Raw genomic sequence first — 72,089 nt, forward strand, 5'->3', positions numbered from 1 at the left:
AGGAAAACGCGTTTGAAGAGCTAAAATCAAAACTTACATCGGCCCCAGTATTAGCATGCCCCGATTTTTCGAAAACATTTTACCTGCAAACAGATGCGTCGAACTGTGGACTTGGAGTTGCACTAACACAGAAATACGACGGCCAGGATAAAGTAATTGCATATGCTAGTCGAACCCTCACACCAGCCGAGACAAAATATTCCACAACGGAAAAAGAATGTCTATCCATCGTGTACGGGATAAAGCAAATGAGGCCGTATATAGAAGGATACAATTTTAAGGTCATATCAGACCATCAGTCCCTCAAATGGCTGAAGAACCTTAAAAACCCGTCAGGTCGGTTAGCCAGGTGGAGTTTAGAACTGCAACAGTACGATTTCGAGGTAATATATAGAAAGGGAGTCCTCAACAAGGTAGCAGATGCTTTGTCACGACAACCACAAGAAAACCAGAGCGAAGAACCAGAGTCGGAATTATTAGCATCAGAACTGGAATCATGCAGTTGGTACGATAATTTATATAGGAATGTACTCCAGAACCCAGACGATTTCCCGGATTTACAAATATCAAACGGGAAATTATATAAACACGTTTGGAGCAGCCGTAATTTAGCCGACCCAGAGTTTAATAACCCATGGAAATTATGCGTACCAAGATATAAAAGGAAAGATATTTTGGAGGAAAATCATGACTCGACCACAGCAGGCCACTTAGGAATTGCAAAAACAATTTGCCGAATAGCGCAAAAGTACTATTGGCCTAAGATGTTTAAACAAATTGCAGACTACGTTTTAATATTTTTTGGAAAAAATTAATATTTTTTGTAAACGCTTATGATAAATTAATGAATTAAAATGAAAAGTCCTTTTAAAGTGTGTAAAGCATTTAGTTCCTAGAGTGTATGAAGCCAAAGGGGCTCGGCTAGAAATTAAATGCTTTACACACTTTTAAAGTACTTTTCTTTCAATTCATTTTTTTGTAAATGTTTTTCTTAAACATAACTAATATTTAACATTTTATCTATTTTCTAAAACCTAGCGGTTTTACAGGGAAAGTAACAATGGAAAAGTGGTCCATGGACAAGGGAGAGAAATTATTTTTAACGTTTATTTATTTATGAAACGGGAAAAAGATTTGGGATATTGCACAACTCATTTACCCCTAATAGAGCGAGTGGCTCAAGCAACTCGTACCTCAGAAAGTACAGTGAAGAGGATAATTAAGGTAAAACCAAACCAGCAACTTCACAATTTGTATCACCCAGAACAAGTATTTGCCAGCCCAACCCCAAGTTATCAGTCAATCCATTTGAGGAACACGTCATAAGAAATACCATTTACACATTTGCTGCTATCCACAAAAGAAGACCTACCATGAAAGCTGTTTACGAATCTGTTAGAAACGAAGGAATTGTAACTGGTAAACTATCTTCTTTCAGAAAAATTGTGAAGAAATTAGGATTTAGGTGGAGAAAAGTGGAAGACAATAGGAAAATTGTAATTGAAAAAACTGACATAAGAGCCAAACGAACAGAAAACTCAAAAAGTATAAATCTGAAAGTAAGATATTTTTATTTATATTATTACTAATTTTAAAGTAATTCTCACTATTTTTGTAGATAGAAATATTGTATATAGTGATGAAACTTATATATGTACATAGTTCCCACACAGTTCCAAAAGGTTGAGATGATGGACGAAACAAGTGCATAAAATCTCCGGTATCTAAAGGGCAACGACTGATCATCTTACATTGTGGTGGTAAAAATGAATTTGTAGAAAATGCTGCTCTCATTTTCAAATCTGGACAAAAAACTGGTGATTATCATGATGACATGAATCACCAGAATTATATGAAGTGGTTCAAAGACAAACTTCTTCCCAATTTACCTTCCAATTCAGTTTTAGTAATAGACAACGCCTCATATCATAATGTGACTCTTGAAAAATGTCCTACATCAGCTTTGAAAAAAGACATCATGAAAAAATGGTTGACTGAAAGAAACATATTTTTCAATGAAAGCAAAACAAAACCAGAGCTCTACAGTAAGGTACTCATTGCTAAACCTAAAAATCCAGTATATGCTATAGACCAATTATTAGCACAGCACGGCCACTCGGTTTTTACGTTTACCACCATATCATCCGGAACTTAACCCAATTGAAAAGATATGGATCATTTTAAAAAATGAAGTTGCAGCAAGAAACACGACTTTTAAATTAGCAGATGTTTTAGAACTAGCAAAAATCAGGCTAAATGAAATCGCGCCAGAAATATGGGCAAATACTTGCAGGCATGTTGATAAAGTAGAAGAAGAGTCTTTCAGCCGAGAATACATCCTGGATAAAGCGCATGAAGTCATTATAAATTTAGATGACGATAGCGAATCATCTGAAACAGAATAGTGACAACGACTACTGCTACAACAACGACCTATAAATACAAACTAGTCAAGGTGACAAGCTAGGTATTTCGTCCCTCCATGTATATTTTTTAGTTCTTTTAACATTTTATTAATTATTTCATTTCTTATTTAGTTTAAATTAACGTGTATGTGTCTTATCGTGCGTAACCTAATATACTGTCGTCATGTAGATGCCGCATTAATATTCTTAAATACTTAGAGACTATTCCGGTTGCACAGTCACATTGAGTATATAATATCAGTACCATCTAGAGAGTGTCATATAACCCCATAAAAATAAATAGTTTATCACTGACCATCCAAGTGCAAGAATGAAATTCCACAGTTCAGTCCAAGGTGCTGAAGAAAGAAGAAGAAAGATAGAACATTCATTATTAAAGGTAGTGTACATTTAATTTAAATACACAAACAATTTAATTAATTGATAACTTTGTATTTAACTTATTTCGTCTTAAAACATAATACCAGCAGAAGAGGTTCTAATTTATTTAAACAATAATTGCTTGTCTGAATAAAAAAGGTTTATTGTAATTTTTCTCTAAAGTTGATCGTTTTCAACTTATACAATTTAAAACTGAAAAAAAAAGAAAGTGAAGATTTTTAAGGATCAAAACAACCAATTATTTTTGAATTCACCAAATCTTGTTCTGTCAGTTTCTTATACTTTAATTTGGCCTATTTGGTTTAAAACATTGTTTTTAGTTGTTTGAGGCCCTTATCCAAACCTAAAAATGGTTTTATACAAAACTGTTTAATAAATTAGGACCACTTTTTGTGTTTCACAACCTCCTGGACCTCGTAAATACGCATGCCCGAAAAAATAAATGGATCCTAAAAACATGCACGATTTTAATTCCATAGGAAATTGGTCGAAAGGGTAGGATTTGCATGTGCTAATGATATAATGCATCATGTTCAACATCATACTCAAAAAAATAGTAAGAGAAACAACAGTAAAAACTCAAACAATAATTAATGTGCAAATACTAGCATTTGTGCATAATCAAAGGTTATAATAAAAGAAATAATAGATGCATTCAATCAAATAGAATGAACTGCACAAAATAGTGGCATTAAAATCAATCAGGAAAAAGATATGCATGCCGATAAAAACACAACAAGGCAGCTACAGAATCTAATAGGAGAATACAACATTGATGGGGTAAAAAACTTTACATACTTGCGATCCCTAGTTACATCTTATAACAATGTTATAGGGGAAGTGAGGAGAATATCCAATTCCAATAAAAATATTACCATGGCTTAATTATGCAACTGAGATCAAATGATGTCACAAGAAAAACAAAATGCCAAATATACAAAATCTTAAGACTAGTACTTACATATGGTTTAGAAATTTATACACTCTCTAAAAGTATGGAAAGATTATTAATTACATTTGAAAGAAAAATCTTACAATACATACAAAGGCACAAAAGAAGTGGAGTTTGGTGAAGAAGATATAACTTTGAACTATAGAAAATATACCAAGATCCAGATATCATAACATTCATTAAAATGGGAAATCTGCATAGGATGTGTCACAGGATCAACTGTAACAAACTGTGAATACACTTGTGATCATATATCATCCTACAACACAGAAATTGAGATCAACTTCAATGTAGAAACTATAGAAAGAGTGAGTAACTTGCTGAATTGCCTATAAGATATTACCAAAAATTATTTGAGTGCAGAAATTACGCAGTAATTTGAAATATACGGAACAAATAGTTGAAGGATACTATAACTACTTAGTCTAGATTCTACACATCCACAATAGATCATCAGATATTCATGATCAGATGGCAGATCCTATAAAAATTCTGAATTAAAGAATTCAAAACAAAATACATCCATGTAGACAAATCCACATGGTTGAGATATCTACAGAACATAACCATAGTAGGTGCACTAGTCACCAGCCAGAATAATGTAAGAACAAATTAAAAGAAGGATGCAGATTGTATATAAAAATTATAATGGTCTAATTAACAATTTAAGATCTGATATAAACACAAAAACCAAATATAAAAAATCCTGGTACCACAGCATACTTACATGACTGAAAGAAAATTATGTATGATGCAGATGATTCATTTTGAACTATAGACAGCATACAAAGAACCTAACATCAAACATGAATAAAGATTATTGGATATTTACTTTGGATATGTTCAACAGATGCAGAAGGAAACACAAAAGAAAATAGTATGTGATGCATCAGTGGGAAACAGGTAAAATGGAAGACTCAAACTTGCATGGAGCTAACCTTAAAAATTACAACAAGAGAAAGAAAACAAAACAGATCAGAATTGAGAAAAATCCTCGAAGACAACAAGACTCATAAATGATTGTCCAGCTAATGATGATGATAATATGGATCATAATGAAACAGAATATCTAACAAATATTCTAAATGGAGATTCTATGTGACAATACCATAAAATTTAAAATATTTAAGAAACCTTATACCTATGATCGGAAAAAATTAATAAGATACATTATAAGTTTGTGCGTAAGTACTGTTATAACAAAATGATTTTAAGTTTGTTCAATATATTTTATATGGAAGAGAAATTGATTGTAAATAATGAAAATTAGGTAATTTCTACCTTATTTAAGTAACAAAAGTTACTGAAAGAATAGTTAGGAGTGTACATAAAACGAAAACTTTTGCTAGAACAATAGAAAACAATCCCAACAGAAGTATTAATCAAGAATGCAATTTAGCTATCACGATTTAACAAATAAAATAGTAAGGCCTCAAAGAGCTATACATTTTTTTCCACAAACACGTGTGGCAACCTGCAGATTGATTATGATTTGATTATCACATTCAGAAATGTACGCAATTTGGATTAATTACTAGGAGTGTCCTCTACTGCTATAACTATTGTCTAAATGTATATACTTAAAACAAAATACAAGGAAAACTAAGACTGATTAATGGTAGTTATGAACTAACTATATTACTTACATTCCTTAGTTGTGGACGCATTTACGGTATGGTCAAATTATGAATTCAAGTGTTCCATTATAGGGTGCCAGCGCATTTATGAGCCACCCTAATTTGAGACATATTTTTATAAAACAAACTTATATATTACTACTAACCTTTTAATTATATCATATTAGTGTGTAATATTTAGTAATTTTTATTAGAACATTGGATTATAATAAAATAGTTGTTGATATCAACAAAATAATAAATTTTGCTCATATAACCTGTTTGATTTATTATGGTTTTTTGCATTGAAGTTTGACAGCGACTGTGCGAGGTTGCCAATTTTTGTGATAGGTTTGTTTCAGTTTTTAAATATTTTAAATGATATTTATTTAAACAAATAATGAAATTTATAAATTGTCAAAACAAGTTTAATTTATGTTTTGGTTTTATTCCTGAAAAATGGAAGTGAATTCTATTATTGATATAAATAATATAACACAAAAAAGCGATACTGAATTAATTCAATATTTACAAAATATTGGATTACTTAAAGAAAAATTTAAATGTAAAGTTAGACAATGTCGACGTCTATGTCTAACTATATATATATATATATATATATATATATATATATATATATATATATATATATATATATATATATATATATATATATATATATATATATAATTTATATATATATATAATTTATATATATATATAATATATATATATATATATATATATATATATATATATATATATTTATCTTAAATTAGTTTTGGTTTCTATATTTTTATCTCGTATATTTTTATCTTAATAATATTTTAATAATATACACCGATTAATATATTTTACCTTAATTATTTTTATTTAGGTGAGGATAGGTTGAGTTCCCTTCCTGGGGTGTGAGATGACCTACCGACGTCCGTAGGACGTCGGTAGGTCATCTCACACCCCAGGAAGGGAACTCGTATATTTTTATCTTAATACTATACACCGATTAATATATTTTATCTTAATTATTTTTATTTAGGTGAGGATAGGTTGAGTTCCCTTCCTGGGGTGTGAGATGACCTACCGACGTCCGTAGGACGTCGGTAGGTCATCTCACACCCCAGGAAGGGAACTCGTATATTTTTATCTTAATACTATACACCGATTAATATATTTTATCTTAATTATTTTTATTTAGGTGAGGATAGGTTGAGTTCCCTTCCTGGGGTGTGAGATGACCTACCGACGTCCTACGGACGTCGGTAGGTCATCTCACACCCCAGGAAGGGAACTCGTATATTTTTATCTTAATAATATACACCGATTAATATATTTTATCTTAATTATTTTTATTTAGGTGAGGATAGGTTGAGTTCCTTTTCGGGGCTATGAGATGACCTACCGACGTTTGTAGATCACCATCTGTCTGCTAAACATAACAAGACGTTCAATATATTTTTTTTTAACATTTTCCACGATTTTCCATATCGACCTTGCACAGGTAAACTATTAGTCTATTGCATATAGTTCCAATTGTTGTATATTTACCACTGAAGCTAGTATAAAAACGTAAAGTGTTCCTCATTTAAAAATGAATCGTTAATATATTACTTAATTGTTAATTTTTTTATAATAACACCGCACATTTAAGTTCTTTAGTAATGAGAAAAATTACAGGAACTACGCTCGGAGATCAAAAGATAAGTGTTGAAATTAGAAGAAAACGTAACGTACAGTGTATAAATAAATGAACACAAAATTGAAAAAAAACATGGAATAACAACATAAGCAGAATGGAGGAGACCAGTGTCATCAAAATAGAAGAGATAAGTGGAATGACAGGCTTCCATAGAGGTATTAATCCGCCAATGAACATGCAGAATTGCTTATAAAGAGGAATAAGAAGAATTTCAGTTCTTTAAAATATAAGAAACTTATTTTTTTCTTTAAAAATTTTGTTTAATGATTTTAGTAATTTCTAAAATTTGTTAAATATAATACAGAATTTATTGATCATTTTTATTTTTCATTATTATCTAGTATTTATGTTCAATTGCTGCATTTAGATTATCATTATATTCTAAAATAGTATTTATATAAGTCGATGAGCAGAGTAATAAGTGTTTATGCACGTATATTACGTAAAAAGAAGTATTCCCTTCAAAAAATATATCATAAAATTTAAATTATAGAGAATATTTGTGATATTATACATTTTTATAGATTTGGAAACGTCGCAGTCAACTCTCAATATGGCCGCCCAAAAAGTGTGAAATTTTCAATTTTCAAAGTCATTTTTTATTTAAACAAATGGAAATTCCGCAAATTTTTTTTTTGTAAATAGCTTAAAATAATGTATATTTTCAAGATTTACAAAAATTTTTCACGGAAGCGGGTGGCTGATAAATGTGCCGGAACCCCATTATAGATTCATCTTTTATAGAGAATATGTCTGTAGATAGAACATTTCCACCAAAGAATATAGACGTATAAATACGTCTATATTCTTAGTTTCCGCTTTAAAACAGCAACAGCATCTACTAGTACAAACCAGATTACATATCTCTGGTCTCTGGTACAAACAGATAAAACTAAACGAAAAATGGACGATGGATGGACGTCGTTCTCAGTTCTCACTTCGTCACTTCTCACAGCAACAGGCCAACAAACAGCGCCAGCGCCAACCAACAGCATTGAGCATTTCGTGATAGCCAATTCCGATAGGGGGCGCTCAAGATTTCAAAGATGACGATAACTTCGGGAAAACAAATCATTTTGTCATTTGATCTCGCTCGAAGATATAAAACGTTTAATATAAATCATTTACACGTGTGTTTTGCCAAAGTAAAAGTTGGAGTACGTTCTTCAAAGTTTATTTGTTTCTGATTCGAGTTTATACATGCGGTAATTAACTCCAAAACCTGAATAAAAATAAAATTAAATGTTTGTTTTTTAGTATGTCTGAAACAAAGAAAGTAAAATTTACATTATCTCAATTATTTTTGTGGTTGCAAGCCCGGCAGAGATCTTTAGTTGAGGATGAGGCAGTTTTTGGAGCTGGCTACATTATATTTTGTAAATTACGACTTACGTTTTCTACTAATAACACAGTATAGATAACAACTGTTGTTGTCTATACTGTGCTAATAACTTCATGATACCTTTGGGGCAATTTAGCTGATAGAACAGCATTTTTTAGTATTCTCAATTTAGTTTCAGGTGTTACTATAAAGTAAATTAGATATAATTATATTAAAATATAAATAATATTTTAATCAACATTCACTTATTTGGAAAGTAATCGTTCTCAGTAAAATGTAAATTGCACAGTCACGTATATGGTTATAGGTTTGCCAATTCGCAAAATGCATAGCCAAATTTTTCTCATATTCTCCTCCAGCGGAAACTTATGTATGGAATTTTGTATTTCAATGTTTTCCCAAACTGGATGCTTTTAAAATCTACCACCAGGCGTCGCCCACTTTGCGGTTCCTCGCGAGCGAATTGACACTCGTCTCGTCATGGTACAATGAATACACACACATGGTACAATTAAAGTACAATGAATATCGTCACTCGTTCTCTGTTCTATTTCCGGCACGCCAGCGCCAAGGCCAGGGGCACGGTTCGTAGACTTGCCTCTTCCGACTGGGGTGGGGATGCTTGAGTTACGTCACCAGAGTACACAAGAATACAAAACCCATGTATTATCACAGTTTGTTCGTGCTAATTATCTTTCAGTTTATTATTTGCTTTAATATTTATCGTTTCTTAAATATCTCAGTTTACTTTATATTTTTGTATTTGAAATTTTGGTGTTGTTTTCTATAAAAACTTATTTTGAATTATCGAAGAAACGGTATTTATTGTAGTTTTACATTGTACCTATTGTCTTCGTATCTTTTTATAAGGTAGGATAAAACTTTAAAATTTCATTGTGTATTAACGTAATAATAATGTTGATGAAATTTTAGAATGCCAGGCACGGGTTGTAGTGTGTAGGAAAGATATTAAAAAAATGGAAAAAATAGTTATGTAATTCGGTAGTTCATTCAATATTTAATTCAGTATCGATGGAAATTCAGTATACGCGACAAATTTTCAGTGTAAAATGGAGATTGAAGTCCTAGATTTACGTAAATCCTGCATTAACAGTGGATAAACGTTAACAACCCCTTCTGATTAATTTTAAGTACCAAACTGCCTACATGTCAACAGTTTTCCGTAATTAGGTAATATAATCCACTAGACATCTTTATTTTATAACTATCTTTACTATTTTCCACACATCAAAGACATAAAAACGACGATTAACAATGTTAGGATTCAAATTACTGTACTCTCGTGACGTAATTCGGGCTAAATGTTCATTGGTTAGTGGGAAGAGGCAACCGTAGTAAGTCTACGAACCGTGGGCCAGGGGCACAGTATAGACAAACAGGAGTACGTAAGCTCTGACGTCACATTGGGCGGGGGTTTTAAAAACCATTCCACAAATTTCTAATTTGTGTATTTGTCCCATAAGAAGTTGAAAATAATATTTTTTTTTAATTGTTTGAAGAATAAATAGGGACATTTGGTTACGAAAATTTATTCTGTACGATCTAATTTATTTACGAAGTTGAAAAGTAGGTATTTAAATTATTGTTTTATTCTTTTTTCGTTGCCAGGGATGTTATCCTGTAAAAGAGTAAAATATTCGTTTTCTCGTAGTTTAAGTTGTATTATAACATTCTGTAGAAATTTTTGTAATAAATTGCCATAATAAGTGTTTAAAAAAATGTTTTTTGAATGTTGTTTTTTGAGTTTATTTTTTAGATTTGGGCATATAATGGCTAGTAAACATGTGTTGAAGATATCCCGTATTACTGAATTTTTCAGTAATAGCAAAAAAACTATTAACTATTTACCTATATTACCTTGTTCTTATCGATATAGTATACTAAGGACGAAGCGTATTGATATTTTTACGTAACTGATAGACGATGGTTGTGAAGTCTCGTTACTAGCTACAATGTCCGACGTGAATTTGACAGGTGAATAATTATTTCGTGATATTTTAATGTTAAGCGGGTAACATTATGTGTTTAAGTCAATAATTTAATGTATTCTTTTCAATAAAATAATAAATTCTTTAAATTTTTAATATTTTGCATTCAGTCATTTTGCATTTTATACGCATTTAATACGAAAACGAAACGAATATATATATATATATATATATATATATATATATATATATATATATATATATATATATATATATATATATATATATATATATATACACTCGCGATCATAAAATCCGGGTCATCTTGAAAATTTCAAGTTTCTTAAATATTTTTGCCTCTGGTGCAGTAATTACCTTTTTTTTTGCTAATGTATTTTTTATTTGTCATCAATGTTTGTTTTGAAGGAAAAAAAATGGTTTTTTATTGTTTTATTGAAAAAAAAAACAGAAAACAAATCAAATTGTTGATAAAACAGACATACGAAAAAAAAAAATGGAAAATACAGAACATGGTAAAAAATCAGTGAAATTTCAATGACCAATATCGTGTATTGCCTCCCCTTGCTCTAATAACCTCTTGCAGACGACGGGGCATACTCTCAATTTTTCTCCGGATTACATGTTGTGGTATGTTATTCCACTCTCTCACTAACAGATCCTTAAGCTCTTGTGCGTTGTTAGGAGGAGGCGTATGGGTTTGAATACGTTTTTTTCAAATCGTCCCAGAGATGTTCGATGGGATTCAGGTCCGGAGACCTAGCTGGCCAGGGTACCCTCGTAATTCCAACTTCGTCCAAGTATTACATACTGATCCTGGTAACGTGCGGTCGCACGTTGTCCTGCATAAAAATGGCGTTTTCTCCAAGCCCTGCCATGTTGGGCATAACATGTTCTTCCGGAATCTCCGTAATGTACCTTCGTGCAGTTAGGGACCCATTTTCGATTAAGGGTAATTCTGTGTGGAAGGAGGAAGATATACCTCCCCAAGCCATGACCGAGCCTCCACCAAATGGCATTCTTGGAGCAATGCAAGCTTGTGAAAATCGTTCACTGGTTCTCCTCCAAACTCTTACACGTCCATCGGATCCAGTTAGGCATAAACGGGATTCATCTGAGAATAACACTTTGCTACAATCGTTAATTCCCCAATGCGCATATTGTCGAGCAAAAGCTAGTCGTGCAACTCGAGGCACCCGGCGAAGTGGCGGTCCTCTAGCCATTACCCGAGAAGATAGTCAAGAAGAACGAAGTCTTCTTTTGACTGTTGCAACACTAAAATTGCGATTTCGTTCTTCCTCTAAACGATTTTGATGCATAACCGCAGTTGAGGTCCGGTTTCGTAAAGCCTAAAACACAAGGAAACGGTCATATAGTGCCTTGATCGTTCTTCTTCGTCCAAAGTCAGATCGCCTAGTTAGCAAACTTGCCTCCTGAAAGTGTTGAAGCACTCGTTGAACCGTAGAAAGACTTGCGCCAACAGTTCTTGCGACTTGCCGTTGAGTGTGACCGTCTTCCACAAGTGCAACAATTTGTGCCGTTTCAAACAGTCAAAGGCATTTTTGTCAAAAAATATACACTAATAATGGCACTAATAAACACTAATGGTGGCAATAATAAACGTTTGTCCGTTGCATTTGAACAGAAAGTCGAAGTACAAACGGGACATTTAAAACAAGCGGAGTTACAGGTAGCTTCATTTTGGGAAGTGTGCACTTTACCGTGAAATCGGCACTATTGGAATTCTTTGTTACAAAGGAAACCGCAACAAATCTCAGAAACATGCATTAGTTTGTATTTGTGTTATTATTATTTACGATAAAGCTCGTGAAAAATGAAATATCGGTGATTTTCAAGGTGACCCGGATTTTATGATCGCGAGTGTATATATATATATATATATATATATATATATATATATATATATATATTGTTATGATGTATTGTTTGTGAATGATGAGCAATGAGTGTTTTTTTAATGATATATATATATATATATATATATATATATATATATATATATATATATATAGGGTTTTTATCGCGGTTCTCAAAGAATTATTTTGTAAGCATTTTTTAAATTATCTATATTATATCTATTATGAAACATATATGTATATATATATATATATATATATATATATATATATATATATATATCTAACATAACCAATGTAAAATTTAAAATAAACTATCTTTAAATTAAAATTCTTATTAAACTAATTAAATTCTATAGACAATGTAAAATTTAAACAAACTATCTTCAAAATTGAAATTGTTATGACACTAACTAAATTATATTAACAAAATTTTGTACCTTTCTTTCACTGAATGCCTAAATAAACTGTTTTCCACTATATAGATTTTAATCACCACTCAATATCTTCGTTCTCAGCTTCGGTTATCCTTGTTTTTGTGAAATTACTTTTTCCAATTATCAGCTTCCACCAATTTAAAATATTTTTCTTCACCAACATTTATAAACCACCAAGCAAACCAGCAAACAGCATTTATATTTATTCTTCTTTTCAATATACCAATATCCAATCACCAAATATATTATATATTTATATTTATCTTCTTTTCAATATACCAATATCCAATCACCATATAATTATCATAAGTTGATTTATACTAATCTCCAATCATAATATAATTTTTAATTTCTTCCAATATCCAACCAATATTCTTCTAATATACTTTCCAATATTATCAAATTTTAATACTCAATCACCGATTATTACATACTTTATACTTTCTTCCTAATTCTGACTAAACTGTAACTGATCTGACTTCTTCTTACTAACTGAATGTCTTATTTCATACTAACTCTAACTAACTTTCATACTAAACTGGCCATCTTGAATCCAAATCACCGAGTATTTATACCTTTTCAATCTTCCAGAACCATCTAGCAAGAAATCCTGTTCGATTTGTTCTATTCCCTACCTATATGAATGTTCTGGAAAAGTATATCTTGGATCCATAGACATAATCATATTCGAGAAAGTTCTTCCGTAAACAAAGGTTAAATTCTGTATTCTGGAGAATTATTTAATTTTCTATTGAGAATTTTGTCGACATTTAGGCTTTTCAGATCAGAATATACACTTAAATCAGTAACTAACACTCTAATTTAATAAACTACACATTTTAAACAACATATTATTATAACCCCACTTTATATTCGTAATCATTACTTAAACGTCAGTTTCGGAGTATGTATATCTGGTTGCCTACGCACATGGCTCACTTAAATATATTAACAATATTATAATTATATAAAAAAAACTTCCCACACCTATTACATGCTAATTTCTTAAAAATGCCCTCACATAAATAATTTTTATTAAATTCTCTAGTATATAACTTCTTAAAAAAACCAAATACTTTTTATATCTAATATTATCTAGTATATAATTTATAAATTATTTTTTTAAACACCAATCATCTCAATACCCCAAAATTAAATTTAAAATAAATAATTTACTTATTATTTTTTTAAATATTAATTTTCTTATCCACATACCTTAGTAAATATAATAAATTAACTAATTTTAATTTCTTATTTAAAAATTGTTTTATTAAGTACGCCTATGTTTCCATGTCTACGTCAAACTGTCATGTCAAATGGAAGTTTGTATGTTTATTTATAGACAAAATCTAGGAATTATTTCCATTCAAAAGCTTTCATTCATATGAATTGTTAAGTTTTACACTCTATCATATTATTTTTAGAAAGACAATTATAGAATCCATTTTGTATCTAACCCCAAAATATGATTTTTAGGGCTCCAACAATTTCCATATGTATAAGACAATAAATATGATGTCAAATTGATTCACAACAATGAAATCTACCATATATTTAACAAATCAAGTCTATTGAATAAAATGGATATATCAGTGAACTGTTAGTGTTTTTATATATTAGTGTTAAAAGGTATAGAAAACATTATTCAATCTCTTCATAATATTTAAAAATGTCATTGATATGAAAAATGCCTCTTAGTCTATTCTCTGCATCTATCAACACATAACTATTTAGTCCATTCTGATTTTCAATTCTGTATGGACCTTCAAACATTGGTTGTAATTTCTTACAACGGTTTTCTCCAGCATTACTCTTTCTAAGTGAACGAATTAACACTTGGTCTCCTTTTTGAAATGTGATAGGTTTTTTTTATTTTTTTATTTTGTCTTCTGATATATTTTTCAGCTTTCCTCCTAATTCGGTTATTCACTTTCTGCATTACTTGTTCTAACATATCCTGATTATATTCACTAATCCACTTTCTGTTTCCTATATGGCCAAACATTAAATATTCTGGTACTTCCTCTGTATTTAAATTATGTGTATTATTTAAAAAATATTCTACTTGTGGTATATGTTGCTGCCACGTTTCATGTTGATTTTGACATATTATCCTTAAATATTTTATAACTTCTTTAATATATCTTTCTGCAGGATTTGCCTGAGGATGTCTGATACTTGTAAAATGAATGTTGATTCCCTTTTTCTCACAAAATGCCCGAAATTTTTGGTTGTTAAAATATGTAGCATTGTCTATTATGCAATTTCTAAATGGTCCTAATTCTGCGAAAAATTGATTAATATATAATTTGAATGTTTTAACATTTGTTCTGGAGCAGGGATATAGTTTAATAAATTTTGTATATAAATCCACTATCACTAGTATATGCTTTTTTCCTGTTGGACTTGGAACTAAATTTGAGATGAAATCCATGGAAACTGTATTTAGTTTTTCATATACAACATTAGATCTATATGTGTTCTGGTTTTTGAAATTCTTTTCTTTGTTTATTTGACATATTTGGCATTTTGTAGTAATTTCTTTTGCTATACTTATGTCATTTTTTGCAAAATAATTGTCCCTAAATAGCATCCATAGCTTTCTTGAACCAATATGCATGTAATTGTTATGTAAATTTTTCAATATTTTCCTTGCCAAAGTTCTACTTATTACATATACTTCTATGCCATTTATTATTTTATAATAAACCCCATCTTTCTTAAGGACTTTTTGGTTTTCACTTAAATTGATCTGATCTCTTATGATTTCTTCTTTAGAATATAATCCAGTGCTTTCTACTAACTGATTTAATCCAATTTTTATTGTTCGCTGCCCTTTTTGTGATGTATTTTCTAACCTTGATAAAGCATTTGCCACTATGTTGGATTTTCCAGAAATGTATTTGATTTCAAAGCAGTATTCACTAAGTATTAGACTCCACCGATGTATTCTACTGTTTCCATATTTGTTATTTAATATAGATGTTAAAACTTGGTGATCTGTTTCTATAGTAAATTCATTACCCAACAAATAAAATCTTAATTTTGTGACACAGTGTATGATACTTGCTAGTTCTAATTCTGAAACTGAGTAACCCTTTTCATGTGGCTTTGTAATTCTTGAAATGAATTGTATTGGGTATTCGACCCCATCATGTATTTGTAATAATACCCCTGATAATCTCTCTATGGATGCATCTGTTCTTAATATGAATGGCTGTGTGTAGTCAGGATAGTTTATTTTTAAATTTGACAGAAAAATGTTTTTAATTTCTTGGAATGCTAGTTCTCTTCTCTGATCCCATCTCCATTTTACACCTTTTCTCAGTAGTTCAAGTAATGGAATTTCTTTTCTACTTAGATCTGGTATCATCCTTTTATAATAATTAATTATTCCAATGAATCCTCTTAAAGTTCTTAAATTGTGTGGTGTTTTATATTCCTGAATGACCTGTGTCCGTTCTGGATCCATTTCGATTCCCTTAGTGTTAAGTTTATAACCAAGATATATTACTTCTTTTTGAAAAAATGTACATTTTTCTTGATTTATTTTTAGTCCAACTTTGCCTAATCTGTTGATTATAATTTTTAGGTGTTTCTCATGATCTTCAGCCGTTTTAGAAAAAATTAATATATCATCAATGTAGTGAATTACAAAATGTTCATATTGATCCAGAATATCATGAAGACATCTACATAGAGCACTTTCACTCAGAAAGATGATTGAAGTCCAAATGGTACTACTTTGAATTGATATACTACTCCATCTATCTGAAATCCTGTATACTGTCTACTTTTTCTTTCTAGAGATATTAACCAAAAGCTATGCTGTAAATCGATTTTAGTGAAAAATGACATTCCTGTAATTCTTCCTAGTATTCCATCTATACTCATTGGTGCTTCAAATTGCTTTTCAGTGATCTTGTTAATATTCCTTGCATCCAAACATAACCTGATTTCACCTGATCTTTTACGTACTACTACTATAGGGTTTATGAAACGTGTATCTGCCTTCTCAATGATTCCATCTTCTAACAGATTATTAATCGTTCTGTTTACTTCTTCTCTGTATTTATATGGTATTGGGTATGATTTTGTTTTAAAATCTTTTTCTTCTTTAACTTTTATACTATGGATATAATTTTGTGCAATTCTATTTTCTTTATTGATAAGTCCCTTGTGTTGCTGCAATATGGAAACGACTATTGATTTATATTCTTCAGGGCAATTTAAAACTTTTATCATATCTTCTTCTTTACAAATAAAATTATTCTTCATTATGTACTCATTATTCCTTGCTTCCAATTTTACGCACTCCACCTCGTAGGCATCCATCTGCTTAAAATTTCCATTCCTTAAATATTCACTACAATAATTATTCTTTACATTCTTTTGGGACATTTCCCTATCATCAAAATACATTTCTTCTTCATAAACATCATTATTTTCTTTTAATAATATCCTATCAACTCTTATTCCTTCTTCCACCTCATCTTTCTGCATAAATTTAATTATTTGCTCTTCGAAAGTTACCATTTTTTCTTCAAAATCTATCTTTACTTTCTTCTTTTCCAATTCATCATTTCCCATTAATATATCAACACATAAATCCTTGACAATAAATCCTTGCATATTAATTTCTTTATTAAGAATATTAATTTTAAAATTGGCTAGTTTATCAATTTCACCCAACTTCTTATTATTTGCACCAACAATTTTAATTTTTGGAATCTTTATTATATCTGATAGTTTTAATGTATTAAAAATAAAATTCTCCGAGACTAAAGTACTTTCTGAACCAGTATCTATCATAATTTTAATTATTTTATTTTTGGCCAAAGCAATTATATAAATTAAATTAATAGATTCAATAATTTTATCTTCATCTAAAGAAATAAATTCAGAAGGTTTTTCATAATAGCAATGGCCCAACTTGTAATTCAGAAAGTTTACTGAACAAAATTTTGATTATTAGAATTGTCAGATTGTATCTGACCACTTGGATCTGATGTCCTGTGTCTTTCCCTACTATGACTTCTACTCACATTTTCTTGCCTTGTACTATTTCGTTCCCTGTCTTCGCAGCTTCTATTCCTTCGTACACAATTTACCTGTCTGTTATAGTTAAGCCGCTCTGTATTTCTAAAATGCCCTCACATAAATAATTTTTATTAAATTCTCTAGTATATAACTTCTTAAAATAACCAAATACTTTTTATATCTAATATTATCTAGTATATAATTTATAAATTATTTTCTTTAATCACCAATCATCTCAATATATATATATATATATATATATATATATATATATATATATATATATATATATATATATATATATATATATATATATATATATATATATGTACCAAACGAGTTTCTTCGTAAACCACTGACATTCCGTAAACAAGATCGGCCATTGTTAGAACTACTTCTATCACATTCTGTGCTACTGTGGACGCAACACGCAACTATTGGTTGAGTTTACCGAAAGTACAAGCTGATTATAGCCGCAAATATCAAACATGGCACAAAAAATTTCTGTATAGTAGTGTTGGCATGTTTTTATAATATAAATGCTGTATAATTCAAAAAAAAAGATAAAGCTTTAGAAAAGTACATTTTGTTTATATTATGTTATGAATTCTGCAATTTTTGATTTATATAAAACAACAATGAGTAAATATTTGTTTCTTTGTAGATTAATTGCAGTTAATTATTAGAAATTTTTTAGCAATTACCCTTTGATAGATTAGGCAATCGTCAAATCAAAATTACAATAGATGTTTGCAATTAACATCGAAAGACATACAACATATGCATTATAAAACATGACAACACTGCCAAACCGAAATATTTTTGACATTTGCTGCTATATTTAGCTTGTACTTTCGGTAAACTCAACCCAACTATAGTATTTTTCATATAAAAATAAGATTTACGTCAGAACCCCACAGCGTTGCCAAAACATCAGAATAGTTAGTAAGTGAGGAATTTTTAAAATGTCAACTATTTGTTAAACTATTATATAACCGTAAATACACTTAGTTTTAAAACTACTGCAATACACTAAAATACATAAGAAAACATTTTAATAAAAAATTATGTATTCTAAATTTTAAACTTACCTCTATTTAGAGCATTAATAGTAAAATCGTCCCGCCATTATTTCTTGTTTAAAATAATCTTATATGAAAGCTTATCAGCTTTCTACATACTATTTAGTTGTTTTATCATAGCACAATCAGAATACGAAACAATAATTAGTTTTTAAAGCTGTTAATCTAAATTTAATATGTATTTATAACAACAATTTATTAATATATAGTATAATATTATGATCAAATTGTGTAAGAAATCAAAACATAAACAAAATTCTTACTCTAAAAAAGCGGCAACACTTTAAACAATTTTGCCACACGCTGAACTGTCAAAAAAATTTGAAGTATTTTCATATCAGTTGCGTACAATTGTCTAATATATTTAATTAAAATTATTATTTTGTGGAATATTAGACTTAAAGTGTTATTTCATAAAATTTATATTATTAATAGTAACAAATGTTTTTGGTTGTTGCATCAATATAATTCTAAAATTCCCAATATAATGATGTTTACATTTTTCTGATCATTATACCATGTTGACGCCTATGAAAGATCGAGCAGTTCCGTATGGGTTGCGTATTATTAGCTGTGTTAGGAAAATTTGAACTCCAAGTTTGACGTTCTGGAAATTTTAAATATTAGTGACGTCACATTATATAAATTGTGACGTGCACGCATTTTTATATGAAAAATACTATATTTATTCATATTCATAGGCTTCTTCCTTATCAAGGCTAGAAAATAGACAGGTAGTCTGGTAACATTACACCAATAGCGTCGAGAATCCAATGGCGGAAATGACGTTAATGAGAATGATACATTCAAATTCATTCACTTTACTACTTGAAATCAACTCGGAAAGCAGCAATGATTGAAAAAATATTAATCTATGTATATTAAAAAAATACGTTTAGTATTTTAATAACTATTTATTTCATTCAATCTTTAAAAATATGGGAGATACCTACAGAGTTACAGAAACATTCTACATCAAACTCTTAAGCTAACTTAAACTTAAAAAACAATCCAGAAACACGGAATGAATATGATTCGATATCAGATGAAGAACATGAAGACTCTCCAAATAATAAACACTCATGGCAAATAATAAGATCAAAAAGGAAACGGCTTAAACGTCAAGATTCAAGAGAAGAAGAAGCTCCAATTACACTCTTAAATAGATTTCAGCCACTTTCACGGGAAAACTCCGTAAATGATACGAATAAAAATCCACAATTCTCAAAACCCCCTCCAATTTTTATATATGGCGTGAATGACTATAATAAAATGATAGATAATTTAGCTCAAGCAGTAGAAGTAGTAACTTACTATACTAAAGTCTTAACAAACAACACAATAAAAATTTTACCAAAGACACCTTAATCCTACAGAAAACTAATACATCACATACGAGAGGAAAATATCGTCCACTATACATACAAACCTATGGAAGACAGAGCATACAGAGCAGTTATTCGAGATCTACATCACTCTTTTCCGATAGATGAAATGAAATCGGAAATCCAGAAAGGGTTATAAGATAAGGAACGGTACAAATGTCAGACACAGATTGAGCCGTGAACCATTAACATTATTTTTTGTGGATATCGTGCCTCAAACGAACAACAAAGAAATATTTGAACTACAGTATATACAATATTGTAAAATAAGAGTTGAAACACCGAGAATTAAAAGAAATATACCACAATGTACACGATGTCAAGAATATGGTCACACTAAAACTGTGCAAAACCATATAAATGCGTAAAATGAGCTGGATCACACAACACAAAGGACTCCAAGAAACCAAAAAACCCGACAGCAACTTGGACTAACGGCAACGGAGACCATCCTTCTAATTACAGAGGATGTTCTGTTTATCGTGAACTACTAAATGTCAGATACCATGACAAATCAAAACAAATCACCACTCAAAATTCTGTCAACAATCCCAATGTAAATATACCTACCTAACATCATGCTCATAATTTCAACAGAATCAGTTAGAGAGATGCTACCATTGGAAACATAAATGCAGATAACAAAAATAACAACAATGAATTGGCAGATAAACTATCAAATTTCCTAAACGAATTTAAAAATATGTTCTCTTAACTCTTAAACCAAAATACCATGATTTTAACCATGTTAACTACAGTCATTAACAAAATAAAAAATAGCTTTCAAGTCACTACGAACTGCGCCGTGGAATGCTAATGGCATTTCAAACCATATATTAAAGATATCACTATTTTTAAAAATGTATAATATAGACATTCTATTAATATCTGAAAGCCATGCCACACAAAGAACGGTTATTAAGATATCTTGTTATACTGTATATTATGCAAACCATCCAGACGGAGGAGCACATGCAAGTTCTGCCGTTATTAATAAATCAAAAATTAAACACTATGCAGTCCAACCTTATATTACGGAAAAAATTCAAGCAGCAATCATTAAAATCGAAACAAACAACTCCCTCAGTGTATCATCAGTCTACAGCCCACCTAGACATCCAATTTCAAGCGAAGAATATCATAATTTCATACAAACTCTTATATCCAAATTCATAGTAGCAGGAGACGAATGCCAAAGACACCACATGGGGTTCCAGATTAATCACGCCTAAAGGTCGAGCGTTAATGAATATCATCCAACAAAATAACTTAAGATACTTATCTACGGGAGAACCCACATACTGGCCTACGGATGCCAACACAATTCCAGATTTGGTAGATTTTGCTGTAACAAAAGAGATATCTGACATCCATAGTGCAATAGAGTCAAACTTTGATTTAACATCAGATCACAGTACAATAATAATAACTGTACGTACATATATAATATGGAGAACACCACCACCCAAACTCACAACTAAAGAAACAAACTGGGATGTTTTCCAAAATTCTGTTAATACAAAAATTAGACTAGATATTGGGATAAAATAAAACCAAGATGTAGAGAAAGCAGTAGACTGTTTAACAATAGTTTTACAAACAACAGGATGGGAAGCAACACCACAGCGCCAAAGATGTGTGCAAGAAAATCATTATATCCCCCTTCACATAAGAGAACTAGTAGCAGAAAAAAGAAGAGCTCGACGAATATGGCAATAAACGAGAAATCCGCTAAATAAAACGTACTTTAACAGGACAAGTCATAGACTAAATAGAGCATTATATGCAGAAAAAACGACTCTTTCCAGTTTTATCTTTCAAAACTCTCACATGAAGACCACTCTATATGGAAAGCTACAAAAAAGTTTAAACGACCGACAATAACAAATTTACCTTTAAGAAAAACATATATGACCTGGGCCCGCACAAACGCAGAAAAAATAGTATTCGCAGAGCATCTTGCAACTGTATTTGCAGCTCCAGATACTTATGTATGAATGAATGTTATGTATGAATGTACCTCGAAACTCCATGTCAACTATCTTTTCCTCTGACAACATTTACTCCGACAGAGGTTCGACAAAAAATAAAAATGCTAAATCCTAAGAAAGCTTCTGACTATGATTTGATAACAATTCAGGATTCACTCCCCGCCTCTCGACGCGTTAGTGTTCTGAGCTGTTGGACGTGAATCCCTGTCCTGGCATTTGGTTTTCACCTCTGGCTGCGTTAAGTAGTTGAGTTACTGTGACCAAATGCCCATCTTGGTAGTTAGTATTCGCCTCTGGTTGCGTTGAGTAACTGAGTTACCGTTGCTAACTACCCATCTTCCTGTCTTTTGTTTTCTTTTTCTTTTTTGTTCTCCTGAAGAAGCTACATACAATTGTAGTGAAACGTCGAGATGAACCCACTTTTGGGTCACTCACAAATGACACGGTCCAAACCCGGAAGACGAATAAACTATAATTCTGACTCTGGCCGTGGAAGCCTACGATTTCATTTCACATTATTTTAGTATTCATTGACACAAGGGGCATTTTAGTTCTTCTCTATTATCTTCAGTTAGACCAAGACAAGCCTCATGATAGTATTTCAAGCAAGAACCACAAAGGCACATGTCCAGCTGATCGTCGGTGTCACACAATGAACAATACCAAGATTCCTGTAAAGGTTTAGATGTTGAAGGTTCGCTAATTAAAATGCTTTTATTTTCTTGCATTTTTTGTGTAGAAAATAGATCCTTCGTGACATTCTTCAATTTAGTCTTTGTCCTGCTATTAGAAATTCTTTTATTCAAAGTTTGTGAAGGAGCATCTTTTTTTTCTTTTCGTTTTCCAATTCTTTCTTTTGGATGCGCTTTTCTTTCCGCTGCATTTTTAGCAGCTCTTGTTTTTTCTTCTCTTCTTTTTTTGTTGTAATATTGTTGCCACTGAGATGAAGTTGCTACGGCAGGTACCTTATCGATTATCACTTTACGCTTAGCAATATTTTCCTTAGGTGTAGTCCAAAATAAAAAATTTTTGAACGGAGTTGGAATAGATTTATCCATAAGATTCTCCTCTAAATTCGAACTTGTCTCAGTATAAGAATCTGAATAATTTATGGATAGCGGTGTAACTTGGGAAGTTTCCATTTGTTAAAGGTTTTGTTCCAAAGATGGAGAAAGCTGCTGTGACGAGGATTTACCGGAGGAGAATGGATTATGAAATTCCATTTGTTGAAGATTTTGTTTAAAATGTGGAGCTGCTGTGACGAGGATTGATCGGAGGAGAATGGATTATGAAATTTCATTTGTTGAAGGTTTTATTTCAAATGTGGCGAAAGCTGCTGTGACGAGGATTGACCGGAAGAGAATGGATGAGAAATTATGATAGGAATATCTTCAACGACGCCTACTGGGAGCAATAAATTTGTACAGGCAATCAATTCTGTAACATCAACCTCATCGTCATTTGCTTTCTTAGTAAATGTGTTGTTCTCATTTTCTAAGTTATCACTAAATTCGTTATTTACAGTTGTTTCTTGGTCGCCCATTTCATTATGAATTTCCACTTCTGTAAATGAGTCATTCGTAACAAAGTCGACTGGAAGTCATTGGAAGGCTTGTTCATTTGACTTTCATTTCCTTCCATAATGAAAATAAGCTGGTGTGCATTACTGGTCCTTCCCAAATTGACCCAGAAAGCTCAAACAATCGCAGCATATCAATTGAGATGCATTCTTTTACAACTCTTAGGGCGACTTAAAATTCTGTAGGTTGTCGTTGTTCTTGTATCTTTTGACAGTCTTGTGCTTCCACGTCTTCTTTAAAGTATTTCGAAAATTTAATATTTTCAACATTAAAGGGCACAAGTCAGCAACCCTTGAAACCATTCTTAACTATATCAGGAATATTTACCATTTTTTGAAAAGTGCTTTCCAAAATAGGTGCAAATGAATCTCTGGTTATATTTTTACCTTGATTTTTCATTCTCCGCCGATACACGCTCTTTTTCCATTCACGTTTTAATAGTCGAAAGACTGCAACATCTAGAGGCTGTTAAATATGTGTTGCGTTTGGACACAGAGCTATTAGAATAATATTATTATTACTACAAAATTCACTTAGGGCCATCGTTAAGTGTGATCTCTCTCCGTCCAAAAACAGTATAACCGGAAACTACACTTTTTGAGCCACTAACCAAGGGTGGAATATATTGTATGTACTAAAAAAAGTTTTCGCCAGTCATCCACCCATTTTCAGACTTTCCTATCCCCCAGTGAGCCGATATTTTCTCGATAACTGATTTGGGAATTCTTGTATGTTTAAAAACGATCATGGGTGGTAAAATTTGACCAGAGGCACTACAGGTAACCAAAGTTGTCAGACATTTCTTCTCGTCGTTGCTAACAAACGAATAAACTGTTCTATCTCCCTTTCTAACCAACACTTTGTCTCCCTTAGGAGTCAGAAAAAAAAACCGATTCATCACAATTGAATACACGACTAGGATCAAAAGTTATGTTGCGATTGTTTGTACTTTCTAAAAAGGTCCCTACTTCAATAAACCATTGACGAATTCGATTTTCTGTTAAAGGGTTTCTAGCACAAGTTAGGTTTTGGGAAATTCTTGTAGACAGTTCGGGATGCCTTTTTAAAAATAGTTTGTACCATTTACGTCCAGGCCTACCATCCACGAAATTATTAGGCCTATTAAGTTCTTTAAGCAATAGCTAAACACTATCCAACAACTGCGTTTTTGTTTCAGGAAATCCACAGGCTGCAATCCGAAATAGCGATGCTACTAGTAGGTTTTCTTCTTCTTCTGTTAGTGTGGTCCCTGATCCAGATTTCTTCTCTAAAGAAGTTCTACCCTTTACTTTATCCTGTAGAGTCGATCTGGGTACCTTATACAACTTGCTAGCTGTTTTAAATGGCATTCCTGACTGAACAGATACAACAGCTTTGTTTATATCTTCCGCAGAATATTGAATTCGCTTTCTCTTTTTCATTGCTAATTTCTGAATTGTAGTCTAAAACAAAGAATTTCCAATTATCGGCACGTATAGGCATGTATTATCAGCAGTGTTATACTCGGTAAAATTATGGCTATTTCTACTAGAGATACGGGATGCTGAAAATTGGTACAAGGAAATATCGTTTTTTATTGCATATAATGACCAAACATTTGTCCCAGTAAGTGAAAAGATTACGCTAAAATCAGCTTATATACAGTCTAATGCATATAACCAATTATCGGCACTCAAGCCGATGATTGGATCATCTGCTAATATTTACGTACCTATTATCGGTACCCTCAAAATACTATAAAAAGCTATAGAAAAACAGTTTTTGGCCAACAAATAGTCGAAATAAACTATTTCTCAACATGTAAAATATAATAAAATGGTTATTCAATATTTTAATCAGGAATTGTAGCATTCTGTAGCGTACCTGTTTCTTAACACATACAACAAGAAACACTTCCCACAAGAGTTTGGCACCAACTGACCAATATATTTTTAAATGTTGTGATTCCAGTTTTCGTCTGACAATTGACATATTGTTCATAGGCGTAGATAAAGGTCCTTATAAATTAGTGAAATACTTTCGTCCAACAATCACGCGCAAGAATTCTTATTTTTGTCGATTATGTAGAATTTCTGCCGAAAATTGGGGCAGCGTCGAAAATAGGAGCGTTTACCTTATGAGACCCTCAACATACGTCGGTAGCACCACATTTCAAATGGCTCCAATCGTTTTATGGCATTTTCTGTAAGACTCCAGCTTTCCACTCCGTAGAGGAGGACACTAAAGACGTAACATCTAAGAATTCTTATGCGTATATTTATACTTAAAGATAAGTTGCAAAGAATCTTCCGAAGACTGTTAAAAGAGCTTCTGGCTTTTTCAATACGAGTTTTAATTTCGTAGCTATGATCCCAAGTATCCTTAATATTGCAGCCCAAATAGAATATTTTCTTCACTCTTTTTAACAGTGTATCGCTTATTGTAATTTGGGCGTTTATGTTGGTGTTCTTACTAATGATCACTATTTTGTCTTCTTACAATTTAGTTTTAGGCCGTATTTGTTACATGTTTCACCACATCCATCCTTTGAAGCCCCTGCGCACTATCTGCCAGCAATACGGAATCGTCTGCATATTGTTTATAAGTTGGCCATTTACTGCAATACCATCATCTGATTCGTCAAAGGCCTCTCTAAAGATGTTTTTAGAGTATTATTAAATAATGATGGGCATAGTATGCAACCCTGTCTCACTCCTTTTCCGACTGTGATGATCTCGGACAGTCCATTTTTGAATCGTACTGTTACTTTTTGTTGGAGATATAAAGTTGAGATCAGTCTTATATCTTTACCATTGATCGACTCCTGATGTCTTTAGATGACAGACTAAATTTTTACTATCTGTACATAAATTTTAAAATGTATTTTGTCCACTATTTTATATTTTATATGTGTGTTATGAGTGTCTATGCTTTTACAAATAATCTCAACGACTAGTAAGTTGGACTGAAGATTTCTGATATTTTATAAATATTTACATTTTTTTCTTATTACAGTGTCTTGAAAAAGGAATAAAACCATTCCGAAAGCTAGACAAAAAGTCATAAGAGTGTTTCATTAACATCCCGGCCAATTTTCTGACTGCAACCCTAATAAACTGTGTTGTTTGTTTATATTGACAGTCACTAATATCCAGTAATTCTTATATATATATATATATATATATATATATATATATATATATATATATATATATATATATATATATATATATTATTTATTTATTTATATACGGCATCCATTTACTTACAATTTTTACAAAGTTACATCTTACAATCAATAAATTATTAAAATAACAATCACAAGTTTTACAAAGTTACACCTTAACAACAATAAATTATTAAAATAACAAACACCTCAGAATAATACAAACATATAAGAATAATATAGATGTACAACAAACTTATTGTAAGATACTTTTTAGTTGTTTTTTAAACAAACTAATTTTGGAGTCAAAAATATCCATTTGTCTTGGTAGGCTATTAGCACTCCGGACCAATCGTGTAGTTGGTTCATTGATACCATAATTAGTGTGGTGAAATGGCACTGAAAAGATTTCTGATTGTCTGTTGCTTCTACTAGGAACTTTAAGACTAACAAGCGATAAGAGTTGAGGACAATCTATAAAAGCATTGATAACTTTGTGTAAGAAACATAAATCTAACAATGTCCTCCTTGACTCAAGTGTTGGTAAGTTAAGACTATCTCTTACCCACTGATAGTTGTATTCCTCTCTCCTGTATCCTCTTATAGGCTGCTACCCTCAGAAATTTATTCTGGACTCTTTCAATCTGTTGAATGTAACAGTGGTATGATGGGGACCATACAACTGATCCAAACTCCAGAATGGGTCTAACGAGACCACAATAAAGTTTTCTAAATGTAAACAAAGACAGGTCCACTGATGTGCGTTGGACAAATCCCAGCACTTTCATCGCTCTATTTGTTACTTGGTTGATGTGGCTTGAGAATGACAGTTTGGTGTCTAACCAGATTCCCAAATCTAATACTTCATTTTTCGAGGCTAATGGCAAGTTATTTATGTAGTAAACAAATTCAATTGGATTTCTTTGCCTTGAGAATGTCATATAATGTGCACTCGTAAGTCAATGGGACGGTCAATTTGGAGATAAAAAAGACAAGAGTTGTGCTACTTTATCTATTTATTGAAGACGTTTCGCCTATTGTTCAATAAGCATCATCAGTTCATCTAAAAGAGTGTTATTAGCGATACATCTAATATGAAAAAACAATTAAGTAAATGATCTTACCTTTAAAAGATCTGTAGCATTACAATGTTATTATTGCAAAGAAACATCAAAAAATTAATATACTAAATATAACAGCAAAAACATAGAAACACAGAATATATATATATATATATATATATATATATATATATATATATATATATATATATATAAATATATATATATACAGTATACTCCCTCTATAACGAACACGGTTATTACGAGGTTTCGCTTATAACGAGATACATTAGATGTCCCGTGAAATTTCTATTGAACTATAACCGTCTATAGCGTGGCAAATTTGGTTATAACGAGAGAAGATAAGATCCAAAAACGTGCTTTTTATGTTTTTGGTCCGGTCGTGGCCATAAATAAATACCTTTTCAAATAGCCCCTCAATAAACTTAACTGCAGCCCGCAATAAACTTCTTTACAATGAATAAATACAACTGTTTCACATCTTTAGAAAATATATGATAGAATGATACTGGACCATTTAAAGCAGTTAAAAATGACAGAGTTCTTAAAATTGCAGAAGCAATAGTTTATGTTATCCTTGAAAATACGCTTTATACATTATGTAATTGGAAAAAAATATAAGTACAGATTTTTTGTTTTAACGTATATCATTGATAATAAAAGTAAACAATTTTTTTATGTTTTAATATATTTCATTGACAATAAAAGTAAATAACTTTTTTTCAAAAACGCCATTCAAACAATATTTATTAGCATCTTATATTGCTCCGAATGGCTTTACTATAGGAAGTTAATGGTTTAGAAAACTACAGATTTATATGTATACACAGTATTATTATTGTCTGATATAACGAGATCGACTTATAACGAGGTAATTAGTCTGTCATTTCAGTTCTCGTTATAGAGGGAGTCTACTGTATATATATATATATATATATAAATATATATATATATAAATATATATATATATATATATATATATATATATATATATACATACAGGGTGGTCCTTAACTAATTGTACAAAAAGAAACCATAGATTCTACACTTTAAAATATTGCGATTTAAGTCAAATTGCGTTAATAAAATATTGATATTAAGAAAGATACAGGGTGTTAAAGTACAAAATTAAAATTTTAATTTTCACTATAACTTTCATGTTTGTGAACATTTATGTATAAAAATTCATAACTGGGTACTATTGAGCATCAGAAATTATAATCTGATGCATACTTTATTGTAGCTGATTATTTTACCAAAAAAAGGTATACATGTTACTCGACAGCTTTCGAGATAATCGCATTTTACAAATCAACTACATAATTCAAATTTAATGCCATTACTCCAGGCAACGAAAGAAAATTAGACAAAAACATCAATACTTCTGAATTTTGGTATAAAATTCTTTCAATAAAGTTAATAGTTAAAGAAATATTAAATAAAATAAATAAATTAGCAGGATAGAACAGTAGGATTTGACAAAATAACAGAATAATTGAATTTTACATCAAACATTTTACGTTTTGTATGAAATTAAAGTAATAATGAAAATATTTTATTAATAAACCAAATTAAGAAATAGTTAAACTTAATAACATTAAACTTTTTGTCAGAGTAAGTGTTCGATATGTCCACCATTTTCTTTAATTCATTTGTCAATAGATTCCATAAAAGATCGTCTCATATTAAATAGCATCATTGCTTCTAAAGAAACTGCTGCAGTATGTAGAATATATAATTAACATAATATAATAATAAAGTATTCGTTTACAAATTTTATGAATTAAATAATTATAATAATATCTCACCACATGACCAAGGAATATGACTACCACGAACAATCCAACGTTCAGAAAAGTTGTATTTAATTATGTTCTCACTGCACTTTTCTCTATAATGTGGTGGTGTACCAATCAATAAAATCATTTTATAAAAAATGTAAATAAATCTCACCATTCAAATTACAAGGTAAAATTACATTTTTGGAACAGGATGCGCTTTTTTTATACCATCGGAACATATAGAAAAGAAATTCAAACTGAACCCGGAAACTTCGATTTATACAGCAGAGGCTATTGCAATATATGAAGCTTTATTATATGTAGCTGAAGTTGAGTTTGCCCATATTCTAATTTTGTCGGACTCCTTAGCAGTGTTAAAATCCATTGGTAAATATGGACCACCTAACTTACAAGACTGCCCATACATTTATAGAATTAAACATATTATTCAAACTCTTTTAACTAAAGGAATCAATGTACATTTTCTCTGGATTAAAGCACATGCAGGATTTGAACATAATGAATATGTCGACTTATTAGCCAAAGAAAGCATTTTAACCGATACTGGTATTCTACATAAAGTAACGCTTTCTGACAGTATTGTTTCTTGCAAGTTAACATTACTTCGAGAGTGGAGCTACCAGTGGAAGGAATACTCTTTTGTGAACCAAAATAGATACTCGATAATTCAGCCAGATATTCCCAAATTTCCTTGGTACAAGTCTTTTAGAGCTTCCAGGAGGCACATAACCTCCATTATTAGAATACGTTTCGGACACGCATGTTATCCAAAGCACTTATTTAAAATAAAGGTTTTGGATGATGACAAATGTGAGCATTGTGGAGAGGAAAGTGATTTAGATCATATATTTTTTGGTTGTTCTAAAAACAGAGTCTTCTCATCCAAACTTATAAATGATTTATTAAAATATAAAATAGCAGCTCCTTGGAATATACTATATTTATTATCACTTGGCTCTGTAGATATTTACAACTCCTTAATTAAATTTTTAAAAGACAGCAAATTATCATTATAATTCTCTAAAAATTATTTAGTTAATCTTGTTACCTTTGTCTTAAACCATTTGTATAACTTCCTCCTCCCCGTGACCTAGTGTTGTTGTGTCTTATATAAATAAATGCCTTGATAGGTCCCTAGGCGAGAAGAGTGTGTCCCTGTTCTCCTAATATCGATGTAATAATCTTTTATTTTGATAGGGCATTTAGGTAAAAATTATAATGATGACTGTCTTAGTCCTTTTGTGTCTGGCTGTATGACGATAAGTCTAAGCCAAAAAAAAAATTACAAGGTAATTCGCATGTCCATAAAAATAATTACAAATGGTACCAAACCATACGATACGCATTTTAAATATGAATTTTAAATAAACGTATGATTTGAAACAATTGGTAATTATTTTTTAAAGACATGCGAATTACCTTTGTAATTTGAATGGTGAGATTTATTTACATTTTTTTATAAAATGATTTAATTTGATTTACTAGCGGACCCGACAGACTCCGTTCTGTCAAATATATTTGGAATGTGGCAGTTTATTTCTTTAATTCTCGTGAACAGAACCGTCACCATGATGATAGGGCGGTGTGTGAGGGTCAGCTCAGGTGACCTAAGTATCTTCGCTTCCACGAACTTTGGCCACCCTTTTGGACCCATTAAAGATCACGACTGGGATGTTTGCCAGAGGGCTTCAAACTAAGAGGTTAACTTAAGGTTCAAACCTAATTGAAAAATAATCTAAAGGAATAGTGGGAACTTAAAGTTGACAAATATTTATAAAGTGGGTGCTTCAATGACAAAACATAGAGGTTATTAATTATTTATTATTATTATTATTATTAACATAGGGTTAATAACCGATGTAATAAAGAATAATGAAATAAAACGTATATAAGTATTTTCAGTAATCGCTTTATTGTAAATCAAGTAAATCATAATTATTAACAAAAATCTGTTTTATTTTTATTGTAGTGCTTTATGATACACAATGTTTTTGTTTGATTACCTGGTGAATATGCAAACAAATCTGATGGTTTTTCAACATGGGAACAGGCAACATATACTTGACCATATGAGAAACATGGGTTTTCTAGATGAATACCACAAACACCTAATGATTGCCCCTGGGACTTATTTATGGTCATAGCAAAAGCAAGCCGCACTGGAAACTGTAGTCGTTTAAATTCAAATGGTACATCAGTTGGAATCATTGGGATGCGTGGTATCAAAACGTGTTCTCCTTTATACTTTCCTTTCAGTATAGTTGCTTCTATCACGTTGTTCAATAATTTTTTTATCGCCAACCGTGTGCCGTTGCAAAGACGCGGTTGGTTGATATTTCTTAACATTACAACTACCGATCCAACCTTTAATTGAAGATTGTGAGGTGGCAATCCTGGTAAATCCAGCGATTTTAAAAATTCAGGCGGATAGTTGACGACATCATCTTGGTTAGTAGCCGAATCAACTGATTTATATATCCTCGAATCGCTTGTAATTTGTTCTTTAATTTTGAAATTTAATTCAATTACATCTATGTTTTTTGCAGCCAATATAGCCCGTTCGCTAAACCAATCATGGTTTCTGTAATTTTGAGCAACATCTGGAAACACCTTTTGAATAAGTTCATCTTTTGATCGAGTTAACTGACAAAAACTTTGAACAAAGTTAATGTAACCAGTCAAGGTGTCTATAGGAAATTTGCCATTACCAATGTCAATGAGTTGTTTAGAGAATATGTGTCCAGATTGGTCATTTTGCAACTTGACACGGATATTCGTGCTTAAGTGTAATACCTTGACATGTTTCCACAAATTGGAGGACTTTAAACATGCATTGAGTTCATCAGCTGGCGTTGATCGTGGAATCACTGGCAATTCACATTGCTGCAAAAAAACCTTTGCCAATGCAGAGTTCTTCGAAATGTTGCAGGTTGGAGTTGTGTGGCTTTGCATTTTTAATTAATGGCAATTTTAGTGCTGAATGGGCTATTCGACCACATTCAAGCAAAGTTGCTGCGATTCCCGACGAAGCGAGTGCAAGTGCAATTTTATTTTGTGAGCGAATTGTTGCTAATATCAATGAAATCAAAAAAGTTTTTCCTGTACCACCAGGTGCATCTAAGAAGTAAATCCCTCCTGTTTTATCATTTGTTACTTTCATAAGTGTATCAAATACATACTTCTGTTGTTCATTCAATAGTGGAAGATTTGTTTGAATTAATTCTTTCAAAGTGTTCACCGGACAGAACAGACCGTTCCGAAAATATTTGTATGGGAAAAAGAAAAGGGCTGTTTTAGGGTTTTCCCGGAAATTATTTGAATTTTTCTCGCCGTAAAAACCATTCTTAGACTTCAAGGAACATTTTAAAAAAAGAATTGTTAAGATTGGTCCATGTTTGTTAAGTTATGCGCTTACCAACACATTTTGCGATTTATTTTAATATTATAGATTGGAAGCATTGTCATCAAACTTAAGGCGAAAAATATGTGGTTTATGCAAGATGGTACACCACCATATTATAGAGAGAGCAGTAAGAACATACTTAAATACAACTTTCCTGAACGTTGGATTGTTCGTGGTAGTTATATTCCTTGGTTATGTGGTGAGATATTAATATAATTACTTAATGCATAAAAATCCCAAAACAATACTTATTATTATACTTATAATACTTATAAATACTGCAGCATTTTCTTTAGAACCAATGATGCTATTTGATATGAGACGATCTTTTATGGAATGTATTGACAAATAAATTAAAGAAAATGGTGGACATATCGAACACTTACTTTGACAAAAAGTTTAATGTTATGTAGTTTAACTATTTCTTAATTTAGTTTATAAATAAAATATTTTGATTATGACTTTAATTTAATACAAAACGTAAAATGTTTGATGTAAAATCCAATTATTCTGTTATTTTGTCAAATCCTACTATTCTATCCTGCTAATATATTTATTTTATTTAATATTTCGTTAATTATTAACTTTATTAAAGGCATTTTATACCAAAATTCAGAAGTATTGATGTTTTGTCTAATTTTCTTTCGTTGCCTGTAGTAATTGCCTTAAATCAGAATTATGCAGCTGATTTTTAAAATGCAATTATCTCGAAAACTGTTTAGTTTTGAAGTTATTAAGAAGTATACCTTTTTTTGTTAAAATAATGTATCTTTAATATTTTATATCACAAATACCGGTAACTTAAAGAGCAAAAAAGTTAAGTGCAAATGTATGCCACATATGTGGCGTCCTCTATCAGCTACATTAAAGCATGCATCAAATTATAATTTATGATGTTCAATAGTACCCAGTTATGAATTTTGATACATAAATATTCACAAACATAAAAGTTATAGCGAAAATTAAAATTTTATCTTTTTATCTTGTATCTTTTTTAATATCAACATTTTATTAAAGCAATTTGGCTTAAATCGTAATATTTTAAAGTGTAAAATCTACGATTTCTTTTTGTACAATTACTTAAGGACCACCTTGTATTATAAATCTTAAGTTATTAAAATGTAACTAGTTTTTTTTGTATTGATCTATTTATTATTTATTTTTGTAGTAGTCTTAGGTAGTTATTAGGTTTTAATAAAATAATATTTAAAACCGTTTTCTTTTACTTAAAAATAATAAATAAAATAATCCAAATAATGAAATATTTAGATAATTCAACACTTACAATAATACAAAATATACGCCAGGATATCGATTGAGTCAGGTGTTCAATAAAAATTTATTTTACCCTCGTTAATTTTTGGATGATCTCAATTTATAAACTGAAATTTTTGAAATAAAGGTTAAAACACAAAATCCTAGATTAAAAATAATTCTGTAATAAGTAGTCAGATAAAAGAATAACATCGGCAACATTGATTTTAATTACCGAATAATTTCTGACATACTTTTGTTCTTTTCGTAACAAATCGCATCTTTTTCCACATCTGTTTCGAGGGATCATTGGATAATCTAGACCAGAGATATGTAAGAGAACTCTCTTACATATGATATGTAAGAGAACTCTCTTACATATCTCTGACAGAGAATAACCATGGTACAATGAATACACTGTATTCATTGTACCATGGAGAATAACCGTCTGTCTCTGATCGTGGGTATTTTATATAGACCTATGCAATGACGTATAATATATTATACGTCATTGGACCTATGATATGATAGAGAATTAGAGAAATAATGCGGTTGGCAACACATGGAGGCACGCGTTGACACCAGAGTTAACACATCCTGCGCCTGCGTCTACGCCATTTTAATTTTGTACGAATGGCCTGTTTCCTGTTATACCAATTAAAAAAATGGGTTCCTTAAAACATTTGCGAATTTAATCTCAATTCCAGTGAGGAATCTGTCATGATATGAAACAATGGAAGTAAGTAATCAATTTTACAATTTAATAATATGTTGATTGTTGATACTAATAACAGTTAACAGTAATGGTTCCAAATTCACACAGTCATACCAAAGAATATTATGCGTCTATATTCTTTGGTCATACATTAATTTTTGGAAATGGGGTATGGTTTTTAATAATTAATTACTTTATTGCCTTTATTCGGTAATTATGGATCCTATTAGTCTCTTTTAGTACGTCTTACGGTAACTCTTAATATTAGATATCATAAAATTTGAGGAGTCACATGAATAATTTTAATTCATATAATAGTTATTACTTTTTATCATATAGCTTGTTATATTTAATTTATCTACTTCTGTAATAAAGACGGTAGGTGATACTTATATTATACTAAAATTCAATGCAATTCGTTGCCCGTTTAAATTTGTTAGTTCCCAATTCTGAAATTACATTATACTTCCCCTTATATAAATTGATTTGGATTGTAGTTTTATCAAAATGTAAATATGTATTTAGAAAATATTGCCTACGATACACATGGAAGAATCATTGTCTTTAGAAAACTACACTTTTTTTCTTGTTGGAAACTTATGATTCTTCCATATTTTATAACATAACTGAATGCATATGGTGGTAATAATTTGCAATAAGTACTTGTCTTATCTGTTTTTTTTAACTGTTTATTTCTTTTTTGGACATAATGCTCTATCTGTCTTTATCTTTATTCTCATTTCACATGAATAAAAGTGCAAAGATCTTTATAAAATGTATGAATATCACTGTAAAAAGTTATTGTTTGTTTTTTCAAACCTTTGAGTAATTCTATGGTATATATTCATTAGGTTGTTACTTTGGCCAATCTGGAGTATGAAGACTTTTATAATTAGATGTATATTCATCATCACATCACCCTTTGAATATGCTATTTGATCAGAGCATCAAGGATTTGAAAAATCCTTGATGCTCCTTCATGAAGTTACTCCTTAGTAACACCTTGTTCTTAGTGACACACTTTAAATGGTTTTCTGTCTTTAGCTGACTCTTTAACTACTAGGTTAATATAATACATTTTTACTGCTGGACCAGATACCTTTTATTTAAAAAAAATGTTTTATTGATAGATGTAGGCTAAATTAAATAATTTTTTAGGAAAATCAAACTTTATTTTAATTACATTTATTGCATGTCCATCTTAGGTGCATGAGGTCTGGTATAAAACTAAAGACATTTGGCTTCTTACATTTCCTTGTGCATCAAATTTGGATACATTACTTTTTTAGAAAAACAACATGAGTAGCAAAAAACATTTTTAAAGTAGACAATAACTTCATTACATGCACATTGTGGATACCTCTTTAGCATCTTTTATGACCTGTGCAAGTCCATATTTCGTGGCAATGTTCCTGTAACATGATAAACATTTTCCACATTTTGTGAGGTCTGTGAGACAATGGTCCAATTCTTTTTGTTCTGATGTGTTGTCATTGATATCTAACTGAAGTAATGACATTACCAGTTGTTCACAAAACTGAGTTATGGACATTTCTCTTTAGAAATTCTTTCATCTTCTTAGTAACTTCTGTGAAAAGTATTTTGTTCTACTGTTAAAATGTTACAAACCTTTCTGAATTGTAGATGTATATGCTGTTTCGTGGTCTGACACACCAGTAAAGGATTTCGTTTTGTTATATTCTATTATAGTGGATGGTTTTTTAATAGTCCTATTGAAGTAAGTATATACATCTTGCATTTCTGGTATATCTTTAGTGGTCAAAAACAACACATCTCTTTTATCCTTTCACTTGTGGATGATTATGTTTGTACTACTCTGCGTTGCTTTCATTTTGCCCTTTTTTAATATAGCAGAAACCACATATTATAACATTAAATTTCCTTCTGGAACAATTAGAGTTCCAAATAAATAAGTATTTAATGCATTTTGTTGCTGAGCTAAAGTAATGTTTGTGTAAAAATTGCCTGTGTCACCAATGTTCTAACACTATTTAATAGCAGTGCCATCATAAGTTGTATTCCCTGGTTGAATAGATTTTACTCCATACAATTTTACTGCATAAGTATATCCACCAGCATAGTTTGACCAATTTAAATACATATTTATATCATTTACTAGGGATATACTGGCAGAACCCAAGTCTGTCACAAAATGATGTCATTGATTCATCTCTACAAACATTTTCCTGTGGAATACACCATTTTTAGAATTTTGTATTCATTAGTGTTGTTAATATTATCAATGTAATTACTTATTTTGTACAACTTCTCATCTTTTTCATAGTCCTGATTGTCAGCAGCATGAAGAAAATAGAGAATAGATTTCCTATCTATTTCTGCTTATTCCACATTGTGTACTAATGATATTTTTGTAGCAAGGGTTGTTGCTCCAGTAGTCTCATAATAAGGGTTTTCTTTCTAGCCCCATCCAAATTGTCAGTCCAAAAAAAACCATTTTAACTCTGTAGAAGACAACTCTTTAGCAGCCATAGAGTGTGGTGTAATTGTTTCACCAATAATACCATAACTTATTTTTTGTTCCAAATATTTGTGTAATTGCCTGATAAGTAAATCTATACAAATTATTACTAACAATAAAAAAAGCAAACAATGGCAAACAAATGAACAATAAAATTCAATTGGTGTAGTTAGTGTTGTTAGGTGTTCCCTGATAGTAGCATCTTATACTGGATTAAATATAAATTTGTTTAATATATCCACATTAGGAGTATCCCATGTGAGATGTGGATTTGGTATATTACGGAAAGTATCAGCTGAACCAGAGTTAAAACTAATGTTTGATTCTAAACATCTGGACTCATCTTATGACATAACCTCAACTTTATCTTCAGTACATGTACAGGGCATTGGCTCTTGTATTTTACCGGACATTTTAACCATTTTAGACTTATATAAATTGAGCTTAGTGCATTTTCTTTTCTATATCACTTACAGTTGCCTTGTCACTATGATCAGAGTCACCATTACTTTCTTCTAAAATCCGTTCCAACTCTTCTTGTGTTAAAACTTTTTTCTGCATTTTAAAATCAATATTACAACTTTAAACATTTGTAAACAAAAAACGTACTTAACTTCACATGAAGTGTCAAAATATAATTATTTTTATAACCTCAAAACACATAAGTTTAACCCATTGACGGATGGCGATGTCTATGCACGTCAGAGTCATTATCCGTTTAGTGACCCTCATGAAAATGGTGGATGTCGTGATACGGCCCATGCGTATTTTCATTAATACTTCACACATATAAAAAAAAGTTATACCTGTGGGTTCAGGAAGATGTAACCAGATGAAATATAGAAGAAAACAAGACAACAGCTATGGACGTCACTGTCACATTGGAAACATTATTTTACATATTTTAGACAGTTTATGACATAGACGTCAATAGATGTCTTCATATTATTTAAAAAACACATTTATTTATAGCAACAACTATATATGGTTTACAGATTAATCAAGCATGCCAAAGTTTAAAACACGGTGCCAGACATAATGGAGGTTTATCTACACATACTTCACACCTATACCTAGTTTCTTTTCGTTTCTTCTCTTTTGTACAGTATCTACATTTCATGAATACATGAGCTTTGTGATACTTTTCAGGTAAAGGTATCTCTTCTAAATAATGTTGTTCTGTAACTTTTTTGGTGCCTGTTTTGATGGTCTTACAAGAAGTCTTCCATCAACATCTGATTCAATTTGTATAAGAGACCTTATAATAGCTTCTCTAAAATCAGCTAGTTTCATCTCATTCCTTTCATCTTTAGCTTTTTTTATAGAGAACGAAGGAGTTCCACACCGCTATATCTAAAAGATGGAATAAGACTTTCTTATATCAACGGATTGTTTTAAGAGGACAACTATAATATGATATCATTTGATCGCTTTTATCGATCCCCGACATGTGCTTATTATATCCATCTATCTCGCAGGGTTTTTGTTTTTAGATACCATGCCTATTTTTAACAGTAATAATTCTTGGCTTGTACGCTGTAGTTATCATATACACATCTCGTTTGTCTTGCCACTTGCTAACATATAAGCTAACATTCTTCTTTTTTCGCCAGATATGTTCACCTTTTCTAAGTTTTTTCTTTACAACAACTGCAGGGTTGCCTACTCTATTAGACCTTAGTGTCACAGTTGAGTGGGTTTTGTGTGTTAATAATTTAGATGACAATGTTACACTATTGTAAAAATTATCCATAAAGACATGATGACCCTTGTTGAGGTAGGGTTCCAGTAATCGTAAAACAAGCTGTTCAGTTTTGGAATTCTCGCATGATTTTTTCTTTCCCCTCGGTGAGTTACGGTCACGACCCTGATAAACTTCTGTATTTAAAATATAGCTGTCATGGGTAGTAAGTTCATAGAATTTTATCCCGTACTTTGCCTTTTTGTTTTTGATATACTGTTTAAAAATGAGTCTGCCTTTAAATAGCAACATTGACTCATCCAGCGCTAATGTTTCACATGGCGATTAGACAGAATTACTATTTTTTATCACCATATCCAATAGCGTTCTTACTTTATGAAGTAGATCTTTTGCATCATATACCTCAGGAGTAGCATTGAAACATTGAAGTATTTGTTCAAATCTACGCTCACTTAACGTATGTAAGAACACTGGGTGATAATATAAAGAAGAGTAGGTGAACAACTTTCTTTAACTGGTATCTACACCATACCTTGCAAAAGACACAATCCAATACATTTATTCATTTCAGTTTATGTAACTCTACGAAAGGTCCGCGATCGGCTACTTCTAGTTTTGGGGCGATTTATTGCTTCAAGTTTTTCACGGTAACTGTTCGTACTTGTAATTAAAAAATTCGTAACATCATCATTCCATATTTTTCGGAAAATTTTTATGGGCGACATATTCTCTATTTCAATAATTTTAATGCCGCTTTGACTGATATCAAAATTAAAATTGGTAACTTCGGATTGCACCTCCTCCCAAGTGTCTTCAATCGCAAATTTTTTTGTTAAATTGATGTTTTTCTCACCTCTGCTTCCAGGGGTTTCTCCGTCCGCAAAATTTTTTGTGAAATTTAAGATTTGCTCACCATTGTCTTCAGGGTTTTCGTCTTCATCTTCTAGGATCTCATCACTTCCAGACACACTCTCATTTAATGAATAGGATGAATTGGATGAACCGGCACATAATTTTCATCATTACTACATTCTCCATCATCACTGTAGGGTTCAGATTCTGATTTATCTTCATTTACATCATCGTCAATTTCGTCTTAAATGTGGAATGTGCTCTTTTAGTAGGTGAAGAAGGTATGTAGAAAGTATTATATCATCTAAATAAACTAAAAATTTTTCATTTTGAATCTCTAAGAATAATGTCCATTACTAAAATATCACAGAGAGCATTCTTTAATCTGAAAGACATTGTTCTGATTAAACAAATATCTTGTATGCCAGTCACATTTGTTTCTATCTGGTGCTAACTACTAGGCAAATGTAAGATAGTGAAATATTACCATTTACAGTTTGTTCTGTAACTAGGTTATATTTGGTAACAATATTCTCATTAAATTTATTTTGAGACTACCTAAATATTACTAGACCATGCACTGTTACTGGGTTAATGCACTGATTAATGATTATTTATATGATTTTAAAGGAAAAAAGATGCAAATGATTGGAACTTTCAGGCAAAAGCTTGCTACTGCTTTGATGAATTAAAAGCCAAATATTGCGGCATTGGTGCACAAACTAGTCAAACTTTTTACGTCTGAATCGGAATCAATAAAACTATATAGTAGTTTGCACATTTCGTTAGCCTAGAGGAAAACAAAACAATTTTACTAAATTGTTTTCCTGACTTGCTGTCAAAGCAGATGGCACCTCTGTACCTGAACCAATCAAAGTGGGAAGTATTCTGGAGACATTAGTTGGACTTTTGGGGTTAGAATCTGAATCAGCTCGAATGCTTGACGAATCAGCTTGTATCAGTAACCCAAGGTTCCTGGATTAGTGTTACATCTGTAGCTTCATTTGCGAATTTTCTGCCAATGGTATATGAAGCAGGCTTGGCTTGTTGAAGATTCGCCTGTATGAACTTTATCATTGTTTCCTCTTGGAGTGTCTTTCTCTGCAGATCCTATGGTTTGAATTCTACAGAGGTTATCATTCGCCTTTCCTTTCGTTTTTGTGGTTGCTGGCCTTGTGAGGAAGAGGTTGTTTTCCCTTTCTCTTTGTTCAGTCCGCTTAAGCTTTCTAGAGAGTTTTACTCTTCTGATTATATTACTTGGTAGCATTTTATATGGATAAATAATCATAGGTAGAATTATTAAACCAGAAGCCAAAAAAGTAAATAAAATGGTTAAGTTGCTTTCGCAGTTCCTTGGTCTACTTGCTTAAAAGAACATTTTTTGTTCCTCAATGTGCAACTACTTTGTCTGCCTTTGGACAAACCGAGAAACATATCTGATCTTTATTGAATATTATAGACATTGACTACATTTTTTTAATATATGAATTCAAACTTCTTTTCCACTTGTATCTTGCATGAAAAGTGATACCAAGATGTTTTGGTTTGGTTTCATTCAACTTGATTCTCCATGGTTTAGTCCAGTTCTTACATGCTGCTTTTTCTTATGAGCAAATGTAGTAATAGTATCCTTATTTAGTTCAGGGGTATCTCTGGTATAAAAAATGTAGAGAACAAGTCCAAGAACACTTCATTGTGGGACACTAGTTCTAATCTGTATCAAATCAGAGTATATGCGCCATACTGCTTGAATCTAAGGATCCATTTGTATATATAATTATATATACATATATATATATATATATATATATATATATATATATATATATGTATAATCCTAGGAGTAGAAAGTATTACTTTGGGAGGTAATAGTCTAGTTTATGCATTAATGTAATAGCATACCCTGTTAAAAGCTTGGGCACATCCATGAGATGGTGGTGCAAGTTTTTTCTTTCAGTGCTGTTTCTGTGGAGTTATCCTTTACTTGGTCAATCACAGAATGACTTTATCTATATCCAAATTGGTGTGATAGAATTGGATTTTCTCAATTATTTGCTTGAATTTTTTTGGGCGTATTTTTTATAAAGCTTTGAAATTACAGGAAAGAGTGATATTTTATGATCATACCTTGTGAGAAGATTTGCCAGGTTTATGTTTTTTATTTTTGTCTCTAATCCTTGAGAAGTAATTTAAAATTTCATTTTCTGTTTTAATTTGTTCTTGAAGTTCTTCTCACATCATGTGACAGAAGTATATTTTATCAATGATCTGCCAATCTTGTCACTGTTTGTCCAATACTGCACACCCAAGTGATATCATTTTTGCAGAATAGGAATATTCTGCATACTTGGATTTTTTGAGCATTTTAGTTGCTTTTCACAGAGAGAAATTGGTTATTTTCTCTGCAGTTTGAATTTTCTTTCAGTTTTTTGAATTTTTGTTGAATCCCCATTTAGTTTGTGCCTGACATTTTTCAGAATACTTTTATCCGCTTGGTGTCTACTGCTGGGCCAGTTCCTCAAAGTGCTTTTTTTTCCTGTTTTTAAGGAATAATGTCCCTCATTTCTTTTTAATAATTTTTGTTGCTTTAAGTACTTTAGGAAGTATTATATCATGCTGTTTGTTGGATGTTATTGGTAAAGTTTTCTGCAGTTTTACCCAGTGGCTTCAGATTTTTGCAACAAGCCAGAAAGGCAAGTAGTGTATTCTAGTTGTAATTGAACGCTAACCAAAGCTATTCTTTTATTTGTTAGTCATGTTTGGCTTTCTTTCTCTGTGATAAAAGCCCCTATAAGTAAGGGGAGTAGGGAAATGATCTGTATACAAATCCCATTGTTCTTTGTAGAGTCAGAGTCCTAAGTCAGGTATGTTTTTTGGTTCGTCATCATGGCTTTCCACTTGTGTATTAATTTAACCCATTCATGCCCAGAACATTTATTTTTCAATATCTCTAAGTGTGGTCAATATGTGAATAAGAACTATTTTATTACAAATACCACCACTATTTTTTGAAAAAATGGTGTTGCAAAACGCACTGGATACTTAGATATGTTATGAAATAAATACACAAATCAAAAACACATTTATTCAGCAAGAGTAAAGGATAAGAATTAAAACATTCAAAAATAGCACAAAAAAAGGACACTAAATCTTCTTAATCATGAAATTTTATAAAACAGTTTTCATGGAGTGCAATATTTCACTTTATAAATTTTTTTATTGTTGTTGAGTGTCATAAACCACAAAGAGCTCGTTTTGCTTGCGGCCCTATTGTTACTAGTTTTTACTCTGTTTTTGTTCGTACTAAATAAATAATTATTTCCGAACTTAAAAAAAATTATAAAAAAACAATAACAAGAAAACAATATGATGAAACAAAAACTATTTATTCTTACTTAGAAAATAAATTAAACACAATATATTCTAGTTAAAAAAAAAAGATAAAAACAAAAAAAAAATATATATGTCTGCAAGAATGTTCTTTTCAGCGTACACCAGACTATTTATAAAAAAAAGAATAATATTACAGATTATTATAATACTAGAACTAACACTGATTTTTTTGTGAGCTGCTTTAACCTGTTTTTTTAAGTTTCGCTTGAAATATTAAAAACTAAATGAATCCTATCTTATATTTTTTTTGTTTTTGTAGGTAACATATACAATCTTTTCCGGGGAAGCAACTCTTTTGTTTTTCCTTTATTTTTCTTAAATGGTATTTTAAGTTTCTTTGTTTCTACAATGGTATTTAAAGCTGCACTGGTAATATTTTATAAAGAGTGTTTCAAAATAAACAGGGTTTCTGAACAACATAATTAAATAGAACTGAAATAAATGGACACATCAGAATGCAAGAAGTATACGAGGTATAAATTTTATTTAAAAGAAAACCACTGAAGGTTTTACTTTATACTCTGAATCAGATGTTATATTAAAATACAAAGCTTACCTGAACGGAGCATTTGGCCAAGAAGAGAAGGTCGAGAAGATCTAAATATCCAGAGATTACAAATCCTTGAAAACCAATATAACAAATAACTTGACCAAATTGATTATTTATTAAATAATTCTCTGGATGATTTTTAATTTTCTATAATCCTCAAAGAGATTCATAGGACAGCACGGTCCTCATGAAGTTTAAATAAAAAATGAACAAAAATTGACCCTCGAATTTATACCTAAAGCCTACTCATGACTGATTTTGTTTGATTTCGGTCTTAAATAGGGCTTGATAGCAACGAATATCAAAGACACTATAACACTTTCATGTTTCTAATTGATTAGACCAGTACTTGTGAGTACAGAAAAATGTGACTGTATGGAAAGTTCTTTAATAATTAATGTTTTATCAATTTTATACTTCAGATAGATACGTTAGAGAAAATGAATTGTAATAATCTAATGATAAAAACCATTCATAGTTGCTTAAATTCGTTTAACACTCGTAACACTATAAGATGCCCAACATTATCAAATCTGGCGTAAACCACGGTTCGTTTTACTGTTAAGTGCAAAGGACCTGATTTAGAATGTGGAATACCATAACTGGTCAGCAAAGTTTTTGCTATATTTTGACGAAATTTAAACAAATTTAATTCACTTTGACCTTCCACAGTTTCCCTCATTTTTCTATAGAAAAGCCAAGCATTCTGTATAGATGCATCCAAAACCCATATGAAGAGTGGCCAGAACCATTTCTTAGACCTTAGGCTTGTTCTATAATATGAGACATTTTGATCCATTCTGTCAGTGCCTTTGTAACGATAAGATTACTTTATCTTTACCTAGAGATATAAAATAACTTAATTCTGCCTGTAAAGTATGCAACCAACTATACATGTACCTGTATTGAATGATCTACATATCTTTGGGTAAAAGGTATGTTTATCAATTGGTCAAACTGCTTAGCGGTCGTTTCCGCTTAGCTTGGAACTGACAGAAGTCAACCAGCTAAAAGTGTAAAGAGGCACTTTATATTGAAAGAGGTATTCTCCAGCGACCAACGCCACGTGGTTCTTGAGTTAGGAAAATTTTTAAGTTTTTTCGGAGGTAAATTTAAGTTAAAGAAGGCGTGTTTGTATTCATTATTATTTGAAGTTTTTGGACAAGAAGGCTTTAGTTTAAAAACTGTGGAATATTGCGTTGGGTGAGTTTAATTTTAATTAAAGTAAATCATTTTTTTTAAACCCTTGTTAGGTTCATGTTAATACCATTTTTCTGTTAGAAGTCCTGCTAAGGACCTACTTTCTGTTAGAAGTCCTGCTAAGTACATTTTCTCATATCAATATCCAACCAATTCGGTAATGTAAGGAGATCTTTGATTACTATTTCTTCTTCTTCTTCTACGGCACTACAGCCCAAAATGAGCCTTGGCCTCCTTTATTTTTTGCCTACGCCCTTGTCTGTCTGTGGCTGCTCTTCTCCATACACGGACTCCTAAAAGTGCTTGTGCGTCGCTGCTTACTGTGTCTTCCCAGCGCTTTCTTGGCTTTCCAACTGGTCTCTTTCCCTGCATTCTGGCGTTCAGTGCTCGTTTTGGTAGCCTATCCTCTCCCATTCGTATCACATGTCCGGCCCATTGCAATCTTTGTATTCTAATGAAGTCTGACAGGGGTGTTTCCTTATACAGTTGATAGAGCTCGGTGTTATATCGAATTCAGAAGATTCTGTTTTCCCTCACAGGTCCTAGTATTCTCCTCAGTACTTTTCTTTCGAATGTGTCGAGTTTGTTTTTGGATGTTTCTTTCAGGACCCATGCTTCGCTGCCATAACATGCTATTGGCCGAATTAAAGTTTTATAGATTCTCATCTTTGTATTTCGGTGGACACTTTTAGACCGAAATATATGGGAGAGGGCAAAATAAGCTTTGTTTGCCTGCGTTATCCTTTTTCGTATTTCTCCATCCTCTGCTCCATCGGCATATATTTCTACTCCCAGGTATGTAAACTTTCCAACCGTTTCAATGTCATCTTCATGCATAATGTTTTGTGGGATTATATTTCTTCTCGTCTGTACCATTATTTTTGTTTTTTCTGTGTTAATTTCCAGACCTAGCCTTTTCGTTTGTGTTTTTAACTCTGCGTATGCTTCCTGTGCTCCTGTTGATGTTCTACTCATAATATTAATATGATCGGCGTAGGCAGCCAGTTGAACCGTTTTATTGGTCAGTAGGTTTTCTCGTCCAGTTTGCATTTGCCTAACCGCATACTCCAGTGCCAGGTTAAACATGCCAGCCCATCTCCCTGCTTTAGTCCCTGCGAGATTTTGAAAAAGTCTGTCCGGTTGTTTTGTATTCGTACACATGCCTGAGTTTTATCCATTGTGGCTTTAATGAGTCTAATCAGCTTATGTGGTATTGCTAATTCTGCCAATATATAGTATAGTCTGTCCCTTTTGACTGAATCGTATGCCTGTTTGAAGTCTACAAACACGTTTTGAACATTGATTACTATTTGCATATTATTTATTCGTTGAAATGTTCATAGTAAAATCCCAATATTCTTTTTATAAATACGGAGCTTTCGGTTAATTTTTCCAAGGTCATAGAAAGTGTATGAAACCTTTCACTATCAGTATTCGGTCTAGTTTTTCTTGTTCCAACCACCTTGTTTTTTGTTATCAAATCAGAATCAAGCTAATGAGAGCCTTCTTTGATTTTATTTTTAGTCGCTGGAGAAAGAAGAAAGAATATAACAGTCAATTGATATTATTTTAGATTTGGGTGCTGGATGGAGATTGGTTTAGTTGGAGTTTTCTTTGGTTTTTTCCCTGGATTTTGGAGTAACTGTTAAGTTTCTGGTGCTAGGAGGAGAGTGAGGCTACTAGCTTTCACCCGGACGAGTCACTGTGGCGTTAAGGCTTCCGGGAGAAGAACCTTCTTGATTTGAGAAGAGTCAGGTTTTTTTTTACTTGTTCTCATACTATTTTAAAAATAATTTACCTAAATTTTGTATAAACTTTTAGTGAGTTGAACAACCCAACCTTAATAATAATTACCGCCAATTTTCATAATTCATATGTGCATATCATTACCTATATAATATTCAATGTTTCTTAATATTGCTGCTGATAACTATGATTTTCTGTAACTATATATATATATATATATATATATATATATATATATATATATATATATATATATATATATATATAGTTATAGTATATATATATATATATATATATATATATATATATATAGTTACAGAAAATCATAGTTATCAGCAGCAATAAAGTCACTAGGTGAAGTGTTTATTAGACGAAGAGTCCAGTAAATATTTTCCCTGGCGCCCTAACCATTCTTCTTTAGTACATTCCTGTTGTCAGTACTCTTAGTTTTTTTATTTATCTTTATTCTTACATTGTTTTAGTTAATATCTAGATTTACTATTCTTTACTGTTTTCTCATGGAATGCAAATAAGCCTAATCCTACCTTGAGTATCAACTGGCCAGTCTCAAGCATACCCAGCTAGCCGAACTGCATTCAGTTTCAACTTCTATGTTTAATTTAGTTTGAAACTTATCTTCACCACTATTCTACAGATCTTTATCACATCAGGGACCTTGTCCCAATTGATCTCTGTAACATTAGCTTTGGAAAACATACTATTAAGTGGTGATCCCGTTACAGTACAGAAATCCGTTACACCTTTCAAGTTCTTATTATATTTTTTTCTCAAATAATGCTGCGGAATTTTTATTTTCTTACTTTCTGCAAAAGGATACTTTGTAGCTTGACCTATCGGACTGATACCTTGACAATTTTGAAACAAAATTGACCACACTGTTGTCATTCTATCTACACAAAAATGATTCATTGGTCTAGTCATATTATGCCTTGTGATGACCACATGGAGATTTTTTGTTTTGCCGAATGGGTATTTCTCAACTCTTATTTGATGTAATGGTACTAACGGAACCTATTCCACCTTTCATTTGATCCACCAACTTGAGGGAAGTGAAATAATTATCTGTATAAATAACATGGGGCATTACTGTTCCACATTCAAATGAGGTAAAATTATCTGAAAATTACAGGATTATACCACTTCCTATTCCAAATTCTTTTTTATAATCATTTGTTGTCCTTTGTCCCCTTGATACACCTGAAGGTCAATCATATAACCAGGTCTTAAATTCCAACACTCAAGATTTATATCCTAAGCGAATTGGTTTTCCTTTTATGTGCTGCTTCATTTTGTGTCGCCCATAATATGGAATCATTACTTTGTCTATGCTTGATTCTGTTTCCCAAACGGTAAATTCGACAAAAGATTTTTTCAACATTTGAAATTCAACATATGGAGGTATCTAGTAGGTTCGATCTGTTGGATCAATAGCTATATAGCTATAATATACTATATACAATAGCTATACTACACCACCCTTGGATAATATTTTGGTCAATGAAATGCAATTTCCCATAACAAATATAGTAATGTTCTTGGCATAACATTTGACAAAAAAATTAGTTGGAGACCATTCATCCATAAAATAGAAACAACATATTATAAAGGATTAAATTTTCTAAAACTATTGGAAAACTTGATGGGGAGCGGACACAAAAACCTGTTTAATGTTCTATAAAGCTTTTATCCCATCGGTAATACATTATGGGAGTATTTTTATGGTTCGACAAGTAATAACATTTTAAAACGATTAGAAGTGATACAAAATGCTGCTTTAAGATTATGTGTGGGAGCAATGTGCTCCTGTGAACCTTTGCATGTAGAAGCTTTAGAACCTCCCTGAGATCTCTGAAGACAATTTTTATCTGAAAAGTTTCTTATGAAATCCTTTATAAAATATACCATTGTAAGCAATATAATTTCTGTATTAAACTGCTTCTATTTAACAATAAAATATTGGTTGGTTTAAAAAACCTCACCTACTTATGTTACATCTAATACTTATAATATTAGAAAAAATATTAAAAAACCGCCTCAATCGGATTTTTTTCAGGCTTTAGAAACATTCATCATCCAAATCCCCACATATTCCGAACTTATGACACTTAGCAAACGACCTTTAATTATTATACTGCCAAATATAATAATCAACTACCAATGCTTCAAAACAAAATGATGTGGTGGGCTGTGCCTTTTATACACCATCATAAGATGTTAACAAAATTTAAACTTGATTATAACACATCAATATTTTTAGCAGAAACTATAACTATCATAAAAGCACGTTAATACGCCGAAAATCCGAATTTAAATCAAATAAACATACTTTCCGACTCATTATCAGTTCTAAAAAGTTTCTGTAGCCAACTAGACGAAAATTCTATCAACGTAAATCCCTTCATCAAAGAATTAAAGATACTGTTATTTAATTTAACGATTATGCAGTTTAGTATAGTATTTATGTGGATAAAATACAGCATTTTCAGTGGCGAGGAAGTATTAAATGATATTGGACTTAAGAATGCATAATCATAAGTAAAGCCAAGCCACATTTCTTTTTAGATTTTTCAAGATACGATATTGTTACTAAAGATAATTCTTTTTCCTTAAAATCTTGCACAATATCCAATTTGGCACTATCACCTATTGCATTGACAGCTGCTTTTTTTTGCCTTACATGTCTAAGCTCGCGAAACTGCTTTTCTATTTTAGTAATTGTTCCTGGGTATACAAGCGGTAAATTTGGAAATGTTTCATAAAATAAGCGAGCAACATCCATCTGTGTTCGTGTGTTGTCTCCACAACCAATCATCTATATAATTGTTATTTTGTGCATTTCTGTTAAATGAACCATTATTTAGATACGCAATTAATGAAATTCAAACTACTGTCATGTTCAAACGAGTGACAACTACTGTCATGTTGACAGAAAACAATTTGCTAACTAAAATAAACAAAACTTATAAAAAGTATTTTTGTTATTTCCTATCAGTAAAAACACGGTACCTACAGTAGCCGCTACTGTATGTAGACTAGCGCGAAGCTTCATACTATGTTTTTATTAATTTTTTTTATTTTATGATTTTTTTTACAATTATCGATTTACAAAGTTTCTTTATTTATTTTAACAATTTTCTGCACATTCGAAAGTACATAAAATCCTGTTAGTTATTTTAATAAAATTGTAAATTTTACATGTTGTATAACGGACCCTCTTCCTCTTCATAAATGGACTCTTCCAACTATCAGGCGTTTTAGAGTAAAATAAACAAGACTATTACAAAACTTCCGAAACACTTAAGATATATATATATATATATATATATATATATATATATATATATATATATATATATATATATATATATATATTGGAATGAAATATATATGAAATTTGACAATCCCCACATTGTACGGAAAATATTGTCCACTTCTATTGACAGGCGACACACTAAATCAAAAATCGAACATTTTGGTTAATATTATGCAAAATATGTTTATATTTTCTATTTATATATATTTAAAGTTGTTCTTTTTCGAATCGGCAACGCCAAAATCCTGTGTGCAACTAAAATATAAATAATAATAGTCCAACTACATAAATTGGTTTTCATATCCCGAACTTTTACGCCAACTCGCCAACATTATTGATTATTCCATGATGGTAATGGTAGAACCCAATCTCAGAGAAATCTCTTCCTGGACTTCAGTAGTGAAGGGAAATTAACGGTTTTGTTAAAAATCATTAACGATTAAAAAATATGTTGAAGAAATTGTGTTCTACAATAAGTGATAATGGTAGCAAAATGGCAGTGAAACATTTCAAAGATTCAAGAGAGAGAATGGGAGAGAGAAAAAATATATACAGTAAACAGGTGACATTAAAAATAGAAAACACAATGCGAATGTCAAATGAAGCAGTTAAAGTGGAGATGTTTGGTTATGTACAGTACAACTGAACAATAATTAACAGTCTATGGGACATCTCATGAATCAGCATCTAGTGTTTATCAAATTGTAAAATCCGCTGCATTTAACCTTTATAAAATGAGATTACTTCATTGATTAATTACTATTTAAATGGGAATAAGCCACAATTAAAGGTTAAAATACGTTTATTGACATTTCAATTTCCACTTCGGAAATCGTTCTCAAAATAATTAAAATAAATTGATTAAACAAAGATAATCCTGATATTTAGCTCCAGTTTTGTGAAGAATTTAGTGAAATTATAAGTAACAACCCATATCAATTATGTGTTTTTCCAACTAGTGTACCTTTATGTTTAATGTTGAAGTTAATATACATATTTTTCATTATTGGAGTGACAGTAAACAGGGTGTTGGATTAGTAAGTGTTCCAATAGATTGGCTGACCAGATCACTGGATATTTTGCCCTTGAACTTCTGTTTGACGGGATAACTTAAATCAAAAGTATATACAACTCTTCTGCAGATCTTGCAGCATTGCAAAATAATGTCCAATGTAGATACCTGAAGTATGTGCAAATGTATAAAGAGGCTTTGAACATAGATTATATCATTGTATAGAGGTCATTTTGAACATTTTATTGGTTAATTGGGTGAAATGTTATATTTTTTGTTATTACTGATATTTAACAAATAAATAGTTTAAAATAATTTCTAACAGTTATTTCATAAATTATAAAACAAAAAGTGTGCTGTGTAGTTAATAAGTTACCATTGAAATTATGGGTTACTAGACTAGACTTGCTATTAAAAAAAAACTGGGGTTGGTACTAGACAGCAGTAGGTCACATTTGTGGGTATGAATTTTGTATGAAAATATGCCCAGATTCCCATAAAATTTGAAATGTTTTTATTTTATTTACGTAGTAGCTCTTGGTTTCTTATCCCTGCAGCACCCTGTATATGTATATCAATGACTTGTTCCAAATTTTCACATTGACATGATTAATTTTATTATCTTATACTTAGTTTGTACATTTTTAAATGTCTTCTTTATTTTTATAAACTGGCTTTAATTTTCTGTGTCTCCACTAATTTGGTTGTCCTGTTTCCATAATTTTTTTGAACAATCCTATGAGTCAATGTATTTCACTTGTGTCTAAATGCTTTAGACGATATCTAAAGATATTATCTAGTAATTGATGGATTCGACCGTTACTTGATGGAAATTCATTTTATGTAACAATAAAACACTAAAAACTTGTTTTCAAAACTTCCACACAATTTATTTTAAATTCTTATCACTACAGCTGTTTCGGCTGATTGCCTTTCTCAAGTGATCTGTTTTTGGCATAGGTTTACACTTTATAGTCTCTAATGAAATAGGTTGAGGAGGGGAGAACTGTTTGTCTCAAGCTGGTCATTCATTAGATATTATCTAGTTATTTGTTCTTCCTTTCTTAACTGTATTTAAGGCCTGTGTAACTTCTTCCCTTCTAATGTCATGTACCATTGCCAGTATCTAATTGTACTACTGCTGCTGTATCAGACACTACATGTAATAAGTTTACAAAATATCATTTCCACCACTCCTTTATATTATTTTCTTGTGCTAGTATCTTATTATTATATAAAGCGAAGAAAAAAATAAAATATGCAGATTAAAATTATAATATATTCAATATCTGACATTCAATAACATCTTATAAAATATAAAATGATCATTCGAAAAGAAAAACTATTGTGAGATAAATCAATGCATATTTTTAGGATGGTGTAAAGTTTCTACCAAGGAAATAGGATAGTGATGGATGCTGACAAATGTTATATAAAAATTAGGAAATCAGTGAAAGTAATGCATAGGTTACCCCATAAATGCTCCACTAGTATTGAATAAAATTATTTAATATAAAGGAAATAATGAAATCTGAGAAATTCATAAAAGGTTTTAAATTTTCAATGCAAAACTGAAATAAAAATATGTACTACGAAATAAATTAACCAAACACAGCAAAATTGTAAGCTTTAATAAAACTTCTTGTTCCACTTTAATAGTGGTTCAAAAACTGACAACAAATTGGTTATGGAGTATACATGCCTAACACTATAAAAGTAAAAAATAACTTTAGTAAAATTGAATACTAATATGCCATCATTCTATTAATTTAATATAAAATATAAATAAAAAAGAACTTTAACTTTTATTTTATTTATTTAAACAATCAAGTGAATAATGGTACTTTGAGTTACATATAAGTCCATTTTTGCGGCAAGTCCATTTTTACGGCAAAACACATTTTCCATCTACACATTTCTTTTTAAAATTGCATTTGATAAATCCTTGACCACCAAACCTTGATTGTTTCTTAACTATAGTTCTTAATGCCAATTCCGTATTTGGAACATCATTATTAGACATAAACGTTGCCTTGCAAGGAGCAATTTCTTTCCTTGAAAATAATGGATCAGTTGTTTCAACACCTCGGAGGTTTATGTCCTCTTTGTGAACACTATTATGAATTATTTAAAAGCAATTTAACGGTATTACTTTAATCCAACTTTGCATATATCTTAATTTATACTATTCTTGGATAATCTGTTTACTTAACAAAATTTGAACGGCGCCGTTTGCAAAATCAGGTGACTAGCTGATAGCTGTCTTCTTTGACTGTCTTAAAAACAACCGTCGGCTTTTGCACATCACACATACCAATTTCTGTTTTGGCATTTGAGGCTAGATTTTAACCATGAATAAAAGGCTTTAAAATGTCCGTTTATGCACTTTGATACTTGAATCATCATGCAACCGGAAATTGCATATGTAAACACCTTCTCTTTTTTTGTAGAATAACAAAATATTGGTTTTTAGTTCATATATTTTTTATAACATGTCAAATATTTCTAATTATTGTAATCTTTGTTTCAGAATATCAATGGAAGGTTTGTGCCTGGAAGTTTAAGAACAGTTTTGTTTCTTTTCAACTTTTAAATTTTGTACTGAAAACAAATAAGAAGAAAGAAGTGATTTTTTAATCGATGCTGAATTGATGGAAAATAATTTATGACAATGTAGTTGTAATTGAATTAACGATCCTTTATAAAATGAGAAAGTACCGATTAAAGTACTAACATTTATCAGTAAACATCAATAGATTTTTATCTATTGAGAACTATATGAATTCATTTATCAACAAATGTTATATGGATTAAATAATATTTTTCTCATTTAATATGTTGTTTTATTTTATATAGTATATGGCAAAATAAGCTTTAGACTAAAACAAAACATTCCAAATATATGAAGTAAAATATATTATTTCCAAGTTTTAGAATTATTTTTAATAATCATTGTGTTCGCCTTGGCCTTTATTTTGAAAAGCCAATTTATGATTATTGAAAATTGCTTACATGGTTGTTTTGCATAATTGCTTTATCTAACGATAAATATTTGAAATTCCTATGTCAATTTGCTTGACTTAGGTTGCCTACTGCGGAAGGTTTTAGCAAATAACTTTGAAAAGTTCCAAATTTGTCTTTCAATAATATCTTCCGTATATGTCAAGTAGATTTAGAATTATTTTTAATAATCATTGCATTAGCATTGGCTTTACTTTTGAAAAGCCAATTTATGATTATTGAAAGTTGCTTACATGGTTGTTTTGCATAATTGCTTCTTGTAGATGATACATTTTTGAAATTCCTGTGTCAATTTGTTTGAGTTAGGTTGCCTAACTGCAGAAGGTTTTAGAAGAGGTCTTTGAAAAGTTCCCAATTTGGGTTTTAATAATATCTTCCGTAAGTGTCAAGTAGTTTTTGTCGAGGAATATTAGAATTATTTATAAGCCAATTTATGATTTTTTATTAATCTCGTTTGCTGGTTAACTTAGGTTGCCTAACTGTAGAAGGTTTTAGAAGATGATACTTTTAAAAGTTCCCAATTAACCTTTCAATAAAATCTTCGCCTGTCTCAAGTATTTTTTTTTTCGAAGATCTTAAACAAGTGTTATATGGATTAAATAATATTTTTCTCATTTAATATGTTATATTATTTTATATAGTAAAACAAAAAACAAAACATTACAAACCTATGAAGTAACACATATTATTCCTAAGTTTTAGAATTATTTTTAATAATCATTACGTTAGCATTGGCTTTACTTTTGAAAAGCCAATTTATGATTATTGAAAGTTGCTTACATGGTTGTTTTGCATAATTGCTTCTTATAGACAATAAATTTTTGAAATTCCTATGTCAATTTGCTTGACTTAGGTTGCCTACTGCGGAAGGTTTTAGCAAATAACTTTGAAAAGTTCCAAATTTGTCTTTCAATAATATCTTCCGTATATGTCAAGTAGATTTAGAATTATTTTTAATAATCATTACATTAGCATTGGCTTTACTTTTGAAAGCCAATTTATGATTATTGAAAGTTGCTTACATGGTTGTTTTGCATAATTACTTCTTGTAAACGATACATTTTTGAAATTCCTATGTCAATTTGTTTGACTTAGGTTAACTAATTGGGGAAAGGTTTTAGAAGATGTCTTTGAAAAGTTCCCAATTTGGTTTTCAATAATATCTTCCGTAAGTAGTTTTTGTCGAGGACTCTTATAAGCCAATTTATGATTTATTATTAATCTCGTTTGCTGGTTAACTTAGGTTGCCTAACTGTCGAAGGTTTTAGAAGATGATACTTTTAAAAGTTCCCAATTAACCTTTCAATAAAATCTTCGCCTGTCTCAAGTATTTTTTTTTCGAAGATCTTAAACAAATGTTATATGGATTAAATAATATTTTTCTCATTTAATATGTTGTTTTCTTTTATATAGTAAAACAAAAAACAAAACGTTACAAACGTATGAAGTAACACATATTATTTGTAAGTTTTAGAATTATTTTTAATAATCATTACGTTAGCATTGGCTTTACTTTTGAAAGGCCAATTTATGATTATTGAAAGTTGCTTACATGGTTGTTTTGCATAATTGCTTCAGGGCAGACCTCAAACACAAAGCTAAAACTTGCAATTATACATTCAGAAAACTCGGATCTTGAGTCTAGCGAAGAAGACGATCAAGAAACCCAAGATAAAAACTCATGGCGAGTAGCCAAAAAACGTAAATTTTCAAAACAAAATAACGATCCCAATTCTCCAAGCTCACCACCAACAAAAATACAAAATCGATACAGTGCATTATCAAACGCCGAAACCTCTAAACAGACTGAAACAGAAAATACCAAAACCACCTCCAATATTTGTATATGGCGTCGAAAACTTTAAAGATATGGTCGATAACTTTGCACAAATTCTGGAGGAAGAAACCTACTATACCAGAACTCTGCCAAATGACACTGTCAAAATTACAACATATACAATAGATGCATACCGTAAACTGGTAAGACATTTACGAGAAGAAGAAATTATTCACCACACTTACCAAATAAAGGAAGAACGTGCCTATAGAGTGGTAATAAGACATGTCCATCACTCAATACCCACAACAGATATAACAAAGGAACTAGAAAAAGCCGGCCATAAAGTTCGCCATATAACTAAAATTCGACAAAGACAAACAAAGGAACCCTTATCTTTGTTTTTCATAGACCTTGAACCCAACAGTAACAACAAAGACATATTCAACCTAGAATTCTTATGTCGCATCAAAATAGCAGTCAAGGCACCAAATAAGAGAACCTCAATAATTCAATGTATGCGATGTCAGGCATACGGCCATAGTAAAACATATTGCACTAAACCGCATTACTGCGTCAAATGTGGAGGACAACATAATACAAAAGGTTGTAAAAACCTAGAAGCACTCCAGCTAAGTGTGCACTATGCAAACAAGATCACCCTGTTAACTATAAGGGCTGTGTAGTCTACAGGGAACTAGTAGAAAACAGACATATGCAGAAAAGAGGAAACCAACAGCCTCAAAAACCAACATTTAACAGCCCACATGCATGTACTGAAACAAATCAACTAAACATCACTCTACAAAACCATCAAAGAACATATGCAAACGTGACAGCACATCAAACCAACCACGATTCAGAACCTAAAACTAATATAGAACAACTATTAACATTCCTAATCGAGTTCAAAAACATGTTCTCGCAACTCATGAGTCAAAATAGTATGATATTAAACTTACTAACACAAGTCATTAACCAAAGAAATTCTTAAACATACTTAGAGTTGCCACATGGAACGCTAATGACCTGCTAAACCATAAGCAAGAAGTAATTACTTTTTTAAACTTGAATAAAATTGACGTTCTGCTTATTTCAGAAACTCACTTTAAGTGACCGCCCTAACTACTAACCTACGACCTAACTACGTTCAATATCCCGCTCTATACCACATACAGCACACCTCATCCCGATGGTACAGCTCATGGTGGCTCGGCGGTAATCATCCGCAGCTGCATATCACATCATGTATTGCCGAAATATGCAACAGAAAAAATACAAGCAGCAATCGTTCAAATAGATGCAACGCCATGGCACTTTAACATATCTGCAATGTATAGTCCACCTCGTCACACAATCTCCATAGATGAATACAAAGCCTACTTCCAATTATTTGGCAGCAAATTCGCAGCCGGGGGAGACTGGAATGCGAAACACATACACTGGGGCTCAAGACTCACAACAACAAAAGGTCGTAATCTTCTAAAAGCAATGACTGACAACAACTATGATTGCCACACCAACGGAATCCCTACGTACTGGCCGAGTGACCCCAGAAAACTTCCAGATCTACTGGACTACTACATAGGAACAGGAGTGTCCAGAAACAACTGTCTAATAGAATCCAGCTATGATCTTGTCACCTCGGGGGAACAATTAAGGGTCTAACCCCCTTCTGTTGTCTCCGGGTGCTCTGTAGAGGGCTTCGAATATACTGTCGAGAGCTCCTCTACTTGAAAAAGGCAAGATATTTCTTACATGACAATTTCTTCGTCGAAATAAAACACCAAGTTAAGTTGAAACAATTCTCAGCCACTAGCCACAATAATCCAGCTCGAGTATGGAAAATAAATGCAGGAAGCAGAGCCCCGAGAGCACTAAGCTCTCGGAGAGCCCGTGAGGGACTGACCTGGCTGACCTGAAAATCGCCAATATTTATATGCGCTGTTCGAGCGATAAATAGGGATTTCCAGGTCAAGAGCCAATGGGAAAATTCGAGGCAGGGCGATGCGCATCGAAATGCGTACTAGTCCACAGACTATGGCATTCGATGACAATCTCTCATCGGATCATAGACCGGTTATTATGAGCCTGAGTACCACAGTTATAAACAGCCCACCACCTCCTCGACTCACGTCAAAAAACACCAACTGGGCAGATTTTCAATCCTACCTAGAAGAAAACACCAATTTTAATCTGCGGATCAAATCTACACATGACATAGATATAGCAGCTCAATACTTCACCACATTGTGAAAAAAGCGGCATGGCAATCTACACCACGAACTGAACGCATACCAACACATACCACAAATATTCCTCTGCACATTCGCCAACTCATTGCTGAAAAACGTCGTGCAAGGAGAACTTGGCAAAAATCTAGAAACAAAATAGACCTACATATATTCAATAGACTACGTAGGCAACTTGGAGTAGCCATCAAAGCCGCAAACAACGACACCTTCGAACATTACATTACAAATCTTACAGCAAATGACTAGACGTTATGGAAGGCGACTAAGAAGCTTAAGAAACCATACACAACTGTTCCTCACATCCGTAAACCAAATGGCGAATGGGCCTGTTTCAACAAAGAAAAAGCGGACGTCTTTGCTGAACATCTTACAAACGTATTTCAAACAGAGTCAGCAGACCCTGATGAAGAAGTCGAAGAACTAATCAGCGCAGCATGTCAAATGTCCCTCCCAATTAAAAGTTTTACTCCTATAGAAGTCAGGCAAGAAAAAACAAACTCAACTCACGAAAGGCCCTAGGTTATGATTTAATCTCGGCACAAGTACTAAAACAACTTCCTCGCAAGACCATTACTTTGATAACAGTTATATTTAACCGCATGCTAAGCTTATCATACTTTCCAAAAATATGGAAATTTGCTAAAGTCATTATGATCCTCAAGCCAGGAAAAGAGCCCAATGAAGTAACATCTTATCGACCCATCTACATCGACCGCCATGTTAGTAAGGATGATGGTTAGTAGGAATGAATTATTTTACATTATATGATAATATATTGTGACGATAAGACTACCAAAGAGAATCGAAGTACTATTGTAAAAATAATACCTCAATCAACCATGGGAGCTTATCGTCTATACCTTGCCTAGCTCAGTATCTCAAGGGTGAGTTCGTCTTGTCTTAAACTAGGGATTGAACCTGAGTTCTCAGTTGATAGCAAATAAGACAAATTTTAACCAAAAATATTTATTTAAATGAATAAAAAAACAATAATTAACCCTGCCAAAGCTTAACAGTTAGTAAGTGTTACTTATTGCTTCGATGGGCTGCTTGTGTGTTCTAGCTATTGGGTCCTCCAATTAGAATTTGTGGCTTCTGGAGAGCTGCAGTCACACGTGGCTGTATGTCCTGACCAATTGTTGAAATCCAAATAAGGTGGTTGATATAAAGCCAATAAAACCAATAAAGTTTTGATATGTCCAATAAACCAATAAACTAAAAGATAAGGAACAACTTGCATTAGAAACACATCAAAAAGAAAGGTTTAACTTCCTTGCCATCTTACAAAATTACACTTAAACAAATAGCATATGGCAAGGATAAAATGAAATATGAATGTTACTACTTAGTTAAATTCTGTTAAACAGTCCTAATGCATATATCAGAAAAAAAATGTTTCGAAAGAAAGTAAGGTTACATTGGAAATGCGGTCAGAATTATAGAATAAATATCACAATGAAAGTACTTACCCCAAGAGAATTTGTAGACCATAAAAATGAGTCTTATAATAATTTTTGCCTTCTTTTATAAATTTCAAAAAGAGAATTGCAAAAAATAATCCCACTACAGAAAAGTTGTTTTGACAGAAAGTGGGAGACTGAATGAAGTTAGCACATATGTCGTAGGATGTTGCTATAGATATCATGAAACTAGCTTGTCTGTCAACACGGAACAGAATAGTCTGCCGAACAAAAAGAGAGAGGGCGAATATTTATTCTACGGGACAGAAAGAGAGAAAATAAAGACAGAGGAAGAAAAGAAAAAACATAGGGCGCCAACTACTTTTATAAATAAAAAATAGTAAACATTAAACTGAAGATAAAGAAATTAATAAATAAACAAATTAAAATGAAATAATTATTAAAATATAAATTAATAAAGATGTGACGTTTATAACGTTACAATATTTAATACTTAACTTACTAAGATCAGCTCATGATTTAACTTGGTTTAGTAGATATCTTTTTATTGATTTGTTGGACATCTTTTCAATAGCTACTGTGCTGTTGATGAATTATTGGGGGTTGGTCGATAACTCTAGGTTATCTAATCTTAAAACTAGGGATTTCTCCGACTCCTGTTTTGGGACAGGCTATCGAAGACTTAAAACTAAATCGAAGTAAAAGTAACCATTGTCTTACATTTTTACGGAGGCTGCACGAACACATAACTCTGAAGTTAACCAGAATGGTTCATTAATTCGCCAGTGGTCCATATCAGATATCTTTTTAGTGGTCATAACTAAACATCATTTTTATATGTACTAATCTTAAGTATCTTAATTTAGAGACATAATATAATATATACAAAACTAATATCTATAAGAATTATCATACGACATAAAAATAATGAATGAGGGAAAGGTTGAGAAAAGGAATTTAATAAAAGGGTCTGTTCCAGATATATTTAGCATTATGTTAGCTGTAATAAATGACTATACTCAATCAACTAAATATGCTAATGTTAATTATATAAAAATGATAAGTGATATTAAAGGGTGTTAACAGGAATATAATAAAAAAAGTGTCTGATTCAGATGTATTTATCAATATTGTAGTTGTAATAAATAAATTAAGTTTTAAAAATGAGTATATAAGTATATTCAATTAGCATCCATCTTAAAGTTAATCAAATCATCAAGGATAAATGTTAAAATAGGGTTGGCTTATTGAAATATTGCTTTGTGATATATCAAACCAACATCCATCTTAGGATCAATTAAATAATGCCCCCACGAAAGTGTATCATAAGACTCCGGAATGTGATGTATTTTATCATCATTGGGGTTTAGCGCAATCTTGCTTTGTGTTATGGTATAAACATGGTGCTTATCTGAGCAGATACGATTTTGCGAGGCCCTCTTTGCCGTTAAGGTATCTAAACACATGACGTAGTTCTCGAATGTAATTTTAGTGTTTACTACAGATTGCTTTACCCCCTTCACCTTCTTTTTCACACCCTAATTTCGAATAATTGTATCAATCTCATCGTCCTCATACTCCTGATCTATCAACTTCTCCCTCATTTTTTTGATCTCATCATCTGTGATAGACACTTTTGTCGTGTATAATTTAGATCGGAGCCCTATGTAGTCAGTCATAATGCAACCATTATTCTCATCCTTCATCATACCCAACACCTTCTTATCCCCCTTCTTATTTATGGTATCCCCCTAACCTGGGGGATACCATAAATATTGTCATTAGGATAGTCTGAGGTATCAAAATATTGATGACAATCTTTTATCATAGCCGCATAGGGATCTTTTTCTTGTATATCTACGATTACACTATCGGTATCTGTATAGCAGGTCGTAAAGTTATAACCAAACCTTTCAACCAAATACCCATAGTGAAAATCGTAGATCGTGGTTTTAGCCAAGTCCAAAGTACTCATTCCGACATATATTGGTTTATCTAACTATATTTTTGCTCGATGCATCACAACAGCTACCAAGTTGTCATTAAAGATAGTAGCATTCTTAAACAATGGGCTACTTATTCTAGATTCTGCTCCGTAGCGACCCTGCCATTCCGAAAGTAATTTAATATCAACGCGCTTGCGTACATTTTCTATAGTCTTACCTAACACGGCATTATTTATGAGCTTCAAGTCAATGTATGACTTTAACCATGGACTCTGTTTGAATTTCAGGACCCGGTGAATCTTTTTTAGTATCAATCCGTGTGCTAGCACTTGTTTTAAAGTCCTGTAATGAATTTCATATATTTCTGTATCATATAGAGTGGCTATTAATTTGGTGAGCTCTCGCGGTCGTTTCGGAGGAATCATAGTTTTAGAGTTTAATGATTGGGGACAAAACGGAAGATCTTTGTGACGATCGCGGATATGCTGGGGGTGTTCTAGATCAACCTCGAAAATGTACCCTTCAGAAGCATCGTCAGGTATGGATAGGACATCAATGTGGGCATCGACCCACTCGAAACCACCATATGGAAGATATTGAGACATAGCCCAACCGTACTGGTTATTAACATCAAAATACATCAGATAGGAGTCGGGCTTAGATGGATCGTAAGATGTCATACTTGAACGCGGCGCTTCGAGCACACTTGATTCAAACCGCCGCGAATACCTTGCTCCGCAAACAAAAATATATCTGGATCTGTTAAAAGTTCCAGTTCCTGTTTTGTACGTTTAAGCATTGCATCCCACGTAAAACCAGGAAGAGTAAAGTAATGAGCGGGCTCAAATGCCGATACGACAGCCCACGCAAAGCATGCCTCATCATCGTTTTTAACATTAATACATGCCTGTTTTCTTTTTATTTGAGGAGAAAGTTCGACGTATGAGGAGCCTAGTTGCGGTGTAAATTTGTCAATTTTGGGCTATCCAACAATTGCAGAATGTCATACACTTAAAATAAAACATAAAGTTGAACATAACACTACACTAAACAAGGACAAACAGATTAAAATTATTTAAAATTGGTCGAAGCTACATTCTTGTCGGCAACAGGAGAGAGAATGGTATAAACGGAAATGTTAAGGTGACATGTGACATATGAGAGCTTGTATGGGCAGTCACAATCATGGAAATGTGATCTGCACATATTAAAATTCTATGTAAGTAAGCATTGACCAAAAGTCCAACTGACACTACTATAGGAAATCAACTGATGAAATATAACATAGAATATTTTAATTTAACTAGATTGCATAATCCAGATCTCACACTTACACCTGTCTATAATAAATAGGTTGTTAGTTTGAGAGCAAATGAAGTGGACATAAAGTGTGAATGCAAGAAATAGACTAAACAATCTATTAGACAGTGTGTGGTTGACTACAATAAAATGGTCTACCAGGCACTATCAATACTGTAAAAGAGAGAAGAAATCTGAGTATGAAATTAAAATACTAAAAATTAAAAACAAAATTGAAAGCAGTGTATAAATGGGGTATAATTCAAGTAGTTCAGTTAAACCCCCAGTCAATGGGAGAACTATAAAACTAATATGTAAAAGCGTTACTAAAGACCAGCTGACCAACAGTGGGAGATGTTGAAATATACAACTGTGGAGATGGTATATCTAAATTACGCAGAGGTATGGAGAGTGTAATTAACTATAGATCAATTGAACCTGAGCAAGCTAGTTTTGTAAATTGTTGAAGAATAAAATAGTAATGATTACTAGATAATAAGTGTTAACCAAAACTAGAAGAGTTTGGTCTTTTCAAATGTTCTGAAATTCTAGTAGATAGCTTTCTAATGGTTCTATCTACATAAGAGGCATCACAATCATCACACTTAAATTTATAACTACCACTTTTGTCAAGTGTGTTCATGCTGTCTTTGGTGTTGATTAAAAAGGAACCTAAAGTGTTGTGTGACTTGAAGGAAATTTTAATGTTTTCAATTGTAGAAGTAAAAAGTTTAGATATTTTATTGGATATGTTGCTAATATAAGTAAAAGAGAAATATCTGATGTTGTTTGAAGCATTAGGTTGAAGAAAACATTGTGATGAATATGCGAGCTTTTCTGCAATTTTGAGTTTAGCTCTATTTAGAAGCTTATGGATAATGTTGGGATCATAACCATTATTGAAAGCAATTTGCTTGAGAGTATTAAGTTCTAAATTAAAATTATCATTCGAAAGTGGAAATTTGAGTAACCTATGAATATAACTATTGAAAGCAGCCATTTTATGTTGGGTTGGATGATTAGATGTCTCATGTATAACATGATCTGTTTGGGTGGGTTTTCTGTAAATATTGTACTCAAGAGAATCTTTATTACGAGATATAGTCATATCCAAGAAGTTCAGCTTATTGTCAGATTCTGGTTCCAATGTAAAAGAGATATTAGGATGGAGGTTATTAAGATCATCCAAAATCTGTCAAGCGTCATCTTGGATTCCTTGTATGAGAGCTATACAATCATCAACATATCTTGACCAAAAAACTATTTTGCTGTTGTTGTTATCAAATTTCTGTTCTAAGCTGCCCAAAAAAATATCAGCTAGAAAAGGTGATAATGAAGATCCCATTGTTAAACCTGTTGGTTGTTTATATATTTTTTGATTAAATTGGAAGAAGTCCTGATCAAGACAGAATTTGAGCATAGTTAAGATAGCATCTTTGTCTTTTGCCAGTATGTTGCAATTGTTTAGAAGGTTGTGTACTAAAGGTAATGTTTCATCTCTTGGTACAGAAGTAAACAAATTGGAAACATCAAAAGAAACTAAATAAAAACTCTCTTCTATTTTAATGTTATTTAAACGTTCTATTAGATCTAAAGAATTTGTAATGGAGAACTTAGGTTTAAAATTAGTGATGGACTGAATTGTGTTATAAACAAACTATGACAATATAGAAACTCGAGTGTTATAAAAACTTACAACAGGCCTTATGGGACAATTGTGTTTATGGATTTTAGGAAGTCCATATAACCTAGATGTTATAGGATTAGATACAGTTAACTTTCTGTTAACTTTTAGTAGTAGTTGTTGCGTTCTGCACATACGATGACCTCAATATAACAATTGGGGTCATCCTGAAGGGGGAGAGAAGATATTCTGTTCAATCTAGAACTCGCTGGTTTCCCCCTTTCGAATTGGGTATGTATATTTAAATAAAAGAAAAGAAATGAAAGCCAGTGTATAAAACTCTATTTTAAAAAGAGGTGAAATTAAACATAGATATACATAACCCAATATACAATTATAACTAAAGAAGGATATAAATTTAAATATTAGTTAATATGAAACAACACCAAAAAGATAACCATTTACAAACCAAAACAAACAAACAACAAAGAAATTTAAGATTTCGATTGCTATGGTTCAGTATGATTAGAAATAAAGCATAAATTGATATTAAACGTTAACGACTAAAAAATATGCGCACATATAATATATTTAATCCGTGGTAAAATGAACAAACCTTGTTAATAAAGTTAGACAAAATGCAATCAAACATAACATATAAGAATTATATTAAACTCAATTCAAAGTATATATTCAAATACAAATATTAATAAACTCAATTCAAAGTATAATCGGTAATGACAAAATACAAAAAAATAATACAGTAAATATTACATAAAACAAAACAAATGCAAAATGTCCAATTGACAACGTTCAATCGCGATCGCGGCACAAATGCGATAAAGTTCCAAACAAATATCAAATAAATATACCAAATGCACGTACTTGATATATGCAGCAATGTAATTTTGGCAACAAATATTATAAGGTGTACTTTACCCCATAAAAAGATAGCATCACAGCTATCACAAATCGTCTTCAGCGACGCACAGAAACCACACAAAATTGATAATGCAACTTTTCTGCATAAAACGACTTTCTCGGTCAAAGGACCGATGCCAAGTCCCTCAGGTACCTTAACCCAAAACGCCCATACACATTTGTGTTGGTTCGAAGATAAAATTCGACTCTATTGTGTATGAAATGCATCCCTATGGTGATATTTCGCAGATGGCTGGTCTTGCAAATTAGTTCTTAAAGCCGCTGTGTTTTTCTTACAGGCAAATCTCAGTTTAAATATACGGGGAGAATCGAAACTATCAAAAAGTCTGTTAATATTTTATAAATGTTTATACACAGTTGCGAAACTGCAACAGTAGTATCATTAATCAATTTAACCATTGCTTTTGTTTTATTAATAAAGGTGGTAAGTGGATTTTTTTCTAAAACTACAAAATTATTATCTGAAAGGAAAGATTCTACTTTCTCTATGTATTGAATTTGTTCTAAGATTACAACACAATTTCCCTTATGAGCCTTGCTGCGTACTAGAGAATCTCTATCGATTTTTAGTTTAATTGATTTTGGCAAATCCTTTTGTTTTTTAAAAGAATGGTGATTTCTAGAAAAATTACGTTTGTACTTACATTATTGTTGTTGAAGTAAGCTAATGCAAGAATTTCTCAAATATTGTTTAATATCAGCATTGTTTGTCATACCTTCTATTAGAGTATGCAGCTCCACTGCAAATCCTCCCAGCACTGAGTTATTTAACCTAAAATTCTGACAAGAAAACTTAAGGCCTAATCCTAAAAAATACAATTCATCCTATGAAAAGTTGGTGTTACTTAGATTTAAGACTCTAAGATGAAATTGGTGATCTGAATACTTATGCATAAGTGTTGAGTTACTTCTTTGTTGTTTTTGCAAAATCAAACGGTTTAATTTGTTAGTAAGACTTCTCTTCTTGGTGGATTGTAAGCGGGAGACCTCATCTTCTATGTTGTTAAAGGAGTCGTTGACAAGAAACCAAGGATGTTGTTGCAAAATTTGGTCATAAGTAATTTTAAGATTGACATTAATATGATGAAAATGAACTTTAACATCTTTATCATCTTTATCATCGTCTGGTCATGTCTTGCAATTTTTAGAAGGCTCCAGATTAAAGCAGAAATCTGAATTTGTTTCGAAACTATCTTACCGATTTTTCTATCAGATGTCGCTATTGCGTCCATAACGAAGTCATGTTATTGTTACTTCTAATAAGACAGAGAATTTTATTTTTCGCGTTAAGAACGGCTATGAATAACTATTCTGATGAGCTTTATTAAAGCGAAATACGTATCAATAGATACATAGACGCTTTGAACGTGAAATAAAATCTTTTCTGTCTTTTTCATTTTCTTCGGATCTACTCTGTATGAGTACGAGAAACAAATTCGTTAGGATTTCTGCCTAGATGAATAGACATGTCGTGGAATGCAAATTTTAGATTCCCCATGTCTTCTTTAACATCTTTATCATCGTCTGGTCATGTCTTGCAATTTTTAGAAGGCTCCAGATTAAAGCAGAAATCTGAATTTGTTTCGAAACTATCTTACCGATTTTTCTATCAGATGTGGCTATTGCGTCCATAACGAAGTCATGTTATTGTTACTTCTAATAAGACAGAGAATTTTATTTTTCGCGTTAAGAACGGCTATGAATAACTATTCTGATGAGCTTTATTAAAGCGAAATACGTATCAATAGATACATAGACGCTTTGAACGTGAAATAAAATCTTTTCTGTCTTTTTCATTTTCTTCGGATCTACTCTGTATGAGTACGAGAAACAAATTTGTTAGGATTTCTGCCTAGATGAATAGACATGTCGTGGAATGCAAATTTTAGATTCCCCATGTCTTCTTTAACATCTTTATCATCGTCTGGTCATGTCTTGCAATTTTTAGAAGGCTCCAGATTAAAGCAGAAATCTGAATTTGTTTCGAAACTATCTTACCGATTTTAATATGATGAAGTTTGATATAGTGCTTCTTAAGTTCTCTTTTCAGGATCTTTTTCTCCAAAATCTGTTTTTCCTTGTCAGGTACATTTGTTGATGTTTTAACCTTAGCAAAAGTAGGAGTGACTTGATGTGAAATGCACTGCCTAACGAACCAAATGTTCAAGAATATAATCATTCTCTTGTAGGATAGTCTTCTGTAAGTATCAACCAAGATCTTCTGGAAGGTAGCGGGACCGTTCTTCAATCCGAAAGGCATCACCGTGAACTCGAACGCTTAACCATCGGGTAGGCTGAAGGCTGTCTTCGGCTTGGATTCCTCGTCGAGCGGTATCTGCCAGAAACCGCTTTTCAGGTCGAGGATTGAGTAGATTGTGGCTGTGCCTAGTTCTTTGATGCTATCGTGGATCGGTGGCATGTTGGATACTTCGTCCACGGTGATACTGTTGATTTTTTTTTGTAATCAACACAGAATCTCGGCGTACCATCCTTCTTGGTCACGATGACGACGGGGCTGTTGTAGGGGCTTTTGCTGGGTCGAATTACTCCGGCGGATATCATTTCTTGGACCTCTTGAAACATTATCCGCTTCTTCTCCTGGGAGTATTTGTATGGCCTGACGTTCACTGGTCTGGGGTTTCGTTGTCGGCCGGCGGATTCTATCGTCGAAGACGTCGCTGTATAGTCGTGGATCGTCTTGTGGAAAGTGTGGAAGGCAAATTCCGGAGCTTGATCCGGTTGTAGCTTCTGTGTCAAGATGAGACGAGGTAGGTTAATGTTCCATCGGAGTTCAGCTGGGGCACTACTACGGCTGAGGTCCTTAGTTAAGTGTGCCCCGGTTGTCGTTTCCCTGGTTCTGGTCCTGGGCACGTGGTCTGGGTACAGGGCGGCTCTGCTGACGATTGTTTGGTCCTCGGTACGCTAATCGTCGATCGTCTCTAAGGTTCTATGGGGTTGTTGGCTACGTGGTTGGTTGTCGGATCTCGAGTTGTTGTTTTGACTGGGTGGACTTGATGCGGTGGCAGCTAAACGGTGATCAAGTTCCAGTTCTTCTGCGGCTCGTCGAAGCTCTTCCTCGGTCCTCGGGGTCGCTCTTAGCATGTGCTTACGGATCTCTAGTTTTAGTTGGTCTACGATGATTCGGCATCGTTTCTCCTCCGACACTTCTGGGGCTACTCTTCGGAAAAGGGCCATTTTCTTCGTGATAAACTCTGCTGTGGACTCCTTTCTCTGCCACTTGCCGTAGAGTTTTGCTAACAGTTTGGTTATCTGGGAAGAATGACTAAAGTGGTCAATAAGACGAGCAAAGAACGTACCGTGATCTTTAGTAACATTAGAATGTCCATGATCTGTTTTGTTTTTTGTTGTAATTTGGGATGCTCAAAAGTCTGTTTCCATTTTTGCCTCATCGTCAAATTTTATTTCCAAATCTGTGTTATCTTCCTGGATTGGTTGTGAGTTTTTCGTATCTGACAAAATATTAAATTAAATAAAAATGTATCCATAATATGTTTAAAAAAATTATAGACAATACATCTTTCCATATCCTCAACAGTAAATTATTTTTAACATCTAAATCAGGCATCATGCAAATGTAGATTTAATTAATGGATATTTTTAAATATAAATGTGCAACAAAGAGAAGTATAAAGACAAAAAGCTTAAGACTGTAAATTATTAAAAATATTATTTTATTATTAAATTTCTTACCCGAATAATTATGTTCCATGTGAGGATGCATGTCAGTAACAAGTTTTCTGCCAAGAAGGTGAATATGTTTACAGATAATCCATTTTATTGATGAATCAATGCAAGAACAAGAGTATTTATGCAAACACACATTACATTCCTGACAGGTTAACTGGCATGTGCAATCTCCGTTTACCTCTTTTATGTGGTAGATTTCTTGACTTTTTGAAGACAACACTTCCCATCCATATTCAGATTGAATCACATGGTCAGGATTTAAATTAAGGCTTGTTTTGTGTCTTTGGCGAATATCTCTTAATTTGCTTGTAATTTTGCCTTTATTTAAAACAACTATTCTATCAAATAAGTTATCTCTTATGAACTTCATTATTGCCCATACAGCTTTATCCAACCTTTTTACACGCTTACCATCAATATATATATATATATATATATATATATATATATATATATATATATATATATATATATATATATATATATATATATGCTTTAAAGTATGATGCATTCTTTCTAGATGCATATTGGTGTTGATACCAGACCTTTATCTAAAGCAAGAAGCCCAAGACTTACACTTATTTCTATAATAATTTATAAAATACTCCCCAAATTCTTGTGTATCTAAATCTAATAATGAACTACAAAATTCATCTATCATTTTAGAAAAAGCTACATCTCTTTCCTCCATAATGGTCCTCAAAAACTTATAGACTTCAATCTAAAAAAATACATATACATAATAATTTTAATTTTTGTACATAAACCGTAACTTGATAAACATACCTGTTTATCCCTGATTCTAATTTTGACTAGATTCTTACGCCATGCTTGGTTAATATGCCAGAAACAATAAAGTCTGTAAAAAATAATTGTACTCATATTATTAGATAAAACAAATTAAAGTTCAAATATTACCTCATAACTGGTTTTCCCAATATGTCAACCCAGACATTGTAAATAGACTCGGCAATATCTGTCATGAAGACATGTGGAGTAATAACATTAGAATACATTCTTATATGGGAAAAATACTTTTAATACTTCCCTGTCCACCCTGTTTGAAATTAAAAAAGCACATGGAAACCCTTGACGCATGTCATCAATTATCATCAATGTGGTTAACTGTAAGTCAAAAAATATTCATGCCATGTGTACTATCAAGGCATATGCAGTCAGAACCAAATTTCTTTAATATCTCACACTGAGCCTGATTCATTATGATCATCATCATTCAATCTTCGCTTATCTACTGCTGGACATAGATCTCCCTCATAATTTTCCATCTATTTCGATCTTTTGCCTCTTGCATCCAATTCCTATGACAACGTTTTAGATCGTCAGTCCAACGTGTTGGTGGACGACCTCTACTTCGGTAGGCATCATCTCTTGGTCTCCATTCCAGTATCCGCTTTGTCCATCTATTGTCTGTCATTCGAGCCACGTTTCGAGTGATTCATTATAATTAAGATAAAATCATCTTTTCTCAGTTCACAGTGTTCCTCAACAACTGTATCCTGAGGTTTGTAAAAAAAGTACACACATATTATCTTCTTGCTTCATTTCATCTACCCATGCCTCCATACTTGTAGCATCATTTTGATGTCTTACAGCATCCGAACATAAATTATAAGAACTTCTCAAATTTATTTAAGACCTTCCTTGTTAGCAGGTGTAATCTATCCAATTTTGAATCACACACTGAATCTCGAACTTGATCCAAAATATCACTGAAAGGTACTTTTGAAGCAATTTTTTCAGCACACATTTTTCTTTCTAAAGGACTTAGTATATATGACCTAAATCATTGCTATGTGCCATGTGACTTTTTGTAAATTTGCACGTACATTTTCCGTACAGTGATTTGAAGAATCATTGCTGCAGGGCAAAAACTATTAATTTTATTAGTACCTTGGGTTTTCAAATATCGAGTACGATTTTGAACTAAAGGACTATAGTATCCAGACCTATTACATACATATTTGATATATTTTCTTGATGATAAAGATCGGCTTCAAAGTGTAATAAATCTAGAATCAGTTTCATTTTCTATACTATATTTCGAATTCTTCAAAAGTGTTAAAGTTTCCAGTTTAACATCAACGTCATGTTTACCCTTAAAATGAATGATAATATCTTTTTCAAATGAACACTTAAAATTACATAATGGACATTTTTGCTGTTTTTGTTTCAATGTTTAATTTTTACTTTCTGAGAACGATTTTAAATGGTGAGTAAACATGTTTTTTTTTTGAAAAATTTTTACCACATTTGCAAGTGTAGGAATACAGATGTTGTGCCTTATATTTTAATTGCAACAGTTTGGGATCATTTTCATGCCTGTAAGTCAAAGGAAAAAGAATTATAGGTATTTAATTGTGATCTTCTTCTTCTTCTAATGGCGCTACAACCCTTTGTGAGTCTTGGCCTGCTTAACAATGTTCTTCCATTCTGCCCTGTCGGATACTTTCCTTCGCCACTGCCTGATGTTCATGGTTTTAAGATCCCTCTCTACGTCGTCTATCCATCTTTTACGGGGCCTTCCTCTTGTTCTGTTTCCTTGGGGCTTCCATCTCTGGACTACTTTTACAGCTCGATTATCTGTCATTCTTTCTAGGTGACCAAGCCAGTTTA

General features: G+C 31.9%; 2 long non-coding RNA genes across 2 annotated transcripts in view; one reads left to right on the forward strand and one right to left on the reverse strand.

The window, feature by feature from the left end:
• Positions 1-5,465, reverse strand: part of LOC140449585 (uncharacterized) — a 12,548-nt gene extending 7,083 nt beyond the window's left edge. Inside the window, exon 1 of the long non-coding RNA XR_011951834.1 lies at positions 5,406-5,465. This is a non-coding gene — a long non-coding RNA (uncharacterized lncRNA). The remainder of the gene's footprint in view (positions 1-5,405) is intronic.
• Positions 5,466-35,020: 29,555 nt separating this feature from the next.
• On the forward strand, positions 35,021-54,296 carry LOC140449586 (uncharacterized). The gene is made up of 2 exons (XR_011951835.1): positions 35,021-35,197; positions 53,993-54,296. It is a non-coding gene; the product is annotated as an uncharacterized lncRNA (long non-coding RNA).
• Positions 54,297-72,089: the final 17,793 nt, after the last annotated feature.

Source organism: Diabrotica undecimpunctata, chromosome 9 (genome assembly GCF_040954645.1).
Source record: "Diabrotica undecimpunctata isolate CICGRU chromosome 9, icDiaUnde3, whole genome shotgun sequence".
NCBI classification, from domain to species: Eukaryota; Metazoa; Arthropoda; class Insecta; order Coleoptera; family Chrysomelidae; genus Diabrotica; species Diabrotica undecimpunctata.